This window comes from Sapajus apella, unplaced genomic scaffold, assembly GCF_009761245.1.
Source record: "Sapajus apella isolate SASKATOON/1434 unplaced genomic scaffold, GSC_monkey_1.0 scaffold138, whole genome shotgun sequence".
In the NCBI taxonomy this organism is placed as follows: Eukaryota; Metazoa; Chordata; class Mammalia; order Primates; family Cebidae; genus Sapajus; species Sapajus apella.
In genome coordinates, this window is record NW_022437078.1 from 1,153,273 (window position 1) to 1,225,361 (window position 72,089).

Below are 72,089 nucleotides of genomic sequence, written 5' to 3' on the forward strand. Positions count from 1 at the left end.
GCTTTATGTATTCAACTGTTTAGATCAGTGGCATCTGCTGAAAGTAGGAGTCTTGTATTATGCAATTCAACATTTTTAGCGCCATAATAAGAAAGAAATGTGGGTCCGGGCGTGGTGGCTCACACCTGTAATTCCAGCACTTTTGGAGGCTGAGGTGGGCGGATCACGAGGGCAGGAGTTCGAGACCAGCCTTACCAACATGGTGAAACCCTGTCTCTACTGAAAATACAAAAATTAGCCAGGCGTGGTGATGTACACCTGTAATCCCAGGTACTCAGGAGGCTGAGGCAGGAGAATTGCTTGAACCCGGGAGGTGGAGGTTGCAGTGAGCCAAGACTGTGCCACTGCACTCCAGCTTGGGCGACAGAGTGAGACTCCATTGAAAAAAAATGTGAAAGTATTTTTGATAGCATTTAATTTAACCCAATCTAGTAAAAATATGATCATATCTATACATAATCTATATAAAAATTAATGATATTTTCTTTTTTCTCTTACTTAGTCTTAAAATTTAGTGTGCATTTCACAGCTAAGCACATCTCAGATAGAACAAGGCACATTTCAAGAGCTCAATAGCCCTACTGTGGCCTGTGTGACAGTTGGCCAGCTTGAATTTGGATGGTGGCTTGGAAGTCTTGACATAAGATATATAGCTTCATGGGATTTCAGAGTGGAGAGGAGTTTAGCAAGCTAGCGCTCACTAGAGACACTGAAGGGACAAGTCCCTTTGTCAGGGTCACATGGCTGAGCAGTGATGAGGGATAGACACAGGTCTCTTTCCTCCCAGTACCACTTCTTCTGTTTGGGATTATCGGGAGGTAATGAAACGCAGGCCACACAGTGAACCCTCACTAGATTGTGAATGTGATGTCGTGGCTGTGGTGGTTCTACTATGCACAACACATTGGCTACGTTAAAATAAAAGAAGTTTTGAGCCCCACCCTGCAGGAAGCAGAGGAAGGGTGAGCAAGGAGGAGATCCTCCTGTTGTGTCCCGTCTAAGCTTGAAGTATATTTCTGTTTTTCAAGGCAAATAATAGATTCTGGTCCACTTTTAGAAACATTAATCTTGGTCTTCCTTGTGTCTGATGGATACATGAGTGACCAGCAGGTGGTGCCAGAGACAGTTGGTAGCCAGGGAATGCCCTAATTGTTCTCAGCTGGGATAGCTGGGGTCACTCACTGGCTGGAGATGAACATTTGGGGCTCACATACAGATGTGATTAAAACTGGATCCTTTTAATATGAAAAATGGGTAACTGCAGAGCTAATTCTTATTGTCTAAAATACCACCTTTTTTTTTTTTTTTTTTTTTAACTTTAATAGATATTTATCAGGCTGGGTGTAGTGTCTCATGCCTATAATCCCAGCACTTTGGGAGGTTGAGGCAGGCAGATTATCTGAGGTTAGGGGTTCGAAACCAGCCTGTTCAACATGGCGAAACCTTGTCTGTACTAAAAATACAAAAATTAGCTGGGTGTGGTGGTGTGCGCCTGTAATCTCAGCTACTGGGGAGGCTGAGGCAGGAGAATCACCTGAAACCTGGGAGGCAGGAGGTTGCAGTGAGTCGAGATCGTGCCACTGAACTCCAGCCTGGGTGACAGAGTGAGACTCCATTAAAAAAAAAAAAATCAAAAGCCAATTCCAGAACTGGCCAGGAAAAGCATAGAGAAAATCCTGAAGGAGATAATTTTGAAGGACTGGCATTGAAAAACAGTGTAAAATATCTCCTTGATAAATGTTATATTGATTACAGGTTGATGTGATAACACCCAGAGTGTAACACAATTAGGAGAGTTAGAAGAAAAATGGTAGAGAAGTTCTTTGTGGAAGGGAGAACATAAAAGAGGATTAGGTAATCGTGGATGACTTACTTCATGAGGTGGTGCTGAAGCTAACCTGCGGTGTGGGGATGCGTGAAGTGAGAGGGTCAGGGAAACTTAGACCTAATGTTGGAAGGGACCACAAATATTTCACCGTTTGACTCCCACTGCTCACATTTGATGCTGAAGCCCCTTCTTAGAACTCCTACTGAATGGAGATGTTTGACTTTGAAGGGAGAGACTCTATGAGCCTGCTTAAGAAAAACCCAGTTCAGCAGGATTTGTGAACCCAGAGGTTATAAGCAAGCAGTCCCCAGGCTAAATCTGGTCCACATAGGTGTGCAGCATGGCCTGCACAGTATTTTTTAAAATTTTCAAATTAGTGATTAATATGTGAGTGTCCAGACTCACCATGGAAACATCCAGGTTTCTGACTGGGGGTGTGGAATGGCTGTCTCCTGTGGTCAGGACAAGTGTCTCTCTGCTTCCTTGACTTTGTGTTCTCTGCTTGACCTGGTAGCTTTAGAGTTTAAAATCCTCAGCTTAACTGCTTTATTACTCTAAGATTTCCATTTTCTCTGGGAGCACAGAATTTAAGAAAGCAAGAGTATATTCTTCTTTTTAAATAAACTTCCCAATGAACACAGTAAAATTTAGGAAATAATTTATGTGGAATAAGGTAAAAAGAGAGGATATCATTTCTTAAAATGTTTGAGATGAAACGAAAGTAGAATGAAACAAAAATCACAACAGGGATTGTTGATTGGAAGGAGGGAAGGCAGAGTCTACACTGCAGAAAATTTAATCAGGAACAGGGGAAACATTTTTGAAACTTCTCCAAAATACAGAGAAAAGTAAAAGGGATGAAAAGAGAGAAGAGATATAGAAGTCAGAGACTGCAAGTGCAACCAACAAATAATAAGAATTCTTGAAGAAAGACATACAGCAAACAGATTACATGCAGTGTTTGAAGGAATAATAGAAGAAAGTGTTCCAAAACTTAAAACAACAACAACAACAACAAACCAAAAACTAAAACAAAAAGCAAAGAAAGCCATTTGGATGGAAAGTGTTTTTCAAGCAAATGTTAAATTTATATTCCAAGACAAAGCCTGCTAAGGACTTTTAAATTTCAGTGATGAATAGAGAGTTCTACAAGCTTCCAAACAGAAAATTAGAAAACACAAAAGAGCTTACTTTAAAAGGACTTATGTTTGCCCTGGGCGCCGTGGCTCATGGCTGTAATCCTGGTACTTTGGGAGGCAGAGGCAGGCAGATCACTTGAGGTCAGGAGTTCGAAACCAGCCTGGCCAACATGGTGAAATCCTGTCTCTAGTAAAAGTACAAAAAATTAGTGGGTCATGGTGGTGTGCACTGGTAATTCCAGCTGAGGAGGCTGAGGCAGGAGAATTGCTTGAACCCGGGAGGCAGAGGTTGCTGTGAGGTGAGAATGTGCCACTGCACTCCAGCCAGGGTAACAGAGCAAGACTCTGTCTCAAAAATAAATAAATAAATAAAATGAAAGAACATAAATCTAGTTAGTTTCAGTTTTCTTATTTTAAATAATTAATGTCAGAAGAACACGGATAAGACCTATAGAGTTCTGAGAGGATTGAGTTGTGACCCAAGAATTTTACAGCCTAGGGACATTGTATTCTTTGACCAAGGCATCCAAAGGAAATGCAAAAATCTTAAAAAATATACCTCCTATATAACTACATTGATGCAAAGCAACTCTAAATGTTTCATATCACACATAGTCAAACCAGTAACAAATTAACAAACGAGAAAATTGCAGAAGGAAAAGCAAACGGCAGCAGCACAGCAACTAGCTAAAGAAATTGGGAGAAGTAAAGAGGAAATACTAACAAGGAGAAAAGAATGGCCAAGCCCATTATTGCCAACAACAGGCAGGAAACTCTTTCAGTCACTTTGCGTATTTAGTGTTGCTCTAAATGAATACCTGAGGCTGAGTAATTCATAAAGAAAAAAGGTTTATTTGGCTCACAGTTCTGCACGCTGTATGAGAAGCTAGTGCTGGCATTTCCTTGACTTCTGGTGAGGGCCTCAGGCTGCTTCCACTCATGGTGGAAGGTGAAGAAAGCCATGTATGCAGACACCACATGGTGAGAGAAGCAGCAAGAGCCAGAGGGGAGGTTCCAGGCTCTTTTTAAACAACCAACTCTCAAGAGAACTAATAGATGGAGAACTCCCTTACTGCCCTCCACCCTGCATCTTCAAGGGAGGGTATTTAATCTATTTGTGAGGGATTTGCCCCCATCCTCCAAACACCTCCCTTTAGCTCTACCTCTTAACACTGGAGATCAAATTTCAACATGAGATTGGGAGGTGACAAACATCCAAACCCTAGCAGCCACATTAATGCCTCAGGACACCGAGGCTAAATTTGTGTATGTATGACAATCTTCCAGGACATGACTTTTAATAGTGTTGGAATGTCCAGCCTTAGCAGAAGTCCTGGAAACAGGGCTTATATGTGGTTTTTCATCTGAGAGCCCAAATAAAGCATCAAAACAAAGTTTGGACAGAAACAGAAAACATGAAAGGTGCTCATTTCAGGGACTCATTTGTCCTCTCAGTGACTCAGAATTGAATTGTTTTTCTTTTTTGCTCAACACGTTTGTACTCACAAGAACTGCTCACCACTGACTCCATTAATTGGGTTTAGACAAAGATGGCTCCAATCCCTTTTGCTAAAGTAAATAAGAAGACTCAAGAACAGGCAGTTTGAAAGTTTTATTTATTTATTTAAAAATGTTTCTTGCCACCACAAAGAGTGATAATTGTGTGGAACGAGAGACTTGAATGCATCGTGCTTTTGCTAAAGTGAAAGTTTCCATTGGGCATTGAATTGTAAATTCCAACATCAAGACTTCAGCAGGAACCATGTTGCACCGCATATTTCCAGGATGGATGTCACTCGACTCAGTGGGTTTTTTGTTTTTCTTTAGACTCATGATTAATAGTGTGCCTGCTCAGCAATGCCTGCACCTGGTTTGTATTTTCTATGTGTTTATGCGACTTTAATGATTCCTAATTTCAGCCAGTGTTTTTCATTTTATTTTCCTTCATTTTTTTCTATCTTCCCTCCCTCTGTCCTTCCTTTCCCTCCCCCTCCTTCCCTCCCTCCCTCTCTTCCTTCCTTTTCCTTCCTTCTCTCTGAGTAGAACACAAACAGTGCCTTAAATTAGGTTTCCTTCTGCTGGCTGCATAATTATAGAATCCTAGGTAGTTAAATTTGGACACAATCTCGGAAGCTGATCAACTCTAATCCCCCATCTGGGGCAAAAATCCCCTTTGGAATACCTGGGCAGAGATTGTTTAGCTTTTCCTCGCTCATCTTCGGTGCCAGGGAATTCACTACCTCAGATTATGATGATTTACTTATGAGACTCTTCTACAGATTCTCAGAGATGAGTGACCCTGTCATCCTTAGTGTGTTTTTCTGAATCTGAAGGGGGTGTCTTTGTCCTCCCAAATAACGTCCCATGCCCTTGATAAAAAGGACCCTTTCTTAATCCAACTGTATTCAGGCAATTTTGATAAGTATGTAGTTTGAAGGAATACACATCATGAACTAAAATAGATTTTTTCTGTTTTAATATTTTCTGCTTGAATAATGACTACACGGCAGGCTGGCTTGTGCTTATGAACGGAAAAACATAGGGTGTGACTTGAAGTGTCCATGGCTGGCTCCATGGGTAAGACCTTTCCTCAGAAACTTCTCCTCTACCCAGAGTGCAGTGTGGTGATTATGAGTTTGGTTTTGGAGTCAGGCTGCCTGAAACCCATTTCCTGCCCCTTAATAGCTGTATAGCTTTGGCAAGTACCTACCTCCTAGGCTTGGATGAAGTGGTAATATACATAAGTGCGTAGTACAATTTCTGGTACATATTAAGAACACAATTAATGCTAGTTGTTTTTAGTACTGCTGTCACTATGATTAGTACTTACGTCAATTACTAAAATTCTACATTAGGCTATACTAGTGTGCAGAACTTCTGAATCAGTAGGTTCAGACTGGGGCTGGGGAATCTGCCTTTTTAACAAGCTCCTTGAGTGATTAGGATGTAGGTGGTTCTCGGGCTACATTTTGAAGAGTGCTGCATTGGAGAAATCCACTGCTGTTAGGACTTCAAGGTTTTAGGGGCTTAGGATAGCCCCAGCCAAAGGGTACGTACCTTTGCAAGGGGCTATCTCTCTTATCAGCTTGTTAATAAGTATTCATTCAGCAAACAGTTCTGGGAAACTTGATATTCACAATGTGCTATGCATGAGCCGGTATTACAGAGATCCCAATAACTGCTCTTAGAATGCTCAGACACCAGTGGAAGAGGACACAAAGTTAATATGGGTGCCATGGTGCTATCCAAAAGAATTTAAGGTGTTATATCTATACATCTAAACATGTTAACTATTGTGTATTATGTTTTTTTCTGACATGGGATACTGGTTTTTCACTTAGAGTATATAATAATGATATATACAATAAAGTATATAGTAATATAAAGTTTATTTGTAAGATAAAATGATTTCACTTCAAAAAGTAAGTTGATCTAAACAAATATAACAAGTAAGTAGTAGAAATGGCAGACAGAGTGAAAATCCTGGATTGGGTACACAAATTACTGAAGTTTAGGAAATGCTGCGTTTTAGGTAGAAGGATAGTAATGCTATCCCAAATATAGTTCATTAAAATAGCAGAGAGGCCAGTGAACTCAACCTGGGAGAGCAGGCAAGTTTCACAGAGGAAGCAGGAGTCTTCCTCCCTTTTCTCCACCATTAACATCATGGAAAGAACACTCACCTATATGGAGTGCCCACACATTTTCAGTGCTTTATATACTTTATATACTTTGTCTCATTTAATTCTCATGACAACCCTGTGAGGTGGGATGAATGCCATCCTCATTAGTTGAGGGAGACAAAGTCACAAAGCTAGTAAGGAGGAAGATTAAGCCCAGGCAGCCCATTCTGAACTCTAGCTCCAAACCAGTATTCCATCATCTGGACCTGGTTAGGAAGTAGAGCAAGTGGTTATCATGAGGGCTTGGAAAAGATGTCTGAGGGGTGTGTGTGTGTGTGTGTGTGTGTGTGTATGTACACTCATGTATAGGCTTGGCAGGATTGGCTACATGATTTGTGGGACCCAGTGCAAAATAAAAATGTGGGAACCCCCTTGTTCAAAAAAATTAAGAATTTTAAAATGGTGACAACACAACATTAAATTAAACGTGGGTCCCTGCTAAGGTCAGGGCTCTCTCTGTGCGCAGGCTGCCATCCACAAAGCTGGCTCTAGGACTGCAGGTAAGATAAAAAGGGAATGCAAAAAACAAAGGATGGATTCCAAGGGTGTGCATGGATTCCAAGACCGTGCATCTCTCTCTGTCTTTTTTAAATAACTGACCTGAGGAGCTGTTGTTATAAAGCAGTTTTCTCCTGGGCCTTTGCCTTTTAAGGAGAGAGGAACCTCTTCTCCACAAACACTAAACCTGATAAGGAAGGTTCCAATACTCTGAGACGACTTCAGAGACCTTAACACAGCTCCAAATGTCAATAAACCTTCAACAGGCTCTGCAAATAAGAGCCCTGTGGGTAATTACATTTTTAATAAAATACAGTTTGCAGATTGATAGTCAAATAGATTTCCTGTCCTGGAAGCCTGATTTTTCTTCCCAGTCCTGCCATTGCACCCTGCTCATGCTGTTCCCTCATACACATGCTTCATAATTAGGAAAAGAATTGTTCCTTAACTTAAACCTTCTGATACTTTCAGTTCCTGCTAATGTATTGCATGAAAAAGCTTAATGTTATGAAAATTGCCATTGATTGCCTCATTTTCATATTGTACCTGTTTAATTAAATGAAATAGAAATAAATTATTGTTGGACTTTGTTGGTAGCTACAGACCACGTTGATAAATAATCCTGTGTATGAAGGTTTAAGTGAAATTTTCACAGAAAATGCACATGCATGGTGTTTCATTAAACAATCTTGATACATGAGAGTCTAGACTTATACAATATATTTCAGGAATCATTATTTACCTTTCAAGGTGATTTTTAGCTTTGCAAAAGCATTTGCTACAGATTTCTTTTAAAGAACAGCTTCTTTAGATATATTTGAAAGAGACTTTCATTTCAGAAGGAATCAATTTACACACAGTTGTTCAGGATGCCCCTTTTGTGTAGAGCAAGGTATACCTTTTCCCCTGGAAGAGAAGTAATGCGCCTCTCTGAATTCTGTGTTGTTTTGTGTTTAGGACTGGAACTGGCCTCAGAATCCAACTTTCATTTCACTAATTCTGCATTTATGAGTCCCATTGTGAGCGGCTTTTGATCTGAACAAATATTCAGTATTGTCAAATTAATGCCTGTTTTTTTAAAAAATTCCTTTTCATAAAACATGCCATCTGTGGGACAATGAGGAGCTTCTCTGGTGAATTCTTCTTGTAGAGTGGTGATTGTCAGGAGTGAGTAAACATTCACAGACGTTAAAAGAGCAATACTTTTTAGAAGGAATCTGGACTGGTTTCTTAGTGCCCCCTGCAGGGAAAATATGCATATTTCTATAAACAGGATAATTGTCAGATTCACTGGATTTCATTCCTTGCCTGATACAGTACCTGAGGAGCTGTTGTTATAAAGCTGTTTTTATAAAGCATGATAGGTTGGCAATAATGGGTAAGTGCATGACTGAGTCAAGGAGATATTGTGCTATGAATGTCTCAGAGGATGAGATAGTAACCAATTATTTGGAACCAAATAAATGGAGTCAAAATTTCCAAACAACAAATTTTCTGTTACAGATATGAAGATGTGGTCATAAACAGGCTCACCAGGTATCAGACAAAGCTACTCATAGGTTTAAAGCTAATCTAGTGCCACCTAGAGGCAGTGATAACTCACGGTGATGATGATAATGGTGATGATGATATAAATGGCATTCATTGAGCACCTACTACTGTAGACTGTTTATACATGTCACCTAACTTCATCCTCACACTAACTTTGCAAGATAGATATTATTATGCTTCTTTTACAGATTGGGAAATGGATGCTCAGAGAGGTGGAGTAAATTTCACCAAGGCCACACAGTTAGCAGCTGGCTTGAACTTTTTTGGCTCCAAAGCCCATATTCCTTTTCCTTACCATATTGTCTCTACACAAGATGCTAGAGCTTGCCAGTGGCTGGGGCAAAATCAGTGTTCTTGGCTCTGTGGCAAGGTGTTACTAGAAACTCAGACAAAAGGACAGAAGAAATGCGAATCAGCATGTTTCAGAAGATATATATATATATATATATATATATATATATATTTTAAATGCATTTTAGTTTTGGGATACATGTGAAGAACATGCAAGATTGTTGCATAGGTACATACATGGCAATGTGGTTTGCTGCCTTCCTCCCCATCACCTGTATCTGGCATTTCTCCCATGTTATCCCTCCCCAATTCCCCACCCCCTGCTGTCCCTCCCCTATTTCCCCCCAACAGACCCCAGTGTGTGACACTCCCCTCCCAGTGTCTATGTGTTCTCATTGTTCAACACCGGCCTATGAGTGAGGACATGCGGTGTTTGATTTTCTGTTCTTGTGTCAGTTTGCTGAGAATGATGGTTTCCAGGTTCATCCATATCCCTACAAAGGACACAAACTCATTGTTTTTTATGGCTGCATAGTATTCCATAGTGTATATGTGCCACATTTTCCCTGTCTAGTCTGTCATCGATGGGCATTTGGGTTGGTTCCAAGTCTTTGCTATTGCAAACAGTGCCACAGTGAATATTCGTGTGCATGTGTCCTTATAATAGAATGATTTATAATTCTTTGGATATAGACCCAGTAATGGGATTGCTGGGTCAAATGGAATTTCTATTTCTAGGTCCTTGAGGAATTGCCACACTGTCTTCCACAATGGTTGAACTAATTTACACTCCCACTAACAGTGTAAAAGTGTTCCTATTTCTCCACATCCTCTCCAGCATCTGTTTTCTCCAGATTTTTTAATGATCGCCATTCTAACTGGCGTGAGATAGTATCTCAATGTAGTTTTGATTTGCATTTCTTTAATGACCAGTGATGATGAGCATTTTTTCATGTGTTTCTTGGCCTCATGTATGTCTTCTTTTGTAAAGTGTCTGTTCATATCGTTTGCCCACTTTTGAATGGGCTTGTTTTTTTTCTTATAAATCTGTTTTAGTTCTTTGTAGATTCTGGATATTAGCCCTTTGTCAGATGGGTAGATTGCAAACATTTTTTCCTGTTCTGTTGATTGCCAATTCACTCTAATGACTGTTTCTTTTGCTGTGCAGAAGCTGTGGAGTTTGATTAGGTCCCATTTGTCTATTTTGGCTTTTGTTGCCAATGGTTTTGGTGTTTTAGTTATGAAGTCCTTACCTATGCCTATGTCCTGAATAGTTTTGCCTAGGTTTTCTTCTAGGGTTTTTTATGGTGTTAGGTCTTATGTTTAAGTCTTTAATCCATCTGGAGTTAATTTTAATGTAAGGTGTCAGGAAGGGGTCCAGTTTCTGCTTTCTGCACATGGCTAGCCAGTTTTCCCAACACCATTTATTAAACAGGGAATCCTTTCCCCATTGCTTGTTTTTGTCAGGTTTGTCAAAGATCAGATGGTTGTAGATGTGTGGCGTTGCCTCCGAAGTCTCTGCTCTGTTCCATTGGTCTATATCTCTGTTTTGGTACCAGTACCATGCTGTTTTAATTACTGTAGCCTTGTAGTATAGTTTGAAGTCAGGTAGTGTGATGCCTCCCTCTTTGTTCTTTTTGCTTAGAATTGACTTGGCTATGCAGGATCTCTTTTGGTTCCGTATGAAGTTTAAGGTGTTTTTTTCCAGTTCTGTGAAAAAGGTCATTGGTAGCTTGATGGGTACAGCTTTGAATCTGTAAATTACTTTGGGCAGTATGGCCATTTTCATGATATTGATTCTTCCTAACCATGAGTATGGAATGTTTCTCTATCTGTTTGTGTCCTCTCTTATTTCGTTGAGCAGTGGTTTGTAGTTCTCCTTGAAGAGGTCCTTTACATCCTTTGTTAGTTGTATTCCTAGGTATCAGAAGATATATTTTAATTGTAACAATCAAGGGTTAGAGAGTGGGGGCAATGGCCATCCTCTGGATTTTTTGCAAACTGGTCAGATGGATTAGGATTACTCATAGGATATTTAGAGTAATCAGGCTGAGGTGAACCAATATAGCTGAAAAAGCATACAATTTGTAGTGATGAATGTAATTTTAACTTATGAATTGATAACATATTAGTTGTATGGGCTTGAGGAAATCCCATATTTCCTTTGAACTTGTGTCCTCATTTACAAAATGGGGGTGGATGGCTTACAAATACTTACCTGACACAGTGGTTATAATATTAAATGAGACTGTGTCTGGAATGTTTCTAAATTAAAATATGGTTTCATGCATTCTTTGTCTTAATCACTTGCATTTCTTTTCTAAAAATTTTATAGTTTTTGTTTTTGCTTTGTTTTATAGATATTTTAATTTAAGTTTTTCTTCTGTGCTTTCTTTGATTGCTTTAATGGTAAGCAGTGATTTCCCCTTTATAATCGGAACAAGTGTAATTTGTTATGAAGTGTATTAAAGCTGGAAAATTATGTTTGGCATCTGGATTATAATAATCCTTTGTACAGAAGAGGTTGGAGGGAATAAGTTTAACAATAGTAGATCTGAAAAAGTCTTTGGGATGTCAGCTAATGGTAAGCTCAGTGGGAGCCAGGGCAAAGTCAGCTGGGTTAGTTGATGGATAGTGAGTGCCCAGAACAGAGGAGATAACAGTAACTGAGCTAGTGTCAGCCAACACTGTGAATATGCAATTTCTAGAGTTTCACTTCAAAGGAGTGTTGTTTCACATCCTTGTCAATACTCAAGAGTCATCAGTCGTTAATTACACCTATGTTACTGGGTAAAAGATGGTATCTCTATGCAATTTTAATTGAATTTTCCAAAAATTATTTTTTCCCCAGTCCTGGGTGTTTCAAATTCTGGATAATTAAATATATACCTACCCATAAACCCAGTTATTCCACTCCTGGATATTTAGTCAAGAGAAATGAAGGATACATTCAAACAACATGTATAAAAGAATGTTCATAGTAGCTTTATGCAAAACAGCCCCAACCTGGATAGTGAAATGTTGATCCACAGGAGAATAGATAAAGAAATTTTGGTATATTCCCACTATAGAATAAAAATAAATAAATATATAAGCAATAAAAATGGAAAGAACTGTAAGCAGTACCTGACTTATGATTGTACAAGTTATAATTCTTTTACTTTAAGTGGTGTGAAAGCAACACCATTCAGTAGAAACTGTACTTCTCTCGAGATTCTGGGTAGTGGTGGTGAGCCACAGTTCCATCAGCCATGCATATTTTGATTTATTTCAAAGGGTTTATTGGGTTGTAATTCTATTGTAAGTTGAAGAGTATCTGTACTGTAATTTATAACAACATGAATGAGTCTCAAAAACATTATGCTGAGTTAAAGAAGCCAGAGACAAAAGAGAGCTTACTGTGTGATGATAGGAAAAACTCTACTGTGGTGATAGAAATCAGATCAGTGGCTCCCTATGGGGTGTTCTCTGGGAAAGGACACCAGGGAACTTCCTGAGGTGATGAGGATATTCTATAATTTTATCTGGGCGTGGGTTGCATAGGTATGGTATGTATGTGTTGTTAAAACTCATCACATTGTCTGTAACATGTAAAGTCTGTGCTTTTTGTTATATTAAGTTATACTGCAGTAAAGTTGATTTATAAAGTGAAAAACCAAAGAAATTATAAAATATTTTATTTATAGAATAAAAAACCAAAGAGAGCCTTTTGTCTCTTGAAGAATCTTGGAGACTTCCTGCAGGAAGAGTCTAAAAACCCAGCCCAAATAAAAGAGACAGAGAGAAGGCAGGAGAGCTAACTCCTCCGAGTGGAAGGGTATCTTGTGAAGAGTTCGATACCTATTGTGTGTCACTCCACAAGAGAGGGAGGAAGTGTCAGGGAAGCAGACAGTTTGACCTCTGTAAAAGAAGAGCTTTTTTTTTTTTCCCCTAAAGAATTAGAGATGTCTTGTGATGGAATGGGCTGTCTTGGGAGACCGTGAGCTTCCTGTCATTCAGCAGAGTTGGGTAACTTCTGTCAGCATGTTGTAGTAGAGTGTGTCCATGTAGTGACTGGGAGAGTTAACTAGGTGGCCTCAGGGCTTCCTCCTCTGCAGATTCTGCAGTTAGAGATGGTCTTGGGTAAGGGGTTTAGCATGTGCTTTGGAGTAAGGCTGCCCATAGTTGAATCTGGGAATCTTGGGTCTACCACTAGTGAGATGAGTCATTTTAGGTAGGGTGACTTCTCTAAATCTCAGTTTTCTTATATAAAAAGTGGTGTGGAAGGCTGAGGTGGGCGGATCACAAAGTCAGAAGATCAAGACCATCCTGGCTAACACAGTGAAACCCCTTCTCTACTAACAATACAAAACAATAGCCCAGTGTGGTGGCATGTGCCTGTAATCCCAGCTACTTGGGAGGCCAAGGCAGGAGAATTGCTTGAACACTGGAGGTGGAGGTTTCAGTGAGCTGAGATAATGCCACTGCACTCCAGCCTGGGGAACAAAGGGGAAACACGCCATAAAAAAAAAAAAAAAAAAAAAAGTGGTGTGTGTGTGCGCATGCGTGTGTGTGTGCATGCATGTGTGTGTACTTACCTGTGTTTATCTTTCTTTTCTGTCATGTGATCCACCTACGATGCTGCACAACCTCAAAGACTTGGAACTGAGGCTGAAATTGAGATGATTCATGTAAAGGGCATAGCAAAGCATCTAGCATGTATACTAAGCCCATGATAAGAGCTCAGTAAATTTTAGCCATCATTATTATTGCTCTTATTATGAGTCTAAGAATTTTAGGTATCAGCATGTACCAAAAGTAGATGTTTTGGGGTAAAATTTAGGGGCTCATACTAAACCCTTCATATTGGACTCTTAAAGTGGCTGTTACCTCCATCAAAAGGTATGACTAACCTTTCACAGGTGAATTTAAAAATGGGAAAATAAGCCTTTTAAAAAATACATTTTTGCCGAAGAAAAAAGGGCAATACATGTATATCTTTGACATGAGGGATTCTTTTGTGCTTGGTTATGTTCTTACTTGGCTCTGGTGAGGTGTGGTTGGTAGGATGAGGTTTTTCTTGGTCCCCGTTTTGTAGGACAGATCACTGTAGCACAACGAACACTTTCAGTAAGGAAAGAATTAATTTCAAATAATCTAGGCCCAAATATGTAGTTTCCCAAAAGGTTCTGATGGATTAAAATGTTCATTTATTTTAAAATGAGTCATTCAATTACATGGATCAACATTTAAAAGGAACAAATGGCTGTATAGTGAAATGTCTTCCTCTTGTCCTCTGTTCCCCAGAATCTAGGTCCCACTGCAGGGCCAGCCAATTTAATCAGTTTCTCGTGTATCTTTCTAAAGGCATTTTATGCCAATTATAGTATTTTATGGGTCTTTTTTCTATATTTGTTTTACACAGAAGCTTACCTATGAGTGTTTTTTGCCTTGCATTTATATAACAATCTTCACTTAATCATATTTCATTTTAGAACATGAAAGCTGTCTCTTTCATTTTAATGCCTACATCATATTCCACTGTGTACATGTATCTATATCTTTATATGCCTATGTGTGTTATACTTGATTTAACCAGTCTGTTTTTAATGTACATGTAGGCTGTCCCCCACATTTTGGCTAATAAAAACAAGGCTTTAGTAAATAATTTGACTCCTAGGTCATTTCATACATGTACAAGTATATATGTAGAATAAATTTTTAAAAGTAGACTTTCCGAGTGAAATGACGTATCATTTAAAAAATATTTTGAAAGATCTTGCCAATTTTCCCTCCGTTAAAGTTATACCAATTTACCTTCTATCAGAAATGCGTTAGAGTGACTATTGACCCCCAAATACTCACCAACATGATATATTCTCAGTCTTTGTTCTTTGCCAATCTAGTGAGTGAAAAAGGGGATCAAACATTTCTTCAGATGTTTAATGTCAATTTGTGTTTCCTTTTCTGTAAATTGTCTGTTCATATCCTTTGCCCATTTTTGATTAGTTAAGAAGTATAAGTTTTTGTTATTGAGTTTATTAGAATAAAAATGTTTATAATATTTCATGTTTCCTGCTTCCTTTCAGCATTTTTTATTTTTAAAATTAACATACAGTAAAGCTTACTTTATTGGTGTTCTATGAGTTTTAGCACATTTATAGATTTGTGTGACCATCTCACAGTCAGGATATAGAACAATTTCTTTTCTTTCTCTCTCTCTTTCTTCTTCCTTCTTTCTTTCTTTTTCCTCCCTTCCTTCTTTCTTTTCCCTCCCTCCCTCCCTCCCTCCCTCCCTCCCTCCCTCCCTGCCGTCCTTCCTTCCTTCCTTCCTCGCTTCTTTCTTTTTCCTTCCTTCCTTCCCTCCCTTCCTCCCTTCCTCCTTTCCTCCTTGCTTTCTTGCTTCCTTTTTTCAGACTGAGTCTCGCTCTGTCACCCAGGCTGGAGTGCAGTGGCACAATCTTGGCTCACTGCAACCTCCACCTCCCAGGTTCAAGGAATTCTCCTGCTTCAGCCTCCTGAGTAGCTGGGATTATAGGCGCCTGCCACTGCACCCAGCTAATTTTTGTATTTTTGGTAGAGAGGATTTCACCATGTTGACCAGGTTGGTCTTGAACTCCTGACCTCAGGTGATCCACCTGCCTCTGCTTCCCAAAGTGCTGGGATTAAAGGCATGAGTTACCGCACCTGGGCAACAATTTCCTCATTGCTGATCACTCTCTTGTGCTGCCCTTTTGTAGTTAAGCCCTCCTTATCCCTGAACTTTGTAACCACTACTCTGTTCTCTGTAGCTACATTTTTGCCTTTTGTCAAATGGGACCATGCAGCGTATGACTTTTTGAGATTGATTTCTCTCAGCCTAATGCCTTTGAGAGTCATCCCTGTTGTAAGTATCCAATAGTTCATCTCTTCTTATTGCTGTGTGACATTTCATTGTATAGATATGCAAAAGTTTGTTTATCCATTCACCCACTGAAGAACATTTGAGTTGTTTTCAGTTTTGGTGATGATTAATAGGGCTGCTTTAAACATCATGTAAAGATTTTTGTGTAACTGTAGGTTTTAATTTCTATTGGGTAAATACCTAGGTGTCAGTTTCTTTTGACTGTTTCTTTCCTTTGCTATAGTTACACTTTTCTGTTTTTTCCCCATCATTTTTATTGTGTAATACTCATTAATAATATATTGTAGAGATATTGGATTCTGTAATCTTCTTCTGAAGATGACTTATTTTTATTTAGCATGCAGTTCAATTACTGGATGATCACCTAATGATTGTGTAGGTTTGCATTTATATCTTGTTATACTATATCTGTGGAAAGTCTGAGGTGATTCAGAAAGCCCTCTAATTTGGTGGGACTGAACTTCTAAACTGTTTTTTCTGTGGCTTTTGTCAGAGCTTGGATTAAGGTTGAGGTAGGTCTAGAGTAGATCTTATTCTAGCACATGGTCCTTAATCCTAAGAGGAAGACTTTCTGGTATGTCAGCTTATTGCTCAAGGAATTAATAAGTTGTTAATAAAGTCTCTCCACTCAGGTTGGGCTAAACTTCCCAGTGCTCTCTAGCACCACTTGATCTCTAGTGTCTGTTTCATTATCAAGCTCACAGCTACCAGTCTTTGGGAAGACTCATGCAGTCCCATTGTGTGCATGTGAGCCTAGCTCTTGGACGAGGGCTTTTGGAGAACTCCAAAATGAACTTGTGGTGTCCCTCTGTTATAGTTATCTCCTCTCCAGTGCCCTGTCCCATAGTTCACTACTGTTTTAGCTGCCCCAAACTTTGATTTTTGCCACGTAGCAGGACCACTGTGCTCTGCTTGGACTTTAGCTCATTATGCCTTAGTTGGGAAGTTATCTTCTGGCAGGTTGCTCTGATGACTGACAACAGTGGCTTCCTTTATTTGCCTATTGTAACAGTTTTTTTTGTTGTTGTTGTTGGCATAGGGCAAGTCTGGTACCAGTTAATTCTATTAGAAGCTTACTTGAATGACATATCTAGGATGATTTATTAAGGGCAACAAGGGGGTCTGTTGCTTGCAACCTAAATTTTCATCAAGGACAACTTTGTTTTTTCAACTGTCGGAGAACTCTGTGCTGAAGGGTACTAGGTAGCTGACTTGGCTTGGTCATTTTCTGTGTTCTTATGCTTGCTAAGAGTGGATTTGGAACCTTTTTCAAGTAACTGAAACACAGCTTCTGTGAACTGCACTAGGTAATTAATTTTTAATTTTCAGTCCAGTTCTACCATGGCAGTAAAAACAAGTTCAATTATATGCTTATTGGGATTTCTTGATTCTTATAAATTCTGAAGAGTTTTTTTTTTTTTATCACAACAGAGATTAGATTTTTCCCCAGCACAGTGTGACTTCAGGACAGTTTTGCCCTTCTCAAAAGGGGCAGTTTTCTTATCTGTGAGATGGGGACAGGTCATGGAAGAAAAAAGCGTATATAACAAAATTGGAAAATGTTGTTTTTAACCTGGTGTTAAGTAACAACAAATTATAGGTAATGTCTACTAAGTTTTGAATATGGTCATCACGGCATTCCTTTTTTTTTTTTTTTGCTTTAGACAGCCTTGCTTTGTCACCAGGCTAGAGTGAAGTGGCACAATCTTGGCTCACTAAAACCTCCAACTCCCTGGTTCAAGTGATTCTTCTGCCTTAGTCTCCTGAGTAGTTGGGATTACAGGCACATGCCACCATGCCTAGCTAATTTTTGTATTTTTAGTCGAGATGGGGTTTCACCATGTTTGCCAGGATAGTCTCGATCTGCTGACCTCATGATCTGCCTGCCTTGCCCTCCCAAAGTGCTGGGATTACAGGCATGAGCCACTGCACCTGGCCAGTTATGGCATTCTTATACAATCATCCCCAGTAGAAAAAGAAACAGGTATTAGAATACTTCTCTAGTGATGAATGACCTGATTTTTCTCTTATTACTTTCTAGGAAATAAAGAATTGCTGTATGGCAGTCCTGCAGTCCTAATGCTTATTCATTTATTCACTCATTGATTGAGACCTTTATTAATTTGCTATTGATGCAATGTGCCATAACACCATAGCTTTTAAATTTCAGTGGCATAAGACAATAGGCATTTATTTAGCTCATGAGTTGGGTTAACTGGGAGTTGGTTGATCTAACTGAGGCTCAGCAGGAGCTGTGGAGCTTTGCTCACCATATTTCTCATTCTCCTTCTGGGACCAGTGCATTACCCTAGAAATTTTCTTCTCATAGTTATGGCAGAGGTCCAAGAAAGCAGGTTCAACTACATAAGCACATTTTAAGCCTTTGCTGCATTACATTTGCCAACATCCTGTTGGTCAAAGCAAAGACACATGGTTAAGACCAACATCAATGAAACAGATATATATGTTCCTCCTATGGGGGTCAAGAGGAGGCAGTAAATATTATTGAACAATAATGCAATCTGCTTCAAGTCTTATCATATACTAGTCATTAAGGCTAAAAAGATGAATATGATATAGTCATTTTCCGTAGGAGCCCTCAAAAAATTGATCCTGAACCTTAAGTACAGTATTCTTATAGTTAATGGAAGGTGTAGAGAAGGAGTTAAAACTCTAGTCCAAATGAAACAGAAATACTCAGGCTTTAGGGATTTTTCTTTTAATTTCACACCTTGGAGAATGTTAAACTTGGATTGCTGGCAGTCTACCAAAGCATTGTGTTGAGCTGAAATCCCCTGCTATTAATAACCAGGTATACTGTGATTTTGAGATTTAAAGCCATGATCTCATGTTAGAAGCTGCAGTTGGCCAGGAAGCTGTTTGGATTCCTAACACTTCTGAAATCACTTAGGCAAAGATGCTGGCAATTAAAGGAAAAACTCATAAGCAGGTCTGTACAGAGGGAGTCAGAGCTTCATGGCTTGGTTTCAGGAAGTCTCAGTAAGAAGGTGCAATAGAAAACTGAAATATGCAAGCCATCCAACCACTTGAAGGGACAATATAGGATTATTGCAATGAATGACTGCAGAGACTGAGGAAGATCTTGATGGATAGCATTGAGCAGAGCAATGGCCTGGAAATGCTGGTGCCTCATGCCTCCTTCCCTTTTCTAAGGGCCTCTGCTTCATAAATTGGTGTTGGGGCTACAGTTAGGCCTGAGGAAGGCTCAGAAAAACTGGGCTGGTGGGATGCTGAGAACCTCATGCTTGTTTTGAGTCATATAAAATTTAGGACACTGAAGTCAGGGAGCCTGAGCTGAAGGGCTGAGATTCTGGTCCAGAATCCAGAATCCTCAAACTCCCCAAAGTCTGGCTCTTAACAACACCCAAGGATGACTAAACAAAATGAACAAAAGTTTAATGGGAAAAAATTCACTGGGATATAAGAAAGATGATTTCAGGTTTTGTGAATCCTACTTTAGAAACATCTGCTCTGTTCCAACACTCTTATTTCACAGTTGAGGAATAAAGGGACTTCCCTAATGTCACATGAATCTATGGCAGAGCTAGGGTATAGCCAGTTGTATGGCCTCAAGGTATCCACTAATAACTAACGGCTAATATTTGCTGAGGGCTTTCTATGTGCTAGGCTGTTCTAAACACTATATTTAATAGTATCTTTTCATGTTCACTAAAATTCTGTGGATCAGGTACTGTAATTATTCTCATTTAACAGAGGAGATAATGAGGCACTGAGATACCACCCAATTTGTTTAACGTCACACAGGTAGTAAGTAGCGGAGCCAGGATTAAAAGTCAAGGAGTCTAACCCAGAGTCTGGACTATTAATTTCATTGATATACCGCAGTGAGATCAGTTAATTAGGAAAGGATCTCCACCTTTCTGAAGACTGACAGAGCTCATATTTATAGGAAGAAAGCCCTTAAATTATCCTTATAGAGAGGTAGGGCTAGAAAATGTTGTCAGTTGCATCAGAATTGCAGAAGGAATGCCAGAAAGTCTCATGAGCTGTCCAAGGTGCTGAGTTGATGCTTTAACTTAGGGATCTTTATCTATTGCACCCATCATAAATGTTTAATAATGTCTATGTTGAAAGTTCAGAATTTTAGAGCTGAATGAGGTGTGATATAATAGTCATATCTATACCATGTGACAAGCATTCTAGATTTGTTATTTTACTAAAGCTTCACAACAATTCAGTGATCTTTCTTTCTTTTGAGGAAGAGAGAGAGGGAGATAAGCTACTACCCATGTTACAAGGCAGAATGGAACAACTACTTATTAGAAGCATAAAAATTGGGATATGCAAAGGAGTGATAAGAAAGTATTTATGGCAGGGCGTGGTGGCTCACACCTGTAATTCCGGCATGTTGGGAGGCCGAGGTGGACAGATCACGAGATCAGGAGATCGAGACCAGCCTGGCTAACACGGTGAAACCCCATCTCTACTAAAATAATAATAAAAAATTATCTGGGTATGGTGGTGCGTGCCTGTAGTCCTAGCTGCCTGGGAGGCTGAGGCGGAAGAATTGCTTGAACCCGGGAGGCAGAGGTTACAGTGAGCCAAGATTGTGCCACTGCATTCCAGCCTGGGCTCCATCTAAAAAAAAAAGAATTTGTGGTCTTTGAAGTGAAATTAGAGGGATAATTTCAGTGCAGTTAAGGGGACAGTATGGGTAAAGGAATGGTCTGAGCAAGGAAAAGTAGATCTGTGTAGTGATGCTGAGACTTCACACATATAGAACACATGTTTTCAGTCTCCTTCATGCACTCATGACTCATACCTCTGAAGTATCATCTTATTTTGCCCACTGATGTGAAATAGCACATTGGAATCCATCCTAATATAGAGCTTCAAGAAGGCACTGCTCATTGAGAGTGTGAGAATGTGAGATAAGTTTTTTTGGTCCTCCTGGAGTAGCACCTTTGGTGAGTAAAGTATGTGGTGGCAGTTAGATAATCTACCTCATCCTACTTCACTTCAAGATGATAAGACAGAGCGTCAGTATTAATCAAAGTCATGCAACAAGTGAGGTAAAGAGCTAGAAGAAACATAACCCCATCTCCAGATCAGGACCTCACACTGATAACTTCTCTCAGGATTTCTCAGTGCTAGATTCATTGGTCAGTTGCACCAGCTGTATCAAGCAACACCCAGGTGCTTAATAAAAATGCATGGTACCAAACTCCATGCCATACCAGTGGAACAGATCTCCTGGCAAGTGGGGCCTGAGAATCTAGATGTTTAACAAGCTTTCTGAGTTATTGTGGAGTAGCACAAGGTTTATACAGAACACTGATTGTCTATAAGAAGTTAGTAAGGCTTCATTGGGAAATTGATGCTAGCAATATTGTTCCTTTCACAATTGATTTAAAGCATATATCACAACATAACTTATGCATTTATGTAGTTGCTTTACCTGCATGATAATCTGCCTTTAAGAAAAGATGTTTCTTATTTAAGAGTTACTTCTTGGCACTTGCATTTTGGCTCTGCATTTATTGGCTGAATGATTTTAAATATATGTCTTAGCCCCTCAACATTCCAATTTTCCTACATGTAAATGACATTAAACACCTACCTTATAAAGCTACTGTAATGTTCATATAGACAATACTAATAGGACATTTAGAACCTACTCTGGCACACAGTAAGCATTTTATACATAATTGTTATTTTTTTAGTATAGTTATTTTTAGCATAACGTAGCTATAAAGCTCTTCTTGCAACTTTTTTTTGGGTGATTTTTAAATTGCTGCATTCTTATTATTTTTTTTTTTAAGTGACAAGGTCTCACTCTGTTGCCCAGCATTGCAGTGGCATGACCATAGCTCACTGCAACCTGCAAGACCTGGACTCAAGCAATTCTTTGACCTCAGCCTCTTGAGTTAAGTTGCCACATTTATTATATCTCTTGACTTTCTGTTTATAAAATATCAGGCCAGGTATGGTGGCTCATGCCTGTAATCCCAGGGCTTTGGGAGGTCAAGGTGAGAGAACTGCTTGAGCCCAGGAGCTTAAGACCAGCCAGGGTAGCATTGTGAGACCCTGTATCTAAAAAAATAAAATTACCCAGGCATGGTGATGCATGCCTATAGTCCCAGCTACTTGAGAGAGGTAGAGGTGAGAGGATAGTTTGGTCTCAGGAGTTTGAGTTTACAATAAGCTGTAATTGTACCAATGTACTACAGCCTGAGCAACAGAGTGAGACCCTGTCTCTAAAAATTTAAAAATCAACATGTTATGTTTAAAAACATGTTCCTTGGTCAAACACTATTGTAATAATAAATGGAAGCATATCATTGTTGAACTGGAGAGGTAAGAAGGCATTATTTCATAAGAGGTCTTATGTGTTATGCTGACTAGTTTTGTTTTTATTCTGTAGGCAACAGTTGGTCATTGAATATTTTGACCTGAAGAGTGAGGAGACACAAATAGTGTCTTGGGAAGATTAATTTGGCACAGGATGCCTTGCAGGTAGGCCAGTTAAAAAATCATAGTGGTAGCTCATGTAGGAGGTGATAAGTTCTTGTATTAAGTTTGGCCACTGAAAGTATGAAAGGCAGGAAGAGACCTGAGAGGTTATTATATAGGAAAATAGAAAGTATTTGGTTAATGAATTTTATTAGTCTGTTCTCACGCATCTATAAGAACATCCCCAAAACAGGGTAATTTATAAGGGAAAGAGATTTAATTGACTCACAGCTCTGCATGGCTGGGGAGGCCTCAGGAAATTTCCAGTGATAGCGGAAGGGGAAGCAAACATCTTTCTTCTTATGACAGCAGCAAGGAGAAGCGTAAAGCAAAAGGAGAACAAGCCCCTTATAAAACCATCAGATCTTGTGAGAACTCTCTCACTGTCACGAGAACAGCATGGAGGTAACCACCCCCATGATTTAATTACTTCCCTCTGGGTCCCTCCCACAACATGTGGGGATTATGGAAACTACAGTTCAAGATGAGATTTAGGTGGAGACACCACTAAATCGTATCATGAATATAAAGAAGAAGTAAGAGATGAAAATAATTGTGGGGTTTCAAGCTTGAGCGATGAGGAAGTTGATGATATCTTTGACAGAAATAGAGATATTTAGAGGGATACCCAGCTATAGGTAAGAAATCAGTCTAACTTTTGATCCTGTTTGGCAAATTGTAAAAACATGATAACAGGCAGATGTATTGACTCCTTTATACATGAGTCAGTTTGAGTTAAACTTTTCATCAAGTACATTTGAATACAATTTCTTTATGAAATTCTACCCACATCCCATTCCATCTTTTTATTACATTTGAATTTTATCCCTTGTTGTTTGGGGGTTCTTAGTTGCGAGCAAAAGAAACTGCCTCTGGCTAACTTAAACAGGAAAGGAATTTATTAAAGTGATATTGGTTTGCTGACAGAATCACTGAGAAGGCTAGGGATCTAGGCTCAGAATAGGGACAGAAACAAGGGATTATGGGGAGCAGCTGCCACCACAGCCAAGAGCATGCTAAACCCCAGTCTGAGAAGACATAACTGTCTCCACCATGGAATGCTGATGCCATGGCTTGTATTGCCACTGGCACTGGGCAGAGGATGCTGTCCCTGATTTGCTGCCTTTGAAAACTGGAAGCTTCCGCTGCCACCATTATCTTACTTCTGGAATACATTATCCTCTGTTCCTGCTTATTTGTATCACTAGGCCCTTGCTCAAAGTCCAAGATGGAGGTGTCTGATTGATCAAGCCCAGGTCTCATGCTCTAGCTATGAGGATGCTGGGATAGGAGTGTCTTCCCTTTTTAGTTTTCATGGTGAGAGATGAATCCTGTCCCTCCAGCATTCCTAAGATGGGACATCCATTTAGACATTCAGACATTTGGCGGCCAAAACAACACAAAGCACAAAAACTCAGCAACAGCTAATGTCTGCCACACGTGCTTGCAGGTTATATTTTATATCATGAGAGCAGAGTATCTAGAAACACTTTTTTCCTTTCTTTTTAGTTAGTTTCCAATATAGATATAGGATGTCCTAAAAATCAAAGCACTTGCAGCCACAGCTAAAAAGGTCAGAAAATTGCCCAGTATTTCATGGCTGGGGTTGCTCAAATTGTAGCCTATTATAGACTGAAACAGACCACCATGACCTTTTCATATGGCAGGATGTTGTATTATCAGAACTCCCTCTTTCTATGATTTTTTTTGCCCTTTTCCCCTTTCCCACTTATTTGAATTCAGGCCTGAGAGGAAAAAAATAAAAACAAAAGATATGGCCTGAAATTACAGGTTGGGGGAGAACAGACTGTAACTTTGAACTTAGTGATAAAGAATTTTCCCTTATTAATTTGAGCAGAACTTTACATTGGGAATTAGGATGCTCAAATCCTAATATTGGGCAAGTCTCTGCTTCTCTCTGGACTTGAGGGTCTTCATTGATGGGGTCCCTGGATTGGATTCAGGCAGACACAGATTTGGGGTCCAGCTCCCCATTTACTGACTGGTGTGAACCTGGGGATATCTCACGCTTACCTTCATTTTTCTCACGGGAGAAGCAGGGATAATGTAATAGGATCATCCTCATAGATTTATTGTGAGACTTAAATAAGGCAGCGTTTTTCACATTCCAGGAAAAAATAGGGTGGTTGTATCCTAGACGGTATTTCAGGAGGTGTCTGAGAATCTGATATTTCACATAATTTGCAGAGTAATTCATAGAGTGTGTGTATGTGTGTTTTATAGTACATATAGTGTAAAAATCAGAGTGGATTTCTATTTTTAGGTTTTAGAAATTAAAAAAGAAGAAACTTCATTTCTTCTTTTTCCCATTTCACAATGTGAGTATAGTACTGTTTAAAATACTGTGAAAGGTACTCAGAAATGACAGGAATAGTACATGCTTAGTATTTTCTAGGAGCCTATGACTTAGATGAGGAGACCAGAAATACAAAGTTTAATTCTTATATTGATAAGAATTAAAGTATGAAAGAGTGACTGAGGTGGTGTCATGATGAGAGTGAGAGTGCTGTGATCTTGGAAGAGGGAAGGGTTACACTGAGCAGGGAGGACAGAGCCAGCTCCCCGGATTTCCAGGGGAGTTCCTTAAAGAATGTAGTTAAGTTGACACTGGGCATCAAGGCAGCTTTGCTATCTCTAAAGCTGCCAGTTTTGACCATGAGAGCTGAGATGCTCCTATTCCTCTACAGGTTAGGGAAAGTGGCTGGTGTGGTGGTTTTAAAACATGTCAGCAAATTCTTTGACATGACTCTTATTAAAAGATGGGATCTAATTCCCCTTCCCTTCACTTGTAATGAATAGAACATGGCAAAAGTGACTTGGTGGACTTTCAATCAAGCCGAAGTTAGAAAAGGCAATACAGTTTCCATCAGGCTCTCTCTATTTTGAGATGCTCACCTTTGAAACCCAGGCATCACGCTGTGAGGATGCCAGGCAGCCACATAGAAATCTGTGGCCCCGGCTGAGGCATCGGACGAGAGCTAGCATTGCCTCAACTGCCAAACATGCCAATGGGGGACCCCGTAGATGATTCCAGCCCCCAGCCTTCAAGCCATGCCAGCAGACAGGAAGTAGAGCCGAGACCAGCTGTTCCCACTGAATGCTACAAAAATTGCCGACTTGGAAGAAAAATAAATGTGGCTGTTTTAAGCAACTAAGCTCTGGGTGTTTTGTTACAATAGCAATAGATAAATGGAACACCTGGTGACTTGACAATTACTTCAGAGTGCGGGTAGCTTGCTCCTGTGGCCTAGGAAGCAATTTCATGTAAAATTGTTCTCTTCTGGTTTAAAAGGAAGATGGACTGTAAGCTATCCAAACACCAATAGAGAGTTGCATCATGGGGGTCTAAGTACTTAAATAATGACACGAAAGGGAAGTATAGCATAAAGAAAAGATAAATATTTAAGGTGATGCATATGCCAGTTACCCTGATTTGGTTATATGAACATATCAAATTATCACATGTACCTCCAAAATCTGTGCAACTACTATGTATCAATAAAAATTAATATTAAAAATCAATAAAGAAAAGCAAAAAGAAGTAAAGATAACATTAAGGGTGTTACAATTGTAGGTAGGGGAGTAGATGCAAACACAGTTGTTAGTAGAATTGCTTTTCTTTTAGGTTTGTGACATAAATGATCAAATCCTATTTCTTTCACCTCTGAGTTTGCTTCTGAATATCCCTGGCTATGGTGCAACTATAATGCTCCTAGAATGGTGCTAAGCACACTATAGGGTAAAAAGACCTTTGTCATTCTCCTGCTGGATCTTTTCTTCTTGCTATCTGCCTCACAGTTCTTTCCAGATGCATTGTCCCCTCTTAATCAACGTGTCAAAAATCCAATGTATTACTATTACTGTTCCTTCAAAAATTGCTGCTCATTCTGCTTTTTGGAGCCTAGCTAGGGACATTGTTATCTTTTTAGTTGCAGAGCACTTTGAGGTTGACTTTACCTTTCCTTTCCCCACTCTAGCCAAATGAGCAGACAGTCTGATTGATTCAACTTCTGAAGTGCTTTTTGAGTCTTTTCTTTCCTCTCCATTCCAACTGCAGAACACATAGCAGCTTAGAGAGGTTAATTCATTTTGTCTAAGGTTATATATTTTGTATGTGACATGTCCAGTTCACATTTATGGAAGAGAGGATATGGAGAATTAGGAATTTTTATATATTTTTGGTGGGATCATACTTTGGCATAATTTTTATGGTGGACAATTTGGTAATTTCTATGAAAATTTAGAATGTCATGACTTTTGACTCAGGAGCTTCATCTCTAAGTTTTATCTTCCAGTTTACTTTAACACTTATATGTTGGTATGTGTAAACAGTTATTCACTGTAGCGCTGTATATAGTTGCAAAAGTTGAGAAAGTACCTAAATGACCATCCAGTAGGTCACTGGTTAAATGAATGATGATGATATGTTCATATAATGAAATACCATTATTGTGAAATTATTGTATCTTAATGAATTAATTAATTTGTTCATTGCTTCCCCCTCCCCCAGCATAGAATAAACTTCATGAGATCAGATCCCTTGTTTATCTTATGCTCTATCCAACATCTAGCTCAGGCCTGACATGTAGGTGCTCAATGGGTTTTTGCTGAATGAATGCCTGAATGGTGGGTGCATGGATGGAATTAGAGGTCAGGAAGACAGAGGTTTGTATACTGTTCACATATAGATGATGATTGAAGCAATAAGAGTAGAGGAGATCATCTGGGAATAGTGTAGAGATGACAGTCAAGTGCAGAACCCATCAGATGGCCCATAATTTCTCCAGCCAGCTTCCTCATAACTGGATTTGGACAAAATGTCTGCCTTCTCTTTGGAAAGCAAAAGAGTGCTGTGCTTAAGAGCAGGGCTCTGGAGTAGATGCCTGGGTTTGAATCCAAACCCTATAATTTACTCTCTGTGCCCTTAATCCAGCCCTTTAAACTTGCTGAGTCTCAGAGTTTCCTTACATAATGGAGTTAATGATGGTATCTGCCATATAGAAATTTTATGAGGGTAACATTAGATTATAGGCTAGATCCTTGTAAGCCTTAAATAAAAATTGTACTTGTTATTCTATTATTAAGAATAGGATTAAACTGCACTAACCCAAGTGGAAATGACTATAGTAAAAATACAGGCATATGTATAATACTTTATGATTACTGAGGTGTTTTGCACTTGTTTGCTCATTCAATTTGTACAACAAGCCAGCACCTAAAATATCATTATCCCTATGTTATAATGTCCTGAGGCTAAAATGTGGCAAAATTTGGACAAGAACCTAATGTTTATATTTCCCAAGTCCAGGAGCCTTTCAGATTGAAGAATCAGAAGGAGAATATCTAGTACAAAGATTTAACAGTGACATTCATTTATCTGGGATAAAACTGACTTATCCCTGAAACAGTTGGGTGCCAAGCCTTTGAATTATATGTCTCCTAAAAACTTCCAGCATTCAATGGAAGAATGTCACTCTGAGATGGTTTATTTGGACTGCAGCGCTGGAGCAGTTGAAGTTAATCTTTTCCATTTCTTCATTCAACAGGTATTTGTAGAGCTTTGTGACAGGTACTGTGTGGGATACAGAAAGGTACAATTTATAGATTTTGCCCTTTAAGGTTTTATTGCATAATTGCAATGAGAGGAAGGTAAAAACACACACTGTAAAACCATAACTTTTTTAGAGAAATGTCTAAACTTCCAGTCTCTGTGGTGGAAGTTTAGAAAAAAATCATACGTAATATGGACCGTATTTTCTCTCAATCAAGCAGACATCAATTGGCAGAAAAGTCATCAAACATTGCTTTCTTGTCATGAATTGACTTGTTAAGTACAAGAAGGAGATTGTTCAAGATACAAGAAACTTTCTCTTTAACAGGTAGCTGGCAAACAGAAAAATAAAGGACAAACAAAAAAAAATAGAAAAGTTTTTGCATCATGTATGATGACACAGTTCCCGTGTGTGATACTGGAAGGTGGGAAGAGACAAAACTGGGTGGGCCCATCACTACGTCTCTGTTTCCAAATCCTTTGACTTTCAGGGGCAAGAGAAAGGCAATTTATTATTATTATTATTATTTAGATGGAGGCTTACTCTGCTGAGCAAGCTGGAGTGCAGTGGTGTGATCTTGGCTCACTGTAACCTCTGCCTCCCAGGTTCAAGCAATTCTGCTCCCTCAGCCTCCCAAGTAGCTGGGACTACAGGTGCGTGCCACCACATCAGGCTAATTTTTGTATTTTTAGTAGAGACGTGGTTTCACCATATTGGCCAGGCTGGTCTTGAACCCATGACCTCATCATCTGCCTGCCTCTACCTCCCAAAGTGCTGGGATTACAGGTGTGAACCACTGAGCCCAGCCTAATTCCTTCTTTAAACCATTACTGGCAGGAGGTTTTCTTCGAATGAGGCAATGTGATCGACTCTGGAAGGATAGATATAAGAATAAAGACTGCTCCCTGCTCCTAAGAAACAGAGGCAACATTATAGAATTGTATTGCTGATCTTGAGCCAGACTGTCTGGGTTTATATTCAGTTCCTACTACTTAGCAGCTGTGAGACCTTGGGCAAATAACTCAACTGCTCTGAATCTTGGTTTCCCAACCTAGAAAATGAATGTAATAATGGTGAGGATTAAATGAGCAATCCATGTAAATCCCATAGCACCATCCCAGGCACATAATAAGTATGCAGTAAATAATAGCTCTTGTTGTTAATGTATAAAAGCATAGAAGAGTACTATAGGCTGAATGTTTGTGAACCCTTCAAATTTGTTTGTTGAATTTCTAACCCCCAAGGTGATGATTTTAAAAAGGGGGTCTTTGGGAATCGACTAGGTAATGAGGGAAGAGTCTTATTAATGGGATTAGTGCCCTTATAAATGAGGCCCAACAGGTCCCTTGCTCTTTCACCATGTGAGGACACAGTTAGAAGGTGCTGTCTGTGAACCAGAAAGCAGGCTCTCAACATACACTGAATCTGCTGGTGCTTTGATCTAGGACTTCCCAGCCTCCAGAACTGTGAGAAATGAATTTCTTTTATTTATAAGCCATCTAACTTATGCCGTTTTGTTATAGCAGCCCACACAGCCTAAGACAAGGAGTTATGCTTCCACTTTGGATGCAGAAAGCTGGAGTGAGCGTCAGTCCCATTCTAACAATGAGAAAAGCCAGTGAAACTGCAAAATCCTGTTTTTAGACCCATTAGAGAGCTGAGGTCACAGAACAAGCAAACAGCCTGAATTCTGAGAAGGGAAAGGTTGCTCTGAGGAGAGATAAACAGGTTAACTATCTCTTCTGTGATGGAACATAGAAAGCAGGGGAGGCTGCTATATAAATGAGTAAGATAAATCAACTAACATTTTAATGAGTTTCTCTAGGCTGAGTATGGGCTAGCACAAAAGAAGAAAACCCCAGGAACCTCCTGATACAGCAGGAATTTGTACCCAGTTGCAGGCTGTTTTCTATAGACGTTTGCTAAGCCCTCACAAGAGTGATTGAGGGAAGAACAAGAGACCAGAGAGCCATCTTCATTTATGCAGGTATCGGGGAGGGGTTGGCCACTGTGAGAAAGAAAGGCACAAAATCCACCCTCCTACCCTGAACCATATTTCCTACACAGACAAACTTTTAAATTGCTGGGGAAGGGCAGCACTCTATAACTTACAGGGAATAGATAAAGACTCGTTGCTGCTACATGGAAAGGCAGAGGCCCAAGAGATCAAGTCCAACTGTATAAACACACATCTAGCCTCTGCTGCATTAATCCCTGTACTAATAGCCTTATCAAAGAAGAGGCACGCCTATTTCAAGGAAGAAGTACTGTTACTCTTACTGCTTTATATACAATATCTGGGATTCAATAAGACTATGAGACACACAAAACAGTTAAAGGAAACTCTCGCTGAAAGAAAAAGTGATCAATAGAACCAGGCTCTGAGATGATCAGGATTTTAGAACTTTAGATCAGTCAGGAACTTTAAAATAATTATATTTACAATATTAAAGAAACTAGAGGAAAAAGTGGACAAGATACATGAACATATGTAGAATTTCAGGAGAAATGGAAAGCATAAGAAAAAGTCCAATGGAAATGGTAGGAACAAAAAAAATTTCACATAAATCAGAGGTAAATATTTTTTGATGGGTCATCAGTAAAGTTGACACAGCTGAAGAAAGAATCAATGAGCTTGGAGATAATTCAGTATGAATTGCCCAAACTGCAACACAATGAGTAAAGAAACATAAAAGAATATCCAAGAGCTATGATACAGTTTGGCATTTGTATAACTGGAATCTCAGGAAGAGAAGAATAGAGCAGAATAAATATTTGAAGAGATAACAGCTGATATAAAAAAATAATAAAGACACCAAATACAGATCCAGGAAGCTCAGAAAACTCCAAGCAGGATGATAAAAACATGCAAACAAAAGTCCCCAAAACATAACAAACCCCAGAAAAACTCAACAACAACAAACACAACTAAACCATGTTTAAACTGCTCAAAACCAATAACAAGAAAATAGTGAAAACGCCCAGAGAAAAAAAGACACATACCATACATTAAAGGTAAGAATTATAGCTGACTTCTTTCAGAAGATATGCAAATCAGTAGTCAATAGAGCGTGAGATCTTCAATTGGAAAACAAACCATGACCACCCAGAATTTTACACTCAGTGAAAATAGCTTTTAGAACTGAAGGCAGGCTGGGCACTGTGGCTTACACCTGTAATCCCAGCACTTTGGGAGGCTGAGGTGGTAGATCACTTGAGGTCAGGAGTTCGAGACCACCATGACCAACATGGTGAAACCCCTTTGCTACTAAAAACACAAAGTTAGCTTGGCATGGTGCACACCTGTGATCCCAGCTGCTTTGTCGGCTGAGGCAGGAGAATGGCTTGAATCTGGGAGGTGGAGGTTACAGTGAATCAAGATCACACCATTGCACTTCAGCCTGGGCAGTAAGAGTGAAACTGTCTCAAAACAAATGAACAAACAAATCTGAAGGTAAAATTTAAAAATTTCAAAATTATCTGCAGAACTGTGCTACAAAAAAATGTTAAGGTTCTTCAGGTATAGGTGATATAACACCAGGAGGAAACTCGAATGGAAACAAAATAATAAAGAGTTCTGAAAATGGTTAAAATTGAAGATAAATAGAAATCTTATTATTTTTAATCATTCTAAAGGATAATTGACTGCCTGAAGCAAAAAGTCTACTAATGTATTTTGGCATATAATATATGTAAAGGTAAAGTGTATGTTAACAACATCACAAAAGATGGGAGGGAGGAATTAGAAGAGTTAGTGTAAGAAGAGTAAAGTCCTTACATGCTATATGAAGTAATACAATATTGGAAGGTAGACTAGTAAGTCCTGGGGCACCAACTGAAAATATTAGAATAAGAAGTATAAATAATAAGCTAATAATGGAAATAAAATAGAATCATAAAAATTCAATCTAAGAGCATGGACATGGCTGGGAGCGGTGGCTCATGCCTGCAATTCAAGCACTTTGGGAGGCCGACGCAGGCAGATCACGAGATCAAGAAATCAAGACCATTCTGGCAAACATGGTGAAATCCCATCTCTATTAAAAATACAAAAGTTAGCTGGGTATCCTGGTGTGTGCTTGTAGTCCCAGCTACTTGGGAGGCTGAGGCAGGAGAATCGCTTGAACCCGGGAGGCAGAGGTTGCAGTGAGCCAAGATTGTGCCACTGCACTCCAGCCTGGCGACAGGGCAAGACTCCATCTCAAAAATAAATAAATAAATAAAAATAAAAACATAAAAATATGGACATGTAAAAATCATGGCTTTGGAGGAAACGGCGAGAAATCGGGTGAAGATGTTGATTGTATAAAAAGTGTGGAGTGAGCATAGTGTCTTGAGATAAACCTAGAAAGGTATGTGGAGCTTGATTATGAAGAACTTTATAAACCAGTCTAAATGAGTGAACATCTTTTGAATATTTAATGAAGTTTTTACCACCAACCGTGATAAAAGAAAGGTTTTCCAGGGCCGAGCGCGGTGGCTCACGCCTATAATCCCAGCACTTTGGGAGGCCGAGGCGGGCGGATCACGAGATCAGAGATCGAGACCATCCTGGCCATGGTGGAACCCCGTCTCTACAATAAACACACAAAAAATTAGTCGGGTGTGGTGGCACGCACCTGTGGTCCCAGCTACTCCGTAGGCTGAGGCGGAAGAATCACTTGAACCCAGGAGGCGGAGGTTGCAGTGAGCCGAGATTGGCCACTGCACCCCAGACTGGTGACAGGGCAAGACTCCGTCTCAAAAAAAAAAAAAAAAAAAAAAAAGTTTTTTTTCTGCAAAGTTTAGTTGGTAATACTTCTTCATAGATTCCATTTCTTTAAATGCTAAATGTGCCTAGTGCTGAGCTTGTGAGGCTTATAAGAATGCTTAAATGCCATTCTCTTAAGAAGGTTAACTACAGGTATGAAGATTATTTTTCAAATAGAAACCTAGTCCCACTGTGTAGGAGGTATTTATTATTTGTTGCTTACCTTGTCTGTTCCTCATAGTCCAGCTTTTATTATGTATCACAATATTCCAAGCCATGTGGTTAAGAAACCTGACTATCAGCTCCACACACAGGCTCTGAAGGGTATAAGCCAGTCAGTACATTCTACACCCATAATTATGGTGATTGGCCCTGGGATGAGCACATAATCCAGGTTATGCCAATCAAGAGAAGGCTGACTTCTGGGATTTTGTTTAAGTTACCCAATGAGTGGATTGTTTCCATGTGACCATGGAAGGTTCTGGCCACCATCAGGGAAAAACGTGTCAGATAATAAAGCCCAGTTCTGAAGTTAAAACAGTTGAGAAAAATGACAAGAGCTAGCCTGGGATTGCATTGAGACCTAGTGAAACCTCTCCTGAAGCATGCACTTACTGAATCGCCTTTTTAAATTTAATTACGTTGGGTATGGCTTTGCAACCAAAAGCATTCAGTATATGGAACTATTTTTGGATATTCGATTTGCCTTCATTCTGGTTTCTTTCCCTCATTCAAAATCCTTCTAAAATTTTCCTGCCCTTCACCCTTCCTAGACAGCATTTCTAGCCTTTTTTTGGATAAAAGGTCAGTGGTCTCCCCATTTTCTCACAGGTGTCACTTATTCCAATTGACATTTACACTTGAGTAAACCTTAAACTTCTCTGACCTTTTTAAAAAGATAGCTTTTAAAGAGTTATTTTCTCTGTTTTAAGACAATGTATTGTTGTTACTTTTCTTTGTAAAAGCCACATCACTTCTTCCACATCTTGTGATACTTTTTGTGCCCATTTAGATTTTCTTTTTCCTCTTAAAAATGGAGTTCTGTTTCTTTTCTTTCGTTTCCCCTGCAGTGTGGGATACAGATGTTTTGTAGGCACATGGCAGCTACGTGACAGTAAGGTTAAAAAATATTTAGCCATTTTCACACACCATTCTTAGTCACGCGAAATAAATAAGAGAATAAATTAGCCCCTAAATATTCCATTTAGTGTTGAAAATGAAAAACAACAGATGTAGGTAGTTGAGTGGGATAAAGTATTGCTACATAGAAGCCTGAAGTCTGGCCTCTTTCATAAATTCAATTTGGCTTGAGAAAGACACGTTGAACTCTTCTGTTGGCCAACTTTTGGTAATTCACAGGCAAAAGATGAATAGAATGTAGACTTAGGGTCCACCTGTCAGGATTAGTCCAAAGAAAATGTTCAGTCTTTGTAAAGTTTTCAAAATTCTTCTCGCCGTGTGGGTATGGCGCTTCTCCTTTGACTTCTTGTCCACTGTTCAGCTTAATCAAGCACTTCCTAGAGTCTCTTCTTTCAACGCCATTTTAGTCTGAGTCTAGTACATGCTCTGTGGCAAATGCTTTACTCTGCATTATCTCATTTAACTCTTACAACAATTTGTGAGATGAGCATAACCAAAATGTATGAGAAAACAGGTTTGGAGGGTTAGAAATTTGTCCAGGACCCCTCGGCTTGTGAGAGGTGGAGCTAAGTTCCAAACCTAGGTTTATCTGAGTCCAGAACTCACATGATTTACCATAGCTGAGCACCTCTTTTCACTTACACTGAGATGTTGAAGGCTGATAGGGCAAATGCCTCTCAATTACTCTAGTAAACATTTTATAATGGGATGAATGTATATGTCCAGGGGCCCAATCTCATTTGGATTAATTTCATGCTGCTGTAATAGTCCATTGGGAAACTGTTAGTGGTGGCTGGTACTCTTACAATCATAAGCTGTGAGGGCCACTACTCCTCTTGGGGTATTTATATCCATAAAAATGCTTCGAGTACTATAAAGTCTTCCCTTAGTGTTTTCTCTAATATCTGTAACATCTTTTCTCTAACGTTATTTGCTGTTGTTCATAAGGTCTATTAGTCACTGGCTATTTTCTCTATATAATATTTTCTATATTATATAATATGAAAGTATAATATATAAAATATATGTATTATACATTAGATTAGGTATATATAAATATAATCTACAGTACTGAATATATATTATGCATATAATATATATTAGATTATAGACCTAATCTAGTTGATATAGTTTGGCTGTGTCCACACCCAAATTTCAACTTGAATTGTAGTTCCCATGAGCCCTACATGTTGTGGGAGGGACCAGGTAGAGATAATTGAATCATGGGGACAGTTTCCTCCATCCTGTTCTTGTGATAGTGAATTAGTTCTCATGAGATCTGATGGTTTTATAAGGGGCTTCCCCCGTCTCTGGGCAGTACTTTCTCACCTGCCACCCTGTGGAGAGGTGCCTTCCGTCATGATTGTAAGTTTCCTGAGGCCTCCCCAACCATGCAGAACTGTGAGTCAATTACATCTCTTTCCTTTATAAATTACCCAGTCTTGGGTATTTCTTCATAGCACTGTGAGAATGGAATAATACACTAGTTTCCCCAGGAACCTCTAACCTCTAGCTTTCCTGATATTTAGAATCCCTTTGACATCTTATTTTCTTTATTTTATTCCAAATTCCTCTTTCCATGAGTGTATGGCGGTTTTCATTTGATTCTTGTCCACTGTTGAGCTTAACCAAGCACTTCCTATAGCCTCTGCTCTTTCAGTGCCATTTTAGTTTGAGACTAAAGAGACCCTGAGAGATGTTCAGTTCCCAAGCTGCTTGGATCTTTCATTGACATGTTGGCAAAAGCTTTTCATCCTCTCTTACCCACAGACACTTCTCCCCTCCCCGCTCCTCTATTTCAATTTCACTACTCAACATCTTGGTAAGTTTCGGCTAATAAAACTTTGTAGCTCCCTTTCTTGAAGTGCTCACTGGTGGATGTGCTTGAGCACTGTGGTTATGTCCTTGGGTCTGCTGCCTACTACTTAGCTCTGGGAAACACAGTGTATCCCTCAGCAGAAAGCTATGTAGCCAGAAGCACCTTAGGCTAGAATCTGAAGGCCAAGGAAAGCTTAGATCCCTCCATGCTAACATGCTTACTGGGTTCCTGATTGCCCATCTAGCTTGGGTGGAGCTTTAATGCCAAGGCTTTTGGAATTGAAACACTTCTAGGGAGTTACAGCCATGAGGACCACACAGTGGAACCCTCTCTAGGCGCTATTCTTTGGAAACAGTATGTCTTTCCAAGCAGCCCTTAAGGCTTCAGACTGCAAATTACATTCCTAATAGTAATGATTATTTTGCTTATCTTCATGGAAGAGAGGTTATTGTTTCTGAGGCAGGAACATTGAGTGTGACAGAACAAAACTCTTATTGGACCGATCTTTGATGCCAGGTTAGTAGCGGGATGCTTGTCATTATGGGTCCAGAGGAAACTTCCAAACTCTCAGTCTCCATACCAGGAGCCCTTTGGAGGACTGGAGGGCTGATCCCACTGGAAAGCCCCACTTGCCTGGCTTGGCATGGGAGGTGCTTTCCTGTGGATGTCCCCCTCCCAGGGAGATGAGAACTCATACAGACAGGTCAGCCCCTTTCTCTGGTTATATTCAAAGATGGGATACCAACCTATACAAGATCAAATCGTAAAGGTTCAGGCTTCTACCTTTGTAATACTTTCTGTTTTCTTCAGGTTTGTCTAAGAAGTACTTCTATTAGATACTAACTTGACCTGACTTCAGATCTTTAGATATGTTTTGTACTTGACCTTTGAAAATGATCCCTGAGTTAGTTTCTGGCAGGGCATTGCTGTACAATGGTTGGTGAATATTTCAACAAACTATTTCAGGAGGTTGTTTTTAAAATTATTTTATTCCACAACAGGGTTAAAGTGAGAGAAAATGTTTCTATAATGTTACCCTCATTAAAACAAACCGTAAGAGAAAAATATATTGCTGACGTCAATCATGACATGCTACTCTGACTTAATGAGCAAACTGCATTCCTAATAGTAATGATTATTTTGCTTGTCTTCACGGAAGAGAGGTTATTGAATGTTCTCCAATTCTTCAGGGAATCACTTATAAATTGAGGTATTTTACACATTGGTTAAACCATAAATATTGTTGTCCTTCCTGCAGCCAGAAGCATTTAAAGGTGCATCATTTCTTTTTTCTTTAGAAAAGTCACCTCTCAGTTATTAAGTTACTTCTAGACACGTTAAGTTACTTCCACCATCAAACAGAGAGAAGTAATGTTGCTTGTTCTGGACAATGGTGACATATTGGATTTTAAGAAGACACAGAATTTTAAAGTGGCTGTTTTCATGACTTCTACTAGATAAATTTGATTTACTAGACGTTTACAGAAACAATTCAGGTGCCAATATGTTTGTACGTTTTCGATCTGTGGATATGAGAACTTTGCCTAATTCACATCTGCCATCAATTTTAATTTCTTCAAGTAGAGAAAGGATATAAATATGAACCCAATATTGAGCTCATCAATGGCAGGGATTTGTAACTTATCTTTGTATCCTTAGCACCTCACATTCGCTCATTCATTTAATAATTATTGCATCCAACAAATATTTACTGAGCACCTACTATGTATCAGATGATAGGTGCTGAGGATATAGCAGTGAATAAAAAAAATCTCTGCTCTTATGGAGATTATATTATATAGAGAGAACAAGACTAAAAAATATAATACAGGGGATCAATCCAAGACGGCCGTTTAGGAACAGCTCAGGATTGCAGCTCCCAGTGAAAGTGCAGAGGGTGAGTGGATGCCGCATTTTTATTGCCCACAGACTAGGAAATTCCCAGGCAGAGAAGCCCCATGGGTTGCCAGTGCTGCGGTTTCAGCCAGCGTGGCTCTGTCGCTGGCACAGATGCTTTGCCCACGCGGCTGCTTTGTGAGCTCCCCGGCGCAGCAGTTCTCTGTACAAAATACACTGGTCCAGATGCCCTTTTGGCTGGCGATTGGAGCCAAGGGAAGTCGCCCATTCATCTGTTTAAAAACGGGACAGAACAGGGAACCAGGACAGTAGATCCCAGGACAAAAAAAGCACCACGAATCTATGCCGCTGTTTAAGCCAGCACAGTGAGTCGCCGCACAGGAAAACACAAAGATCCCAGCGCCACTTCAACAGGTGACTGGAACACCAACTTAAAAAAAAAAAAAAGGCTCTGACGCAAGGAGCCAGGCGATCAGGCTCGACTGGTCCCACTCTCACAAAAGAACAGCAATCATAAACTCTCTGGATTGAGAGTTTCACAGCAAGTGCAGCTGAACCCAGGACAGTCCAGCTCTGTGGGGGCGGGGCATCCACCATTATCGAGGCACTTCACCACTACAGAGGTAGTCAGCCAATGCTGAGGCAGCCTGCCATTGCCGAGGCAACCTGCCATTACAGAGAGAGTCCACCAATACAGAGATTGGCCACCATTGCCAAGGCAGTTCTAACTACACCCATATAAACAGGACTGCAGGGAAGTTCACTCACAGCAGCTCAGCAAAGACTCTACAGGCAGACAGTGACTAGGCTGCCTCCTTGCTGGGCAGGGCAGCTCTGAAGGAAAAAAAAAGAAGGCAGCATCACAGTGGAAACTCATAAATAAAGCCCTAAATCCCTGGGACAGAGCATCTGGGAAGAAAAAGCAGTTTATGAGTTCTGCTGCAGCAGACCTAAACGTACCTGTCCAGCAGCTCTGAATGAACAACAGAGCTCAGCTCAGCATTTGAGCTCCTATAAAGAACAAACTGTCTCCTCAAGCAGCTCCCTGACCCCTGTATATCCAAAGAGCCACCTCATAAAGGAGAGATCAGACTGACACTTGGCGGGTATCCTTCTGGGACAAAGACAGCAGAAGAAGAAAACTGGTAGCAACCCTTACTGTTCTGCAGCTGCTGCAGGTGATCCCCAGGCAAACAGGGCCTGGAGGGGACCTCAGCAGACCTACAGCAGAGGGGCCAGACTGTTAGAAGGAAAACTAAGAAAAAGAAATAACCTCATCATCAACAAACAGAACGTCCACTCAGAGACCCAATCTGAAAGCCAGCAACTACAAAGACGACAGGTGGATAAATCCATAAAGATGGGAAGAAACCAGTGCAAAAAGGGTGAAAACACTTGAAACCAGAACACCTCTCCTCCTACAAGGGATCACAACTCCTCACCAGCAAGGGAACAAGGTTGGATGGGGAACGAGTGTGATGAAATGACAGAACCAGACTTCACAAGGTGGGTAGTAAGAAACTTCTGTGAACTAAAAGAACATGTTCTAACCCAATGCAAAGAAACTAAGAACTTTGAAAAAAGATTTGACGAAATGCTAATGAGAATGGACAAAATAGAAAGGAATATAAGTGAATTGATGGAGCTGAAAAACACAACATGAGAACTTCGCAAAGCATGCACAAGTTTCAATAACCAAATTGACCAAGCAGAAGAAAGGGTATCAGAGGTCGAAGATCAACTCAATGAAATAAAATGGGAAGGGAGGAATAGAGAAAAAAGGGTAAAAAGGAATGAACAAAGTCTCCAAGAAATGTGGGACTATGTGAAAAGACCTAATCTACATTTGATAGGTGTACCTGAATATGATGAAGAGAATGAATCCAAGCTGGAAAATACTCTCATGATATTAACCAGGAAAACGTCCCCAATCTAGCAAGGAAGGCCAATATTCAAGTCCAGGAAATATAGAGAACACCACAAAGATATTCCTCAAGAAGAACAACCCCAAGGCACATAATCGTCAGATTCACCAGGGTTGAAATGAAGGAGAAAATACTAAGGGCAGCCAGAGAGAAAGGTCGGGTTACCCACAAAGAGAAGCCCATCAGAGTCACAGCAGATCCCTCAGCAGAAACCCTACAAGCCAGAAGACAGTGGGAGCCAATATTCAACATCCTTAAAGAAAAGAACTTTCAACCCAGAATCTCCTATCCAGCCAAATTAAGCTTTGTAAGTGAAGGAAAAATAAAATCCTTTGTGAACATGCAAGTACTCAGAGATTTCGTTGCCAACAGGCCTGCTTTACAAGAGCTCCCGAAAGAGGCTCTTCACATATAAAGGAACAACCAGTATCAGCCACTCCAAAAACATGCCAAATGGTAAAGAGAATCAACACCATGAAGAATCTGCATCAACTAATGGGTAAACAGACAGCTAGCATCAAAATGGCAGTATCAAATTCACACATAACAATATTAGCCCTAAATGTAAATGGACTAAATGCCCCAATCAAAAGACACAGACTGGCAAATTGGATAAAAAGACAAAATCCATCGGTGTGCTGTATCCCGGAAACCCATCTCACATGCAAGGATACACAAAGGCTCAAAATAAAGGGATGGAGGAAGATTTACTAAGCAAATGGAGAGAAAAAAAAAAAAAAGCAGGAGTTGCAATTCTCATCTCTGATAAATTAGGCTTTAAAGCAACAATGATCAAAAGAGAGAAAGAATGGCATTACATAATGGTAAAAGGATCAATGCAACAAGAAGAGCTAACGATCCTAAATATATATGCACCGAATACAGGATCACCCAGATACATAAGGCGAGTTCTTAATGACTTACAAAGAGACTTAGACTCCCACACAATAATAGTGGGAGACTTTAACACCCCATTGTCAATATTAGACAGATCAACCAGACAGAAAATTAACAAGGATATCCAGGACTTGAACGCAGACCTGGACCAAGCAAACCTAATAGACATTTACAGAACTCTCCACCCCAAATCCACAGAATATACATTCTTCTCAGCACCACATCACACCTACTCTAAAATTGACCACATAATTGGGAGTAAATCACTCCTCAGCAAATGCAAAAGAACGAAAATCATAACAGTCTCTCAGACCACAGTGCAATCAAGTTAGAACTCAGACTTCAAAAACTAACCCAGAACTGTACAGCTTCATGGAAACTGAACAACTTGCTCTTGAATGTTGACTGGATAAACAATGAAATGAAGACAGAAATAAAGATGTTCTTCGAAACCAACAAGAATGAAGACACAACATACCAGAATTTCTGGGACACATTTAAAGCAGTCTCTAGAAGAAGATATATAGCAATAAGTGCCCACATGAGAAGCAAGGAGAGATAAAAAATTTACACCCTATCATCAAAATTAAAAGAGCTAGAGGAGCAAGATCACAAAAACTCAAAACTTAGCAGAAGACAAGAAATAGCTAAGATCAGAGCAGAACTGAAGGACATAGAGACACAAAAAAACCTTTCAAAAAATCAATAAATCCAGGAGCTGGTTTTTTGAAAAGATCAACAAAATAGACAGACCACTAGCCAGAATAATAAAAAAGAAAAGAGAGAAAAACCAAATTGATGCAATAAAAAATGATAAAGGAGACATCACCACAGATTCCACAGAAATTCAAACCATCATCAGAGATTATTACAAACAACTCTATGCACATAAACTAGTAAACCTGGAAGAAATGGATAAATTCCTGAACACTTGCCTCCTCCCAAGCCTAAACCAGGAAGAAGCCGAAACCCTGAACTGACCCATAACAAGGTCTGAAGTTGAGGCAGCAGTTAAGAGCTTACCACCCAAAAAAAGCCCAGGTCCAGATGGGTTCACAGCCGAATTCTACCAGTCATACAAAGAGGAGCTGGTACCATTCCTTCTGAAACTATTCCAAACAATACAAAAAGAGGGAATTCTTCCCGAGTCATTCTATGAGACCAACATCATCCTGATACCAAAACATGGCAGAGACTGAACAAGAAAAGAAAACTTCAAGCCAATATCCATGATGAACATAGACACAAAAATCTTCAATAAAATACCGGCAAGCCGATTGCAACAGCACATCAAAAAGCTTATCCACCATGATCAAGTAGGCTTCATCCCGGGGATGCAAGACTGGTTCAACATTCGCAAGTCTATAAACGTAATTCACCACATAAACAGAACCAAAGACAAAAACCACATGATTATCTCAATTGATGCAGAGAAGGCCTTTGACAAAATTCAATAGCTCTTTATGCTAAAAGCCCTCAATTAGCTAGGTATTGATGGAACGTATCTCAAAATAATAAAAGCTATTTATGACAAACCAACAGCCAATATCATACTGAATGGGCAAAAACAGGAAGCATTCCCCTTGAAATCTGGCACTAGGCAAGGATGCCCTCTCTCACCACTTCTATTCCATATAGTACTGGAAGTTCTAGCCAGAGCAATCAGGCAAGAAAAAGAAATAAAGGGCATTCGAATAGGAAAGGAGGAAGTCAAATTGTCTCTATTTGCAGACGACATGATTGTATATTTAGAAAACCCCATCATCTCAGCCCAAAATCTCCTGAACTGATAAGCAACTTCAGCAAAGCTTCAGGATACAAAATTAATGTGCAAAAATTACATGCATTCCTATACACCAATAACAGACTTAAAGAGAGCCAAATTAAGAACGAACTACCATTCACAATTGCCACAAAGAGAATAAAATACCTAGGAATACAACTAACAAGGAACGTAAAGGACTTCTTCAAGGAGAACTACCAGCCACTGCTCAGCGAAATAAGAGAGGACACAAACAGATGGAGAAACATTCCATGTTCATGGTTAGGAAGAATCAATATCGTGAAAATGGCCATACTGCCCAAAGTAATTTACAGATTCTATGCTATCCCCATCAAGTTACCAATGACCTTCTTCACAGAACTGGAAAAAACCACCTTAAACTTCACATGGAACCAAAAGACAGCCCACATAGCCAAGTCAATTCTAAGCAAAAAGAACAAAGCAGGAGGCATCACACTACCGGACTTAAAACTATACTACAAGTCTACAGTAATGAAAACAGCATGGTACTGGTACCAAAACAGAGATATAGACCAATGGAACAGAACAGAGGTCTCGGAGGCAGCACAACATATCTACAACCATCTGATCTTTGAAAAACCACACAAAAATAAGCAATGGGGAGAGGATTCCCTGTTTAATAAATGGTGTTGGGAAAACTGGCTAGCCATGTGCAGAAAGCAGAAACTGGTCCTCTTCCTGACACCTTACACTAAAATTAACTCCAGATGGATTAAAGACTTAAACATAAGACCTAACACCATAAAAACCCTAGAAGAAAGCCTAGGCAAAACCACTGATGACATAGGCATAGGCAAGGACTTCATGACCAAAACACCAAAAGCATTGACAACAAAAGCCAAAATAGACAAATGGGACCTAATCAAACTCCACAGCTTCTGCACAGCAAAAGAAACAGTCATCAGAGTGAATCAGCAACCAACAGAATGGGAAAAAATTTTTGCAGTTTACCCATCTGACAAACAGCTGTTATCCAGAATTTACAAAGAACTAAAACAGATTTATAAGAAAAAAACAAACAAGCCCATTCAAAAGTGGGCAAAGGATATGAACAGATACTTTACAAAAGAAGACATACATGAGGCCAAGAAACATGAAAAAATGCTCATCATCACTGGTCATCAGAGAAATGCAAATCAAAACCACATTGAGATACCACCTCACGCCAGTTAGAATGGTGTTCATTAAAAAATCTGGAGACAACAGATGCTGGAGAGGATGTGGAGAAATAGAAAAACTTTTACACTGTTGGTGGGAGTGTAAATTAGTTCAACCGTTGTGGAAGACAGTGTGGCGATTCCTCAAGGACCTAGAAATAGAAATTCCATTTGACCCAGCAATCCCATTACTGGGTATATATCCAAAGGATTATAAGTCGTTCTACTATAAGGACACATGCACACGAATGTTCATTGCAGCACTGTTTACAATAGCAAAGACCTGGAACCAACCCAAATGCCCATCGACAATAGACTGGATAGGGAAAATGTGGCACATATACACCATGGAACATTATGAAGCCATCAAAAACGATGAGTTTGTGTCCTTTGTAGGGACATGGATGAACCTGGAAACCATCACTCTCAGCAAACTGACAGAAGAGCAGAAGATCAAACACCACATATTCTCACTCATAGGCGGGTGTTGAACAATGAGAACACATGGACACAGGGAGGGGAGCACTACACACTGGGGTCAGTTGGGGGGATATAGGGGAGGGATGGTGGGGGGTGGGGAGTTGCGGAGAGATAGCAAGGGGAGAGATCCCAGATGTAGGTGATGGGGAGGAAGGCAGCAAATCACACTGCCACGTGTGTACCTATGCAACAATCTTGCATGTTCTTCACATGTACCCCAAAACCTAAAATGTAATAAAATAAATAAATGGAAAAAAAAAAAGAAAACAATACCAATGAACCTAATTTCTCAAATGCTATAAACAGACTGATGAAGTGCTAATGGTATTCTCCATGCAGGATAACTCCAAAGGTCATAATGTGTGTTTTTTTTTTTATGGACATATAATACATTTCCTGTGGACCAAAGCAATCTGAAATAATCAGTTATATCTTAATAAACAAGGAGTTCTGTAATTTGGGAAAAAAAATATATAATACATAGGTATGAAGAAAAATAAAGGTGAATAAAAGAAGAGATAGTGAAAGGAGAAGTATATATCTCCTTGACATTTAAATAGAGATGGAAAGAAGTGCAGAAAACAGCCATGTGTCTATCAGTGGGAAGGGTGTTCCACGCAGAGGGCACAGCTGATGCAAAGGCCCTGGGTGGGAATGTGCTTGGTGCATTTGCAATACAACAGGATGGCAAGATTGGGTGGAGTGGCATGATGGAGGGGCAGATTAGCAGCATAGGAGTTCAGAGGCAGAGGGGGAAGAAGACCGTTCACCAAGGGCTAAGTAGGTCAAGGTTAGGACTGTGGACTTTAGTCTGAGTATGATGAAAATCTTGGGAGTGGGAAGTTGAACAGGGGAGTCACGTAAGCGAATTTATATTTTAGACGTATACAGGACAAAGGGGTGTTTTCATTCTTGAAAAAGCTGTTAGGAGGCTCTTGCAATTGTTCTGGTGAGAGATAATGCTGGTTTGGTGGTGGAGACGGTGATTACCTCTTAGCAGAAGAAATCCGCACATAGCAGAGGTGCTCAATAAATGCGTGAAGTTTTCACTCATCTGGACTTCACCCCCACTTCCTCCTTCCAGTGACTGTAAAACCCACATAGCTGAGACAAATGCATCACCTTCCAATCTTATTTTCTTTTCAAAGAAGTTTTAAGTACATTATTTTTTCAGACCATAAAAAAGGGAATGACTTCTCAGAACCTCCGAATATTAAAACCAGAGTGGTATGTTAAAACAATTTATAAATAATTAAAAATCAAACTCCTGTATATTCTGCTAATGCTGTATATTTGTTGCATCTATTTGAAAGAGAACTTCTGTGCCCTCTTCTTCACTTTAGAAAAATTTTTAACTGTGGTAAAAATATATAAAATTTACCATCTCTATCATTTTTAAGTGTACAGCTCATTGGTAATAAATAGATTTATATTCTTTTTTTTTTCCATCTTCATGTCCCCTGCCCTCCTTACCCTTCCCAGCCTTTGGTAGCCACCATTCTACTCTCTATCTTGTGAGATCCACTTTTAGCTCCCACGTAAGAGTGAGAACATGCAATATTTGTCGCTATGTGCTTGGCTTATTTCACTTAACATAATGACTTGCAGATCCATCCATGTTTCTGCAAAGGACAGGATTTCATTCCTTTTAATGACTGAGTAATATTCCACTGTGTATATTTATCATATTTTATTTTTCTTGAGTTTTTATTTTTTGTTATTTTACTTTATTTTATTATTATACTATAGGTTCTGGGGTACATGTGCAGATCTTGCAGGATTGTTACATCGATATACACTGCCTCCAACCTCCCTTCACTTACATTAGGTATTTCTCCTAATGTTATCACTCTCCAATCTCCCCAATGCCTATTATCACTCCCCTAGCCTCCCACCCCCCAACAGACCCCAGTGTGTGATGTTTACCTCCCTGTGTCCTTGTGATCTCACTGTTCAACACCCACCTCTGAGTGAGAACATGTGGTGTTTGGTTTTCTGTTCTTGTGTCAGTTTGCTGAGAATGATGGTTTCCAGCTTTATCCATGTCCCTGAAAAGGACATGAACTCATCCTTTTTTATAGCCTCATAGTATTCCATGGTGTATATGTGCCACATTTTCTTTGTCCAGTCTATCATTGATGGGCATTTGTGTTGGTTCCAAGTCTTTGCTATTGTAAACAGTGCTGCAATGAACATACATGTGCATGTGTCTTTATGATAGAAAGATTTATAATCCTTTGGGTATATAACCAGTAATGGGATTGCTGGGTCAAGTTGTATTTCTATTTCTAGATCCTTGAGGAATCACCGCACTGTCTTCCACAATGGTTGAACTAATTTATACTCCCATCAACAATGTAAAAACATTCCTATTTCTCCATCTCCTCTTCAGCATTTGTTGTCTCCAGATTTTTAAATGATCACTATTCTAAATGGCATGGGATGGTATCTCAATGTGGTTTTGATTTGCATTTCTCTAATGACCAGTGAGGATGAGCATTCCTTCATATGTTTGTTGGCTGCATAAATGTCTTCTTTTGAAAAGTGCCTGTTCACATCCTTTGCCCACTTTTCGATGGGGTTGTTTGTTTTTTTCTTGTAAATTTGTTATAGTTCTTTGTAGATTCTGGATATTAGCCCTTTGTCCAATGGGTAGCTTGCAAAAATTTTTTTCCATTCTGTTGGTTGCTGGTTCAGTCTAAAGATTGTTTCTTTTGCTGTGTAGAAACCTTTAAGTTTAATTAGATCCCATTTGTCTATTTTGGCTTTTGTTGCCATTGCTTTTGGTGTTTCAGTCATGAAGTCCTTGCCTATGCCTATGTCCTGAATGGTATTGCCTATGTTTTCTTCTAGGATATTTCTGGTGTTAGGTGTTACATTTAAATCTTTAATCCATTTGGAGTTAATTTTTGTATAAGGCGTAAGGAATGGGTCCAGTTTCAGCTTTCTGCACATGGTTAGCCAGTTGTCTCAACACCATTTATTAAACAGGGAATCCTTTCCCTATTGCTTGTTTTTGTCAGGTTTGTCAAAGATCAGATGGTTGTAGGTGTGTGGCATTACTTCCGGGGCTGCTGTTCTGTTCCATTAGTGTATATCTCTGTTTTGGTACCAGTACCATGCTGTTTTGATTACTGTAGCCTTATAGTATAGTTTGAAGTCAGGTAGCATGATGCCTCTAGTTTTGTACTTTTTGCTTAGGATTGTCTTGGCTATGTGGGCTCTTTTTTGGTTCCATATAAAATTTAAGGTGGCCTTTTCCACTTTTGTGAAGAAGGTCAATGGTTGCTTGATGGGGATAGCATAGAATCTATAAATTGCTTTGGGCAGTATGGCCATTTTCATGATATCTATTCTTCCTAACCATCAGCCTGAAATGTTTTTCCATCTGTTTGTGTCCTCTCTTATTTCCTTGAGCAGTGGTTTGTAGTTTTCCTTGAAGAGGCCCTTCACGTCCTTTGTTAGTTGTATTCCTAGGTATTTTATTCTCTTTGTAGCGATTGTGAATGGGAATTCGCTCATGGTTTGGCTCTCTGTCTTTTACTGTTGTATAGGAATGCTTGTGATTTTTGCACATTGATTTTTTATCCTGAGACTTTGCTTATCATCTTAAGTTGCTTATCATCTTAAGGAGACTGGGCTGAGAGAAAGCTGTCTTCTAAATATACAATCATGTCATCTGCAAATAGAGACATTTTGACTTTCTCTTTTCCTAATTGAATACCCTTTATCTGCTTTTTTTGCCTGATTCCTCTGGCTAGAACTTCCAATACTATGTTGAATAGGAATGGTGACAGGGAATGCTTGTCTTCTGCCAGTTTTCAAAGGGAATGCTTCCAGTTTTTGCTCATTCAGTGTGATATTGGCTGTGGGTCTGTCATAAATTGCTTTTATTATTTTGAGATACTTTCAGTTGATACCTAGTTTATCGAGAGTTTTTAGCATAGAGGGCTGTTGAATTTTGTCAAAGGCCTTCTCTGTATCTATTGAGATAATCATGTGGTTTTTGTCTTTGGTTCTGTTTATGTGATAGATTATGTTTATAGATTTGCCTATGTTAAACCAGCCTTGCATCCCAGGGATGAAGCCTATTTTATCGTGATGGATAATCTTTTTGATGTGTTGTTGCATTTGGTTTGCCATTATTTTATTGAAGATTTTTGCATTGATGTACATTGTGGATGTCGCATCATCAAAGAATATTGCATATTCTTTTTAAGTTGTGTCTCTGCCAGGTTTTGGTATCAGGATGATATTGGCCTCATAAAATGATTTGGGAAGGATTCCCTTTTTTGCATTGTTTGGAATAGTTTCAGAAGGAATGGTACCAGCTCCTCTTTGTACGTCTGGTAGAATTCAGCTGTGAACCCATCTGGCCCTGGACTTTTTTTGGTTGGTAAGCTATTAACTGCTACCTCAACTTCAGATCTTGTTATTAGTCTATTCAGGGATTAACTTCTTCCTGGTTTAGCCTTGGGAGTGTGTAAGATCCAGGAATTTTTCCGTTTCTTCTAGATTTACTGGTTTATGTGCATAGAGTTGTTTGTAGGAATCTCTGACGGTAGTTTGTATTTATGTGGAATTGGTGGTGATATCCCCTTTATCATTTTTTATTGCATGTATTCGATTCTTCTCTCTTTTCTTTTTTATTAGTCTGGCTAGTGGTCTATCTATTTTGTTAATGTTTTCAAAAACCAGCTCCTGGATTCATTGATTTTTTTGAAGGTTTTTTTTTGTGTCTCTATCTCCTTTAGTTCTGCTCTGATCTTAGTTATTTCTTGTCTTCTGCTAGCTTTTGAATTTGTTTGATCTTGCTCCTCTAGTTCTTTCAATTTTGATGATAGGGTGTCTATTTTAGATCTTTCCTTGCTTCTCATGTGGGCATCTAATTTCCCTCTAGACACTGATATAAATATGTGCCAGAGATTTTGGTATGTTGTGTCTTCATTCTCATTGGTTTCAAAGAACATCTTTATTTCTGCCTTCATTTCATTATTTATCCAGTAGTCATTCAGGAGCAGGTTGTTCAGTTTCTATGTGGTTGTGCAGGTTTGCATGAGTTTCTTAGTCCTGAGTTCTAATTTGATTGCACTGTGGTCTGAGAGACTGGTTGTTATGATTTCCATTCTCTTGTACTTGCTGAGGAGTGATTTACTTCCAATTATGTAGTCAATTTTAGAGTAAGTGTGATGTGGTGCTGAGAAGAATGCATATTCTGTGAATATGGAGTGGAGAGTTCTGTAGATGTCTATTAGGTCTCCTTAATCCAGATGTGAGTTCAAGTCTTGGATATCCTTGTTAATTTTCTGTCTTGTTGATCTAATATTGACAGTGGGGTGTTAAAATCTCCCACTATTATTGTGTGGGAGTCTAAGTCTCTTTGTAGGTCATTAAGAACTTGCCTTATGTGTCTGGGTGCTCCTGTATTGGGTCTATATATATTTAGGAGAGTTAGCTCTTCTTGTTGCATTGATCCCTTTACCATTATATTAAGCCCTGCTTTGTCCGTTTTGATCTTTGTTGGTTTAAAGTCTATTTTGTCAGAGACTAGGATTGCAACCCCTGCTTTTTTTCCTTCTCCATTTGCTTGGTAAATCTTCCTCCATCCATTTATTTTGAGCCTATATATGTCTTTGCACATGAGATGGGTCTCCTGAATACAGCACACTGATGGGTCCTGACTTTTTATCCAATTTCCCAGTCTGTGTCTTTTAGTTGGGGCATTTAGCCCATTTACATTTAAGGGTAATGTTGTTATGTGTGAATTTTATCTTGTCATTTTGATGCTAGCTGGTTATTTTGCCGGTTGGCTAGTGCAGTTTCTTCATAGCATTGGTGGTGTTTACAATTTGGTGTGTTTTTGCAGTGGCTGGTACTGGTTGTTCATTTCCATGTTTATTGCTTCCTTCAGGAGCTCCTCAGCCCAGGTGGTGACAAAATCTCTCAGCAGTTGCTTGTCCATAAAGGATTTTATTTCTTCTTCGCTTATGAAGCTTAGTTTAGATGGATATGAAATTTTGGGTTGAAAATTCTTTTCTTTAAGGATGTTGAATATTGGCATCCACTCTCTTCTGGCTTGTAGGTTTTCCACTGAGAGATCTGATGTTAGTCTGATAGGCTTCCCTTTGTGGGTAATTCTACCTTTCTCTCTGGCTGCCCTTAGCATTTTTTTCCCATCATTTCAACCCTGGTGAATCTAACAATTATGTGTCTTGGGGTTACTGTTCCTGAGGAGTATCTTTGTGGTCTTCTCTGTATTTCCTGAATTTGAATATTGGCCTGCCTTGCTAGGTTGGGGGAGTTCTCCTGGATAATATTTTTAAGAGTGTTTTCCAACTTGGTTTCATTCTCCCCATTGCTTTCACATATACCAATCAAATGTAGATTTGGTCTTTTCATGTAATCCCATATTTGTTGGAGGCTTTGTTCATTTCTTTTTGCTCTTTTTTCTCTATTCTTACCTTTTTGCTTTATTTCATTGAGTTGATCTTCAAACTCTGATACGCTTTCTTCCACTTGATCAATTCAGCTATTGAAATTTGTGTATGCTTCACAAAGTTCTTATGCTGTGTTTTTCAGCTCCATAAAGTCATTTATGCTCTTCTCTATGCTGTTTATTCTAGTTAGCATTTTGTCTAAACTTTTTTCGAGGTTCTTTGCTTCCTTGCATTGGGTTAGAACACGCTCCTTTAGTTTGGAAGAGCTTGTTATTACCCACCTTCTGTAGCCTGCGTCTGTCAATTTGTCAAACTCATTCTCCATCAAGTTTTGTTCCCTTGCTGATTAGAATATTTGATCTCTGGAGGAGAAGGGCCATTTTGTTTTAGGAATTTTCTCCCTTTTTGTGCTGGCTTCTTCCCATCTTTGTGAATTTATCTATCTTTGGTCTTTGAAGTTGGTGACCTTTGGATAGGCTCTCTGAGTGGATGTCCTTTCTATTGTTGTTGAAACTATTTGTTTCTGTTTGTTGGTTTTCCTTCTAACAGTCAGGCCCTTCTGCTGCAGGTCTGCTGGAATTTGCTGGAGGTCCACTCCATATCCTGCTTGCCTAGGAATCACCTGCAGAACAGCAAAGATTGCTGCCTCTTCCTTCCTCTGGTAGCTTCGTCCCAGAAGGGTACTCACCACATGCCAGCCAGAGCTCTCCTGTATGAGGTGTCTGTCCGACCCTGCTGGAAGGTGTCTCCCAGTCAGGATAAGGGGGGCACAAGGACCACTTGAGGAGGCAGTCTGTCCCTTATCAGAGCTTGTTCTGGGAGATCTGCTGCTCTCTTCAGAGCTGCCAAGCAGGGACATTTAAGTATGCTGAAGCTATACCCACAACTGCCCCCTTTCCCAGGTTCTCTGTCCCAGGAATGTTGGGGCTTTACTTATAAGTCCCTGTTGGGCTGATGCCCTTTTTCAGAGATGCCCTGCCCAGCGAGGACGGAGTCTGGTGACACAGTCTACCTGCAGAGGCCTTGCTGAGCTGCGTGGGCTCTGCCCAGTCACTTTCTAAACTTCCCAGTGACTCTGTTTACACAAGCGAGGTTAAAACTGCCTACTGGAGCCTCAGCAATGGTGGACGCTCCTCCCCTCACTGAGCTTGAACGTCCCAGGTCAAGCTCAGACTGCTGTCCTGGCTGCGAGGATTTCAAGCCAATGGATCTTAGTTTGCTTGTCTTCATGGAGGTGGGACTCACCAAGCCAAATCACTTGGCTCCCTGACTTCAGTCCCCTTTTTCAGGGGAGTGAACAGTCTAACTTGCTGGCATTCCAGGTGCCACTGGGGTAGGGAAAAAAAAACTGCTGTGGCCAGCTCAGTGTCTTCTGAAATGGCTGCCCAGTTTACGCTAGAAACCTGGGGTGCTAGTGTTGTAGGCACCGGAGGGAATCTCCTGGTTTTCAGGTTCTGAAGACCATGGGAAAAGCATAGTATCTGGGCCAGAGTGACAGAGTGCCGGGCAAAGTTCCTAATGGCTTCCCTTGGCTGGGATAGGGAGTTCCCTGGTCCCTTGTACTTCCTGGGTGAGGTGACACCCCACCCTGCTTCAACTTGCCCTCCTTGGGCTGCACCCATTAGTCCCAATGAGGTGAACCAGGTACCTCAGTTGGAAATACAGAGATCACCTGCCTTCCGTGTTGCTCTTGCTGGGAGCTGCGCACCGGAGCTTTTCCTATTCAACCATCTTGCCAGCAGCCCTATCATATTTTGTTAATTCATTCATCTGATGGTGAATACTTAGGTTTATTACATATTTTGGTTATTGTGAATACTTCTGGAATAAACACGGGGTATCTTTTCAGTATACGGATTTCCTTTTGTTTGGTTATGTACTTGGTAGTGGAATTACTGGATGATATGGTAGTTCTATTTTTAGATTTTTGCAGAACTTCTATACTGTTTTCCATAGTGGCTGTACTGATTTATTTATTTAATTAATTTTTAGTTGTTGTTGTTGAGACAGAGTCTCACTCTGTCATCCATGCTGTAGTGCAGTGGCGTGATCTTGGCTCACTGTAACCTCTGCCTCCTATGATCAAGTGATTTTCCTGCCTCAGCATTGTGAGTAGCTAGATTATAGGCATGCACCACTGTGCCTGGCTAATTTTTTTATATTTTTAATAGATGTGGAGTTTGCCATTTTGGCCAGGCTGGTCTTAAACTCCTGGACTCAAATGATCTGCCTGCCTCAGCCTCCCAAAGTGTTGGGATTACAGGTGTGGGCCACCATGCCCAGGCAAATTTACACTCCTACTAACACTGAATAAGGATTCCCCTTTCTCTATCTCATACCAGCATCTGTTATTGCTTGTCTTTTGGATACAAGCCACTTTAATGGAGTGAAATGACATCTTATTGTGGTTTTGATTTGCAATTCTCTGATGATTAATGATGTTGAGCTGTTTTTTAAATATACCTGTTCACCATTTGTATACCTTCTTTTGAGAAATGTCTATTCAGATCTTTGATTCATTTAAAAAATTGATTATTAGTTTTTTTTTTGCCAGCTTTTTGACCTTCTTATATATACTTGCTATTAATCTTTTGTCAGATGAATAGTCTGCAAATGTTTTTTTTCCCATTCTGTGGGTTTTCACTTTGCACTGTTTATAGTTTCCTTTACTGTTCAAAAGCCTTTTAACTTGATGTAATCCCATTTGTCTATTTTTGCTTTGGTTGCCTATGCTTTTAAGGTCTTATACAAAAAATTTTTGTCCAGATCAATGTCCTGGAGCATTTCCCCAATGTTTTCTTCTAGTAGTTTCATAGTTTCAAGTCTTAGATTTAAGCCTTGAATTCATTTTGATTTGATTTTTGTGTAGGGTGAGAGAGAGGGGTCTAGTCTGATTCTTCTGCATATAGTTATTCAGTTTCCCCAGCACCATTTATTGAAAAGACTGTCCTTTCCCCATTGTATGTTCTTGGCACCTTTCATAAGGTGCCAAGATAAGTTGACTGTAAATGCATGGCTTTATATTTGGGTTCTCTATTCTGTTCCATTGGTCTGTATGTCTGTTTTATGCCAGTACCATGCAGACTTAGTTATTATAGCTCTGTAGTAAATTTTGAAGTCAGATAGGGTGATGTCTCTAGCTTTGTTCTTTTTGCTCAGGACTGCTTTGGCTATTTGTGGTCTTTTGTGGTTCCATATACATTTTAGGACATTTTTTCCCATTTCTGTGAAGAATGTCATTCGTACTTCAGGGATTGCCACTTGTTTTAGAATAAAAGAGTTTTAAGATCACTGCATTTCCACTTTCTAAGTCCTGCTCAAAGCTTTGCAGCAAATTATCTTTCCTTTACATAGGTGCTTCTCCACCTGGCAAAAGCTGGCCCTTTCCCACCCCTTTTTTCCCGTGGAGCACAAGCCAAGATGGTTTTCATGAAAAGTACTTTTTCACTTCCATCTGCATCTTTGATGATGATCATTAACAATGTCAGCTCAGCTCTGGAAACAGTCTGAGAAGTTAACCAGTTGATTTGCTTTCTCCCTCATTTTGTGGTTGTCTGGCTACAATAAAGGCAAAATGTCTTGAAGGTGACAGAGGTCTCTTTAAGGGGCAGCCGATAATTTAGAAACATGGGTAATACAGTGAGGAGTTTGACGGTTATAGCTCCCCCAGTCTCAATTATAGTTAAGTTGTACTCCACAGGCATTTAATTTAGGGCAGTGATTCTCCAATTTAAGTGTGCATCACAATCACCTGGAGGGGTTGTTAAAATACAGATTGCTGGGCTCTACTCTCAGAATTTCAGGCTCGGGCAGTCTTGGGTAGGGCCTGAGAATCTGCATTTAACAAGTTTCTAAGTGATGCTGATACTGGGCTTTGAGAATCTCTGAGCTAAGTGAATTCACCTCTGTAGAGAGAATGGAAACTGGGTGGTTGATTCAGTATTCCATTTCCTCAGTGAGCACATGCACCAGAGTGAGCAGCAGAAGGTGCATTCCTCAGATGAGCACTGAGAGGGCTCTCAAAGAAGTAGGAGCCACGGTCTTCATCTTTGAGAAGATTATAACTAATGCTGAGAGGACAATGCCACTAATTCTGAAGTCAATGCCTGCCTGAGGGTAAATTTTTCCTAGTGTCGAGTCAAAGGAGGGAGATGGATGGATAGACAGGGGAATCTCAAGTCAGGCCACCTAGCACTTGGTAAGACTTGGAGGAATGAAGGCATCTGGGGTAGGAACAATGGCAGGAGTAAGATCTTAACAGTGGGAGTTGATCAAGAGGGAGAAGTCATTATCAAAGGACTGGGTAATTAGGAATCTGGCTGCCTGGGGGAAAACTACTAGTTTGGGGAGACAAAAGGAATGAATTTTGGAAAGTGGCCAAATGGACAGGAAGCCTAACAAGGCCTTGGGCCCTGGAGAGTGTAGATTGAATGGTGAATCATATCTAATGTGGAGCAAAATAGCTCCTTTGGAAGTAGTGTGAAGATGTGCCTTAGCACTTGCTTACCCGAGAGGTGCATGTGTGCCTCAGGTTTCTTTTTCTGCTAAAACAGATATTACCTTACGAATAGGACAAATAATCGTGAACTCTAAGTAGTTACACTTTTAAGCATTAAGGAAGAAGCATCTTTTATACAAACCAAAGGCAAGGGTTTCAATATTAACATTCTATAAAAAGACTTCAGCATTTGAGTGAAGCAGGTGTCTTGAATGCTTTCATTTTTATTTATGTATTTTTAGTGTCAGGTGTTGTGATTGGAAAACTGCCTTTCACAACAGGCAAAGAGCAAAGGAGGATTCTAATAGTACTCTAATAGATAATTGCCTTTGATTCTAAAGTACAGTACAATAAAATAATGAAGACATTTGCTAACCTTCTGTACAGCTCCTGGAATTTCTGAAGATGCTGAGAATTTGATAATAGGTACTACAACTAAACAACCCTCTAAACATGAATAGTGCCCAAACTTATTTGAGGGCAATAACCCATGTAAATGATCTAAAATAAAGAGCTTAATAACAATAAAAAACATTTTAATAATATGATAATAAATGTGATCAACATTTTTAAGTGCTTATTTTGTGCCAGGCACTGCATGTTTGTATGTATGTATGTATGTACATATAGTTGTATGTGTGTGCGTCTTCATGCATACATGCTCCTTGCTGTGTGTATGCACCTACAGACACTTTTAAAAATAGCATTATTGAGGTATAATTACATATCATAATCTCTACTCACTGCACATGGATAACTTAATTAGTAAATTTATAAAGTTCTGCAGCCATATCACAATCCAGTTTGAGAACATTTTCATCACCCCAGAATGTTTCCTTGTGCTTACTGCTATCAATCCCATTCCTATTCCCACTCCCAGCCCTAGACTGCTTAATTCTCTGTCTCTGTGGATTTGCCTTCTCTGGACATTGCAAATAAATGGAACCAGATAATGTGTGATCTTTTGTGTCTGAATTCTTTCACTTAGCAGAATGTTTTTGAGATTCATCCATATTGTACCATATATCCATAGTTCATTTATTTTTATTGCCAATAACATTTCATTATATGGATATACAACATTTTCTTTGCCCATTCACCAGTTGATGGTCATTTAAATTGTTTCTAGTTTTGGATTATATTGAACAACACTGCTGTAATATTTTCTTACACATCTTTGTATGCACACAGAATTTCATTTGTCCCAAGTATCCTGTGGTTAGCACCATTACAATTTATTTTTCTCCAGAGAATAAAAAAATTCATAATTTGCCCAAGGTGATTGTATTAGTCTATTTTCATACTGCCATAAGAAAGGCCCAACACTGGGTAATTTATAAAGGAAAGATGTTTAATAGACTCACAGATCTCATGGCTGGGGCCACCTTAGAAAACTTACAATCATGACAGAAGGGGAATGGGTATGTCTTACATGGGGGCAGGCAAGAGAGAGTACGTGCAGGAAAAATTACCATTTATAAAACCGTCAGATCTCATGAGAATTCACTCACTATCACAAGAACTGCATGGAGGAAACTGGCCTCATAATCCAATCACTTCCCTTTCTCTGTATGGGGGAATTACAGGTCCCTCCCTCAACACGTGGGGATTACAATTTGAGATGAGATTTGGCTGGGGATAGAGAGCTAAACCATATCAGTGATAAATGCAACAGAAGTAATATTTTGAAAAATATAACATGAGCTTTGTTTTTTTGCACTTGTGTAGGCTTTCCTGACTCCCCAGATTAGCCCCAAGTCATTCATCTACTTCAGTTTTAGGAGAATCATAGAGGGCATGCAAAAATTAAAAAAAGGTAATCAGCTTCCGACATTTAATATAAGATTTAGGCTTCACAGTAAAATTGAAGCCAGGCTTTAGAAGGAAGGATGTAAGAAGAAAGAAAGAGAAGAGGCTAGGAAATCTGTTTGTTTTATTGTACTTTTAGCATATCTAGAAGAAAACCTGGATGATTTAGATCATAGTTTCTTCCACAGCATAGAGAAGAAACTTCTTCCACGTGTTGGCTAGGCCACGAGGCTTGCTGCCCCAAGTTAGGAGGAGTATATGCAAAGTCTAATGAGAAAGTAGAAGCCTGATCCTACAGGCCAGGGTGTTTGTGGGGAGAAGAGGAGAGTCAGCGGTGGGCCTGTGGGTCCTGATCTTTCTACCATGGACATTGGGCTGCAGCAAGTGGGAATGGTGGGATTAATTGAGGAAGTGACAATGTCAAGGTGGTTTGGATGCAAGGCACATTCAGGGCCCTGGGCAGAAATTACTCCTAGGCTGCCCTGCTCCAAACTGGAATAGGGACAGTGTATCAAAGGACCCCTGGCCACCCTGCATGATTAGGCAGACAGAAGGCCAAGGTTTAGCTTTTCTAACTTGCCTTCAGTGTATTTGTGGCTTGGAGGGAAGTGCTGATGTGCTCTAGAGAGTGGATCTTGGAGGAGCTGGTCCAAGGGACCCCAGCACTGCCTTATAGCAAATGTGGGTGACTGTTTCTCAGACCAAGACTCAGCAGCTTTAGTAAGAGCTGTGGCAAGACCAAATCAGCTAGAGAAACTATCCAGGCCATCATCACAACCAGACTTCGGGGTGTGCTAGGCACTGATTTCAGCAACAGCAGAACACCAAGGAACCAGTAACAGCCATGAGGTCCCCTGCAGCCATGACGTCTCCTGTGGGTAGCAGGAGATTAGCGGTTTTCCTGCCACAGCACTGGCACTAGAGTGAGGCAAATGAGCACTAAGGTCACCAAATTTAAAGAGGGGCTTACACTCAGGATTGTGCAAGTTCTTCCCAAATTCTGCATCTTATACACCTCACTTGCTGCATCCTACTCCCAGCCCTGGTTATAACACTGCCAGGTTACATAAGTCCACCACCGACATTTCTGGTCTTGTAGAGGAGCAGGAAAGGGGGTGGAAATCTATGACCAAACATTTATATTTAAAGCGAGTGAGGCTTACCTAAGGAATTTTAAATTACTGTGTCAGTTCAGGTTTGTTGGAGTGGACTCTATCTAGGTTTTATTGTTTGTTTGTTTGCCTATTTCTCGTTGCCCAGGAAGTGAGTACTTACGTGAAACAGCATGTCTGTTAGGGAGATAAATACAGAACCACCATTTCCTTGGCACCTGGGAGAGCAATGTGAGTGAATTTGTGGCCTATTTACATCCCAGTAGTGAGTCATGGGACTGGGATTTGAAACCAAATTTGCATGACTCCGGAGCCCACTCTTTTCACTGCTATCCTTTGGAGATAATAATAATAAGGATAACAGCTAACGTGTTCTGAGAGCTCATTTTGTGCCAGGCATGGTTCTAAGTGCTTCCTGTGGATTAACCCACTGAATCTTCATAATACCATGTTGGTAGGTGCTAGTCTCATTTTACAGGAGAAGAAATGGAGACACGAAGAGGTACAGTGACTTCCCCAAGGTCACACAGCATGAAAATCGTGGTGGGCCAGGTGCTCCGGCTGCAGAGCCCATGCTTAGAGCCACTTCAGCATGAGTGCCGATGACTGAGACGATGCTATCTTACAGAGAGCACTTTTCACTTTTCCCAGAGCTTTCACAGCATGCTCTTATTTTATCCTCATGACAGGCTTAGCAGTTAAATGAGGCAGGAGGCAAAATTGCCACTTTATGTATGAGGGAACAGTGATGCCAACAGCAGCTGAGGAACAGTGTGGGGGCTTGAACATGCCAGGGACAATGGGGGACGAGTGTCAAATGTGTGGAGGAATGTAGGGAGCTAGCATAGAGCACTCTGAATGTCACATCAAGGAGTTTGGCCTGGAAAGTTAGATAGATTAGAGACTGAAAAGAAAAGATGTCGAAGACATACTTGAAGTTGACAATGTGTTTAAAAATTACTTCTCAATAGGGTTCTGTCTGGATCCTAAAAAAGAAAATTAAGAAGCTGCTGAATGTGTCAGCTCTCTTTTAAGTCCCGTAAGCCTATTCTTCTTGCCATCAATTCTCATTAAAGGTTGGTTGAACCCAAAGAAGATGTCAGTTTTGCTAATTACTAAAGATATTTAAAGAATAATCTCCATCTTATGCTGTTAGATGAAGCAAATAAATAGCAGTGGAGACTGATTAATGACCAAAGCAAACCTGAGGCAATCAATCACAAGAGTCATTTATTCCGGAGTATTCATTGGATAAATGTTTTCCAAAAATGTGGCATGTCAGGTGGTTTTAGGTAATAACGAAAGTGAATTTTTTAATAGCTATAATTTTGTGTTATTAGTAGAGGAATATTTGTTTTCTATTTATGGGCATTTATATTTAAATTTAAGTGTAAATGTCAAGTTGATTTAAAGGAAATAATATATAGGTGGTATATGAATATAGAGCAGACACAACGATGGTATGCAAATGCTAAAATTTGTGGAATGCTGTATTCATTTAATGGAATAAAGACCAACCCATTACAAAATAACTCAAAAGTGAAGATAAAATATTTTACTCCCTACCACCACTCCCAACTCTTTTTTTAGAGTTTATACGCAACATCCACTGTGCCAGATATTTTGCTGGCATCAACTCACTTTGTTTTACAACAACCTGTCAGTTGCCACCTGAGAATTGTTCTCTCCTTATACCTAAGTAGAAGAATGCTGATTGTACTGGGGTGGCAATAGATCCCAGCTAAAAGACTATGTTTCCAGGCTCTTTTGCAACCAGCTATACTGCACGACTGTATTCTGCTGCAGGAGCTGTTCAGTGAGAGTGTTGTGTGTAACTTCTAAGACTAGCTGTTTAAGTGATACTAACTCATCTGGGATAAGTACTCATTTGTCCTTTCCTTTTCCTCCTTCCTTTGCCTGGAATGTCTTTGTGATGGCTGGAATTCTGGTAGCCATCTTGGACTATGAGATAACTTTGAAGATGGAAACCAAATGCTTGTATGATGGAGGATAAAGAGAGAAGCAGCAAGAGGCCCTGATATGCCCATGAAGCTGGACCTTCCCTGGACTGTGTACCTCAGAATTGTTTATCTAGGATAGAAACAAACTTCTATCTTTTAAAGCTTCCATTATTTGAGGTTTTCAGTTAAAACAGCCAAGCTTTATACTTATTAATCCAGGATGAAATGTCAATTTGTAAAGCTTCTGATGTAGGTAACTAAACAAAACTTATGGAAGCTTAAACACAGGTACATATTTTTCTCACATAAAAAAGTGCAGGAGTATGTGGCTGTTTAATGATGTCATCCAGAGCCCAAGTTCTCTGCAGCCTTCTGTTCTTTGACCCTTAGGATATTGACTTTAATCTGAATGCTTGACAACTCATGGCTGCAAGATGGCTGTTGCAGCTACAGGCATTCATTATGTCCACAGAGCAGGCAAGAGGGATGAGGAAGTGCCAAAGTTCTGATCCACACAGGCTTTGCCTTTTTAACTGGGAAGAGAATTCCCCCTGAGCCTAGTTCCCTTAATATCTCATACAGAACTGCATCTCCTATGTCCGTAGTGGGATCCACCTTCCTGAAATCAATGGATCTCTGTTAACCACTGAAATACACTGAGATGCTGTCCCTAGGAAAGAAGGAAGTGGGGAGAGGGTGTGGATAGGCCACAGACAGTGAGGAAAGCAAGGCTTAGAGGTGCTAATATTACATAGCCAGTGTGTGGAAAACTAGATTTTGAATGAAGCTCAAACTTCCAAACCTAGGGGTCTTAATCGTGATGACAAACTCTCAGGAAGATCGCAGACATCTTTGCTTTCCTTTCTTCAGATTATGTTTTTAGAATCTCTGCCAGGGATTTTCTATGGGAAGTCCTAGGTTTCATAGCAAGTGGAATTAGGGAGACATGAAAGACCCCTTCCAACTTAAGCTTCTACAGCAGCTCTGTCTAACAGAACTTTTGAAATGGAAATGTTCTATGCTGTGCTAATACAGCAACCACTACCCACATGTGGCTATTTAGGACCTGAAATATGGCAATTGTGACTGAGGAATAGAATTTTTAATTTCATCTAATTTCAATTTAAATAGCCACATGTAGCTAGTAGCCACTGTGTTGAACTGCACAGTTCCAGAGCTTCAAATTATTTGTTCTCAGAATTCTAAGAATCAATCCAAATGCTAAGAATCAACAAAATTCCACTGCCCAAACAGAACTTTTTGTTTTCAAGAAGTAATGGCCCACCGCTGCTTAGTATGAGATGGTGTTATAAAGACCAGCACAAGTAATAGTTGCACGAAAGAAGCTCAGTGTAGATATAATCATGTTTATACAAATATTGGTACATAGAATCTGCCTGCTAAAAATACTGATTTATGGAGCTTCAAGTTTGCTTACAGCAAATCAAACTTGTATTTCTGAAGTGTCAGGAGAACAGCTCTTTGGCCCAAGAAGAAAAAAGCTACAGCAAGCAGAGCTGGACAGTGTGGGCATGGGTTAGCAGGGGAGAGCAGTGAGTCTCCCGTTCGTTCTGAGGCAGAGATGGTGGTATTATTATTGCTACAAAAGCCTCTAATGATTTCCACCTGAGGCAGTAATAAGTTCAGATCTTGTTTTCTAGGACCCAGTTAGTTTAAACGCTGTAGTGTGTGTGTGTGTGTGTGTGTGTGTGTGTGTGTGTGTGTATACATACACATGTTCTTGGTTTATTATTTTTATATTATATATGATGTTTTGAGATCTGTATGATTAGGTCCCCCACGAATTCATATTTTGAAATCCTAACCCCCAAAGTGATAGTATTAGGAGGTAGGATCTTTGAAAGGTGATTAGTTATTGAGGGTGGCGTCCTCATGAATGGCATTAATGTATGATATAATTTGCATAGTTGTCCCTGTCCAAATCTCTTGTTGATTTGTAATCCCCAGTGCTAGAGGTGGGGCCTGGTGGGAGGTGTTTGTGTCATGGGGGTGAATCCCGCATAGCTTGCTGTTGTCTTCATGATAATGAGTTCCCACAAGATCTGCTCCTTTAAGAGTGTGTGGCACCTCCCTTCAATTCTCTTTCTTGCTCCTGCTTTTGTCATGTGGCGTGCCTGCTCCCATTTCACCTTCTGTCATGAGCAAAGGCTTCCCAGAGGTCTCCCCAGAATCAGATGCTGGTGCCATGCTTCCTGTACAGCCTGCAGAACTGTGAGCCAATTAAACCTTTTTTTTTTTTTTTTGAGACGGATTCTCACCCTGTCGCCCAGGCTGGAGTGCAATGAGGCAATCTTGGCTCACTGCAAACTCCGTCTTCTGGATTCAAATGATTCTTCTGCCTCAGCCTCCCAAGTAGCTGGGATTACAGGTGCCCATCACCACACCCAGCTAATTTTTGTATTTTTAGTAGGGATGGGGTTTCACCATGTTGGCCAGGCTGGTCTCGAACTCCTGACATTGTGATCTGCCCACCTTGGCCTCCCAAAGTGCTGGGATTACAGGTGTGAGACACCACATCTGGCCAAACCTTTTCTTATAAATCACCCAGTTTCAGGTATTTCTTTATAGCAATGCAAGAATGGCCTAAGACACAGTCCTTATAAAAGGCCTAAGACACAGTCCTTATAAAAGAGGCCCAAGAGAGATCATTTGCCCCTTCCCACCATGTGAGGTTATGGTGAGAAAACCAGCTTTCTATGAAGCAGAAGGTGAGCCCTCACTAGACACTGCATCTCCATGTTTCTTGATCTTGGACTTCCCAGTCTCCGGAACTGTGAGAAATAAGTTTCTGTTGTTTATAAGTGTTGTAGTTTATGGTATTATGTTATAGCAGCCTGAATGGACTAAGACAACATCTTAGAAAGACTTTTCTGGCTCAGGAGTGACTAAATCCTCCAGGGGCTTCTTACAGATAGCAAGGGTTCAGCCAGGAGCATGCCTTTGATATACAAACTAACCAATCCAGAGCCGCCCCTCCTCTCTCTGTCCCGTACACCCAGGAGATAATATTCCTGTTTTCTAATCATCCCAGAGACAAGTACCAGGCACTTAGGCCCCGTCTCCACTATCATTTAAAACCTGCTAAAATTATTCTAACTCACTAAATGCTCAACTATTTACCATGCCTTGTCTTGTCTGGTCTAGTACCTTTCCCTTGGTCGTGTCTCCTGACCATCTGGGTGTCTTTCCATTGAGGTCCTGGGTGACATGTCATGCTTCCTATCTCCAGGACCTGTGAATATAACAAATTTTGTTTTCCTGAGTCACTCCTCTGTCTCCTCTTATAGCCACACCCAAGTGACCACCTCACAAAAGAAAAGGAAACAAATGCTTTGCCCTAATATTGTGTCTAGGTCAGGTGTGGTGGCACTTTGGGAGGCCAAGTGGGCAGATCCCAGCACTTTGGAAGGCTGAGGTGGGTAGATCACTTGAGGTCAGGAGTTCAAGACCAGCTTGGCCAATATGGCAAAACCCTGTCTCTAATAAAAATACAAAAATTAGATAAGTGTGGTGGTGAGTACCTGTAATCCCAGCTACTTGGGAGGCTGAGGCAGGAGAATTGCTTGAACCCAGAAGGAGAGGTTGCAGCAAGCTGAGATCATGCCTTTGGACTCAAGCCTGGGTGATAAGAGCAAAACTCCATCTCAAAATAGTGTCTAAAAAGACGAGGCTGTTTTAACATGAGTCCATCTTACAGCAACCGAGGTGAACTGTACGTTGGAAAAGCAAGCAATTTTGTCTTTTGCACCTGTTAATTGGGTTCAGGAAGAAAAAACACATCTAGGTAATTTAGGTTTTTCTTGTTTTTGGTTTTTTTAATGTTAGATTACTGACTAGTGAACATATATCAGAGAAATAAAACAAACCTGTTTTAGCTTATTTGTATTTTCTATATCCCAAATCCATTCCCTTCCACTGACAACACTAACAGCAAAATGAATGACTGTAATGGTGTGAGGATAGTATGTCCTCTGTTATTCTCTGCTGGGGCAAAGGAAGCTTGAGAGTCCATCCTGAGAGCACCTGCTCCAGCCTTCATAGGGATTTTCTAAGACTACTTTGCAACCTGACTTTTAAAGTTGGCATTTGGAAAACCCCAAATGGTATCTAACTAGCTAACTTGTATTGTTTTGGATTTTGACTGATTTCCTTGAAGTCTGTGGCATGGGTATTTTTATAGGATTTTTGTTTATTTTGTTTTGCTGTGCCAGATTTCCCACTCCTGAGAAGCAGAAGGGTATGATTGGTAGAAGGGACTCTGAGCTTTATGGTGCACCAGGATTGATAGGGTTTGGATGTTTTTTCCCTCCAAATCTCATGTTGAAATGTGATTCCCAATGTTGGGGGTAGGGCCTGGTAGGAGGTGTTTGGGTCAGGGAGCGTATTCCCTGTGAATGGTTTGGTGCTGTCCTTGCGATTATATAATGAGTTCACATGAGAACTGGTTGTTTAAGAACATGTAGCACCTCGCCCCTCCCACCTCGCTCCCTCTGTCATCATGTGATGCACCTACTCCTACTTCACCTTCTACCGTGATTGAAAACTTCCTGAGGCTGCACCAGAAAATAAGTAGAGCCTGGTGCCACACTTCCTGTTTACCCTGCAGAACCATGAGCCAATTAAGCTTCTTTTCTTCACACACTACCCAGTTTCAGGTATTTCTTTATAGTGACACAAAAACAGACTAACACAAGTAACACAAGGAAGAATTTGCTGAATAAATCAGGAGCAGAATATACAGAACGCACATTTTCTCACCTGTGGTTAGGTTGGCTCTAGTTCTTCCATTCTGAGTGTTGGAGCTCATAAAGCAGTACCCCAGAATATAGGCCTCAGAAGCAGAAGTTTCTCTCTGACCTCTGCCCTCCTGTCTCTCAGTCCCATTCCCCCCCACCCCCAGCCTAGCTATAGAAACTAGAACTCCCTTTCCTGAAGGTGGGTCATAGAAACCAAAATCCCTTCTCTCCACAGCCAGCTATAAAACCTGAAAGCTGTACTCTAGTACTAGTACTAGTACAAACTAGTACTAGTACTAGTACTAGTACAAACTAGCACTCTAGTTTGCTTCTGCCTTACTCTGTGAAAATAACCATAAAGAAGTTATCCAACCTATCTTGTTTGATTATAGATCATGGACCCCCGTTCCAAGAGGGTCCTGCCCCATATCCAGGAGGAAGGAATTATGTTCAGAGAGGCCAAGAGACATGTAGAGAGACAGGCCTTGCTGGGTTTCCCGGCTGCATCTATTAATGTTGGATTATACCCTTTTGCCCAATCCCCTTTCTACATAGCCATCCATACTTTGTTGAACCTAAGCATATAAATGGACAGTTTCTGTTTGTTAATGGAAAAACTAAATTTTGTAAAATATTTTGGAAGAGGTTTATTCTGAGCCAACATGAGTGACTGTGACCCAGAAAAATCATCTCAAGGAGTCTTGAGAAAGTGTGCTGAAGGTGGTCAGATTACAATTTGGTTTTATTTTATTTTTAATATTTATTTGGAAGGAGGATCATCATGGTGGATGAGAGGCAGGACTAGATTGTAGCTCCAGACAGAACAGCATGCAGAGGCTTGCATTGTGAATTTTAGCTGCAGATTGACTGCAAGAACATGACAGCAATCCAGAGAGGAGCCACAGACCATCTGAAGGAAGCAGACTGCTCCTGCAGGACCCAGGAGACACCCTAAATACTGTGAGTGCTCCAACTGTGAAAGTGGGAAAGGGAGACCCTTCTATCCAGAACACCCCCCCCCCCCACTGGCATTACTAGACAGGTCTTCAAGATAGAAAGTCAACAAAGAAACTATGGGTTTAAACCATACCTTGGAACAAATGGACTTACAGATATATACAGAACATTTCATTCAACAACTGCAGAATACACATTCTATTCAATAGCGCATGGCACTTTCTCCAAGGTAGACCATATGATAGGCCACAAAACAAGCAATAAATTTAAGACAATTGAAATTATATCAAGTACTTTCTTAGATCACAGTGGGATAAAACTGGAAATCAACTCCAAAAGGAACCTTCAAAACCATGCAAATATATGGAAATTAAATAACCTGCTCCTAAATGAGCATTGAGTCAAAAACAAAATCAAGATGGAAATTAAAAAATTCTTTGAACTGAATGACAATAATGACACAGCCTACCAAAACAGCTAGGATACAGCTAAGGCGGTGTTAAGAGAAAAGTTTATAGCCCTAAACATCTATATCAAAAATACTGAAAGAGCACAAACTGACATTCTAAGGTCACACTCCAGGGAACTAGAGAAACAAGAACAAACCAAACCCAAGGCCAGCGGAAGAAAAGAAATAACCAAGATCAGAGCAGAACTAAATGAAATTGAAACAAAACAAAAAATACAAAAGATAAATGAAACAAAAAGTTGGCTATTTGAAAAGATAAATAAAATTGATAGACTATTAGCAAGATTAGCCAAGAAAAGAAGAGAGAAAATTCAAATAACCTCACTAAGAAACAAAACAGGAGATATTACAACTGTCGCTATTGAAATACAAAAGATCATTCAAGGCTACTATGAACACTTTTATGCACATAAACTAGAAAACCTAGAAGAGATGGGTAAATTCCTGGAAAACTACAATCCTCCTACCTTAAATCAGGATGAATTAGATACCCTGAACAGACCAATAACAAGCAGCAGGATTGAAAATTTTAAAATTACCAACAAAAAAAGTCCAGGACCAGACGAATTCACAGCAGAATTCTACCAGACATTCAAAGAAGAATTGGTGCCTATCTTTTTGACACTATTCCACAAGATAGAGAAAGAAGAAACCCTCCCCAATTCATTCTATGAAACCAGCATCACCCTAATACCAAAACAAGGAAAGGACATTACCGAAAAAGAAAACTACAGACTGATATCCTTGATGAACATAGATGCTAACATCTTTAACAAAATACTAGCTAACCAAATCCAACAACATATCAAAAGATAATCCACCATGACCAAGTGGGTTTTATACCACGGATGCAGGGATGGTTTCACATATGCAAGTCAATAAATGTGATACACCATATAAACAGAATTAAAAACAAAAACCACATGACCATCTAACTAGATGCAGAAAAAGCATTTGGTAAAATCCAGTATTGCCTTATGATTAAAACTCTCAGCAAAATTGGTATACAAGGGACTGCCTCAAAGTAAGAAAAGTGATCTATAACATACCCACAGCTAACATAACACTGAATGGGGAAAAGTTGGAAGCATTCACTCTGGAAACTGGAACAAGACAAGGATGCCCACTCTCACCACTCCTCTTCAATATAGTACTGGAGGTCCTACCCAGAGCAATAAGACAAGAAAAAGATATAAAGGGCATCCAAGTAAAGAGGAAGTAAAACTGTCACTGTGTGCTGATGATATGATTGTTTACCTTGAAAACCCTTCCGACTTCTCCAGAAAGCTCCTAGAACTGATAAAGAATTCAGCAAAGTTTCCAGATACAAGAGTAATGTACACAAATCAGTAGCTTTCTATACACCAACAGTGACCAAGTTGAGAATCAAATTGAGAACTCAGCCCCTTTTACAATAGCTGCAAAAAACTAAAATACTTAGGAATATACCTAACCAAGGAGTGAGAAGACCTCTACAAAGAAAACTACAAAGTACTGCTGAAAGAAGTCATAGATGACACAAACAAATGGAAACACATTCCTTGCTCATGGATGGTAGAATCAATATTGTGAAAATGACCACACTGCCAAAAGCAATCTATAAATTCAGTGCAATCCCCATCAAAATACGACCATCATTCTTCACATAATTAGAAAAAAACAATTCTAAAATTCATATGGAACCAAAAAAGAGCTCACATAGCCAAAGCAAGATGAAGCAAAAAGAACAAGTCTGGAGGCATCACACTATCTGATTTCAAACTATACTATAAGGCCATAGTCATCAAAATAGCATGGTACTTGTAGAAAAATAGGCACATGCCTATAATCCCAGCACTTTGGGAGGCTGAGGTGGGCAGACCACCTGAGGTCAGGAGTTCGAGACCAGTCTGGCCAACATGGTGAAGCCTTGTCTCTACTAAAAATAGAAAAATTAGCCAAGGGTGGTGGTGTGCACCTCTAGTCCCTGCTACTGGGGAGGCTGAGGCAGGAGACTTGCTTGAACCCAGGAATAAATTAACAGCATTTGCAGTGACCTGGATAAGATTGGAGACTATTATTCTAAGTGAAGTAATTCAGAAGTGAAAAGCCAAACATCGTTTGTTCTCACTGATATGTGGGAGTTAAGCCATGAGGACACAAAGGCATAAGAATGATACAGTGGACTTTGGGGACTTGAGGGGAAGATGGTGAGGGGGGTGAGGGATAAAAGACTACAAATATGGTGCAGTGTTTACTGCTTGGGTATTGGGTGTACCAAAATCTCGCAAATCGCTACTAAAGAACTTATGTAGCCAGATACCACCTGTACCCCAATAACTTATGGAAAAAAATAAAACCTGGATAACTAGCTTAAATATATACAATATTTTAAAATAAAATTTAAAAATAATATTTAGATAAATAGGATTTTAGGTAAAATTGTTAATAAGGTATAATAATTTCATTAAAAAAATAAAAATTATAATAAAATATTTATTTATTTATTTATTGACACAGAGTCTTTCTCTGTTGCCCAGCTTGGAGTGCTGTGGTGCTATCTCAGATCACTGCAACCTCCACCTCCTGGACCCAAACAATCCTCCCACTTCAGCCTCCTGAGTAGTTGGGACTACAGGTGCATACCACCATGCCTGGCTAATTTTTGTATTATTATTATTTCTTTTTGTAGAGATGAGCTTTTGCCAAGTATCCCAGGCTGGTCTCAAACTCCTGCCCTCCAGCAATCCACCTGCCTCAGTCTCCCAAAGTGCTGAAATTATAGGTGTGAGCCACTATGCCTGGCTTTAGAGTTTGGTTTTATAAATTTTGGGGAGGCAGGAGTTACAGACACAAAGACATGAATCAAAGCATGAAAAGTATACACTGGTTTGCCCAAAAGGCAGGATATCTTGAAGCAGGAACTTGTAAGACATCAATGGATTTAGAGATTATTTTATCTGCAATTGCTTAAAGGAACACAACTTTGTCTAAAAACTTGGAGTTAGCAGAAAGGAATGTTTACGTTAAGATAAGGATGCTATGTTAGAGTCAGCCAAAATATAACCGGTTTATCAAGATTGATAGCCTGCAGGCATGACTTAACTCTTGCCTGCATGGCCTTAAGTCTTATTTGTAATTTGGTATCTTGTTGCCACAAAAAATCTGTTTTGTTAGTCTTATGACCTCTTTTTTTTAACTTGAATACCGGTTGGTTGTGTCCCAACACCTAAAGGGAGACAGTATATTGAGGCATGTCTGACCTTCCTTCTTGTCATGACTGGAAACTCAGTTCTTTAAAAAAAATTCCTAAGTCTCAGGAAACTCAGTATTTAAGGTTCCTCTGAGGTCCCTTGGCCAAAAGGGATGAGGCTTAATATTTTATTTTTAGTTAATACTTGGTATCTTTGGGTCCTTTTTCTGAAGTCTCCCATGTATATTCATTAAATAAATGTGTATGCTTTTCTCCAATTAATCTGCCTTTTTTTGAGTTGATTCAGTTTTTACAGCAAACCTTTAGAGGGCCAAGAACTTTCCGCTTGGCCTTTGCATGAGTAGCATCTCACGTAATGTTCTTTGCTTAATGCTTTAGCACTTTCACCCTTCCTTCAAGCTCTGTCTTTTCCTGTGCTTTTCCTACCACCAAAACAGGTTCCAGGCATCATCTCCACCCCAGCATGGCCTCTTTCTGAGGAGCTGTATATGGGAAGATCCGATCATCTTAATTTCTATTTTTTTCCCCATTTATTTATTTTATTGCATTTTAGGTTTTGGGGTACATGTGAAGAACATGCAAAATTGTTGCATAGGTACACACGTGGCAGTGTGATATGCTGCCTTCCTTCCCATCACCTACATCTGGCATTTCTCCCCTTGCTGTCTCTCCCCAACTCCCCACCCCCCACCGTCCCTCCCCTATTTCCCCCCAACTGACCCCAGTGTGTAGTGCTCTCCTCCCTGTGTCCATGTTCTCATTGTTCAACACCCGCCTATGAGTGAGAACATGCGGTGTCTGATCTTCTGCTCTTCTGTCAGTTTGCTGAGAATGATGGTTTCCAGGTTCATCCATGTCCCTACAAAGGACACAAACTCATCATTTTTGATGGCTGCATAATATTCCATGGTGTATATGTGCCACATTTTCCCTATCCAGTCTATCGTCGATGGGCATTTGGGTTGGTTCCAAGTCTTTGCTATTGTAAACAGTGCTGCAATGAACATTCGTGTGCACGTGTCCTTATAGTAGAACGATTTGTAATCCTTTGGATATATACCCAGTAATGGGATTGCTGGGTCAAATGGAATTTCTATTTCTAGGTCCTTGAGGAAACGCCACACTGTCTTCCACAATGGTTGAACTAATTTACACTCCCACCAACAGTGCAAAAGTGTTCCTATTTCTCCACATCCTCTCCAGCATCTGTTGTCTCCAGATTTTTTAATGATCGCCATTCTAACTGGCGTGAGATGGTATCTCAATGTTGTTTTGATTTGCATTTCTCTGATGACCAGTGATGATGAGCATTTTTTCATATGTTTGTTGGCCTCATGTATGTCTTCTTTTGTAAAGTGTCTGTTCATATCCTTTGCCCACTTTTGAATGGGCTTGTTAGATTTTTTCTTGTAAATCTGTTTTAGTTCTTTGTAAATTCTGGATATCAGCCCTTTGTCAGATGGGTAAACTGCAAAAATTTTTTCCCATTCTGTTGGTTGCCGATTCACTCTAATGACTGTTTCTTTTGCTGTGCAGAAGCTGTGGAGTTTGATTAGGTCCCATTTGTCTATTTTGGCTTTTGTTGTCAATGCTTTTGGTGTTTTGGTCATGAAGTCCTTGCCTACACCTATGTCATGAATGGTTTTGCCTAGATTTTCTTCTAGGGTTTTTATGGTGTTAGGTCTTATGTTTAAGTCTTTAATCCATCTGGAGTTAATTTTAGTGTAAGGTGTCAGGAAGGGGTCCAGTTTCTGCTTTCTGCACATGGCTAGCCAGCTTTCCCAACACCATTTATTGAACAGGAAATCCTTTCCCCATTGCTTGTTTTTGTCAGGTTTGTCAAAGATCAGATGGTTGTAGATATGTTGTGCTGCCTCTGAGACCTCTGTTCTGTTCCATTGGTCTATATCTCTGTTTTGGTACCAGTACCATGCTGTTTTGATTACTGTAGCCTTGTAGTATAGTTTGAAGTCTGGTAGTGTGATGCCTCCTGCTTTGTTCTTTTTGCTTAGAATTGACTTGGCTATGCTGGCTGTCTTTTGGTTCCATGTGAAGTTTAAGGTGGTTTTTTCCAGTTCTGCAAAGAAGAACTGGAAAGCTTGATGGGGATAGCATTGAATCTGTAAATTACTTTGGGCAGTATGGCCATTTTCATTGGTAGCTTGATGGGGATAGCATTGAATCTGTAAATTACTTTGGGCAGTATGGCCATTTTCACGATATTGATTCTCCCTAACCATGAACATGGAATGTTTCTCCATCTGTTTGTGTCCTCTCTTATTTCATTGAGCAGTGGCTTGTAATTCTCCTTGAAGAGGTCCTTTACGTTCCTTGTTAGTTGTATTCATAGGTATTTTATTCTCTTTGTGGCAATTGTGAACGGAAGTTCGTTCTTGATTTGGCCCTCTTTCAGTCTGTTATTGGTGTATAGGAATGCATGTGATTTTTGCACATTGATTTTGTATCCTGAGGCTTTGCTGAACTTGCTTATCAGTTTCAGGAGATTTGGGGCTGAGACGATGGGGTCTTCTAGATATACAATCATGTCGTCTGCAAATAGAGACAATTTGACTTCCTCCTTTCCTATTTGAATGCCCTTTATTTCTTTTTCTTGCCTGATTGCTCTGGCTAGAACTTCTAATACTACATTGAATAGCAGTGGTAAGAGAGGGCATCCTTGCCTAGTGCCACATTTCAAGGGGAATGCTTCCAGTTTTTGCCCATTCAGTATGATATTGGCTGTTGGTTTGTCATAAATAGCTTTTATCATTTTGAAATACGTTCCATCGATACCTAGCTTATTGAGGGTTTTTAGCATAAAGGGCTGTTGAATTTTGTCAAAGGCCTTCTCTGTATCAATTGAGATAATCATGTGGTTTTTGTCTTTGGTTCTGTTTATGTGGTGAATTACTTTTATAGACTTGCGTATGTTGAACCAGCCTTGCATCCCCGGGATGAAGCCTACTTGATCATGGTGGATAAGCTTTTTGATGTGCTGTTGCAATCGGCTTGTCAGTATTTTATTGAAGATTTTTGCATCTATGTTCATCATGGATATTGGCTGGAAGTTTTCTTTTCTTGTTGAGTCTCTGCCGGGTTTTGGAATCAGGATGATGTTGGTGTCAT